The sequence below is a fragment of the Mobula birostris genome, chromosome 28 (genome assembly GCF_030028105.1).
Source record: "Mobula birostris isolate sMobBir1 chromosome 28, sMobBir1.hap1, whole genome shotgun sequence".
Taxonomy (NCBI): Eukaryota; Metazoa; Chordata; class Chondrichthyes; order Myliobatiformes; family Myliobatidae; genus Mobula; species Mobula birostris.
The window spans coordinates 32,537,201-32,609,289 of record NC_092397.1 but is presented as its reverse complement, the minus strand read 5'-3'; the positions used below and the strand labels follow the sequence as shown (position 1 = coordinate 32,609,289).

The 72,089-nt window shown below is 46.5% G+C and overlaps 2 non-coding genes across 2 annotated transcripts; both read left to right on the top strand.

The window, feature by feature from the left end:
- The first annotated feature begins 41,264 nt into the window (after nucleotides 1-41,264).
- Nucleotides 41,265-41,336, top strand: trnaa-cgc (transfer RNA alanine (anticodon CGC)). The gene has a single exon. It is a non-coding gene; the product is annotated as a tRNA-Ala (tRNA).
- Nucleotides 41,337-43,219: 1,883 nt separating this feature from the next.
- On the top strand, nucleotides 43,220-43,293 carry trnan-guu (transfer RNA asparagine (anticodon GUU)). The gene has a single exon. It is a non-coding gene; the product is annotated as a tRNA-Asn (tRNA).
- The last annotated feature ends 28,796 nt before the right edge of the window (nucleotides 43,294-72,089 follow it).

Below are 72,089 nucleotides of genomic sequence, written 5' to 3'. Positions count from 1 at the left end.
CACACCACTGACCTGCAAAATTTAAGGAGTTTCAGGCAAAAAGAAAAAATAGGCTTTTTAAAAAATATATAAAATCAGAGTATTAGTTTAAAAGGCCAACGTGAAGGCGGAAGAAGCAAATATTTCACCAAACACAAGACTGCACATTTGTCCTGAATACAAACAGAACATTTTTGGAAATTCGCATCCACGCCAAATTAAAGAGAAAATGTTTAAATCGGAAATCACTTGTCACATTCTTCAGATTGGAACGGATTGATCATCGACTACCCAAATAAACATTGTTCCGTGCAGTCTGGAATGCCGTCAACCGTGTCGTGAGGATGTCAAGTTGTGGGTTTATTTATCTTGCACGATGATGTGAACGAAACATCCGGACTCCTGGGTCGGAAAATGACACAAAGAGACTAAGTGAGGTCAATAAATCAGCCACTTCCCACTTGGGGTTCTGGGTCTAGTGTTATAGCTACCTGCCACCAGAAGGCAGAGAGGAGCTGAGTCTTGTGTTATAACCAGTGGCCAGCAGAGGGCACAGAGGAGCTGGTATCCGATGGAACCGCCGCAACACGTATTGGTTGCAGGGCAAACGTTTGATATACTGGTGCCAAATGAGAGTTTGTATTGGTTTCATATTCCATGTTCTGTCCATTCATTTCATGGCAAACTGCATGCAAAGAAAGGCAAGTGGTGATAGTATTCTATTTTATAAATGTGGTTATCGATTTTAATGAATACAACACACATAGACAACAAAAGCTGCAGTATTTCCAGAGACTATGAGTGGCCTCGACCACTGATGTTCCAGTAACGCGCAAGGCTTTGATCGATTGCGCCACGGAGACATCCTGAAATAAATTGGAATAAATCGGCTCTTCCTGGGTTTAGATACGGTGACCAGATACTGGTTTTTGCACCCGTTCTTTTACAATCCGTGTCGGTGAGGCGGATCAGAGAGTCACGAAGAATATAAAACAAAAAATGAAGCGGAAGGTAATTGTCAGGATTCAAAACTATGCAGAGACAACATAATCGATTTGTCATCCATCGCCTTAACCACTCGGCCACAATTACTATGTTCACATGTGACAGGGTCAGACAAACAGAAATGATCCTGAACAAAACGCAGAAACTGCTGGAAATACTCAGCATCTGTGAAAGGAGAAACAGAGTCCACATTTTGCTCGGTGACCTTTCACCCTGAAATCCATGGGGCATTTGGTCGGAGAAAAAACTCTATTACAGCGGGATAAATTTTCATTATATCGCGATGACAAACCCAGAGATCCCCATGTTGGCCTCAGCAGTTGGGACAAAGGTGTTTGCCGTTTCCCAGCTATCCTGGAGAAGGCGGAGCCGGGCCCTATTCCTGTCACACGGATCTACGTGTGCTGAGGGAGCCCCCAATGGGCTCTCAATGACAGGGCGCCAGGACACTGAAGCAGAGCGCAGGGACTGACTGCAATGGTGACGTCTGCGGGGTAGCAGGGGCCGCCGTCCCGGACTTGTTCCACTCTCTTCCTACTTTCTCCCATCAGGTGCATTAGCACCACCTACTGTAATGGAGTATGAGGGGACGCTTGATGGGGATCAGATGCGACATCACAAATCTATTTTAACTAAAACGTTCACCAGGGCCCTACACGACTTAACCGTCCCGGCCAGAGGTACCAGTATATCCTGCAAATTCCGCACCCCGGCTCGACCCAACAAATGCCTAAACAGCTTCCAACTTTCCAAAGAATATCTGTGGCACATCATGATCACATGCTCCACCGTCTCTGGGATATTACAAAAAAAAAAAATCCCACGGCCAATTCCCATACTACCCAACAAGTACCAAAGATGAGTGTAAACCAGTATGTCCAACCATTAGTCTCATAAACCATACACCTTCCCTCCCATTCCTTCCTAAAAGGTGCATCGTTTGGGCTGATGGAAACAAACTATAATACCACCCCCCTCTGCAACTCCTATCCCACAATTTCTGCTATTTCCCAATCTAGTGCAACATTTGGCTTCATGCCTTCCCGTATGAACTAGAATATCTGCCTCGGACTTAGTAAGTGTCTGCTTGCTGTAACATCTGCCCTTTCATTACCCGACACACACACAAGTGCAAGTACGTAAGAGAAAGTGTGTGCAAGTACGTAAGTACGCAAGTACGGAGAATGGGAGGTGACCTGATAGAGGTGTATAAGATGATGCGGGGCATTGACGTCAGGGGTAAGTTTTCACATAGAGAGTGGTGGGTGCCTGGGATGCACTGCCGGCGGCGGTGGTAGAGGCGGATCCAATAGAGTCTTTTAAGAGCCTCTTATAGGTACACGGGGCTCAGAAATATAGAGGGCTATGCTCTAGGGAAATTCTAGGCAGTTTCCAGAGTAAGTTACATGGTCGGCACAACGTTGTGAGCCGGAGGTCCTGTAATGCGCTGTAAATTTCTGTGTTCTGTGTTCTGTCTTCTTCCCACACACATCAGAACATATAGATCAGAATACACTTCCATCAACAGATCAGCTATGATCCCCTTGAAGACTTCGATTCGAAACTCTGCAGTACCGAGGCAGTGTCTGGGCAGATCACAACTCTGTTTCACTTAACTTGTTCAACCCATTGCAGACTAATGATAATGGTCATGAGTTCTGCTGTATAGACAGGCAACGTTTACCCACCTGTCCACTTTGGAAGGACAAACTCCAAGGCAGAGTTCAAAGTAAATGGCAGGATACTTGGTAGTGTGGAGGAGCAGAAGGATCTCGGGGTACATGTCCACAGATCCCTGAAAGTTGCCTCACAGGTGGATAGGGTAGTTAAGAAAGCTTATGGGGTGTTAGCTTTCATAAGTCGAGGGATAGAGTTTAAGAGTCGCGATGTAATGATGCAGCTCTATAAAACTCTGGTTAGGCCACACTTGGAGTACTGTGTCCATTTCTGGTCGCCTCACTATAGGAAGGATGTGGAAGCATTGGAAAGGGTACAGAGGAGATTTACCAGGATGCTGCCTGGTTTAGAAAGTGTGCATTATGATCAGAGATTAAGGGAGCTAGGGCTTTGCTCTTTGGAGAGAAGGAGGATGAGAGGAGACATGATAGAGAGTAAAAATTAATAAGAGGAACAGATAGAGTGGATATCCAGTGCCTCTTCCCCAGGGCACCATTGCTCAATACAAGAGGACATGGCTTTAAGGCAAGGGGTGGGAAGTTCAAGGGGGATATTAGAGGAAGATTGTTTACTCAGAGAGTGGTTGGTGCGTGGAATGCACTGCCTGAGTCAGTGGTGGAGGCAGATACACTAGTGAAGTTTAAGAGACTACTAGACAGGTATATGGAGGAATCTAAGGTGGGGGCTTATATGGGAGGCAGGGTTTGAGGGTCGGCACAACATTGTGGGCCGAAGGGCCTGTACTGCGCTGTACTATTCTATGTTCTATGTTCTATGCTCAACATTAAACCAGGGGATAAATAACACACCTGGTTACCAACTGGGTTTTCAGAACAATCTAAAGATAGGCAAAAAGGAAATAATACTGATGCCGTAAATAACCCGATACCCTCTCACCCCAACAAGAGTCTGTTTATCCTCTGGAAATCTCAAATGTATTCCCACATCTGGAAATGTCCATGATGGAACTCCAGGCCAGGCCAGTTGTCCACAAATCCCCAAGACCGTACTCCCACACTTACTCTCTAAGTGTCTACAGAAAACATTTATCAGCTCTGCCGGTATATTCTCAACAACCCATTAAAACAGAATTAGTCACACGTGACGTCCTCACTCTATTAAGTAAGTCCAGTTTGCAAGACTCATTGTTTATTTCTCCCGGCAGGTCAAGAGACATCTCGCCTTGTTTAACCTCCGATGCATCTCTAGCTGTGGTCCGGAACGCTCCATTACAGATTCACAGTGCACTGGTCTGTAGAACATCCAACCTATATAAAACTGAATGAGCTGCCTCTCTATAAATTAAACAACCTGTATTAAAGGACAATAAATTGTCAATAGAACACCCTGGAAGAGCCACAGTCAAATCCAGCCACACTGTGCATAAAGTTAATGACCTGTTTACATTTATCCTCCAAACACTTTGTATTTGCTCTCCACATCAGCCAAAGCCCGTTATAGTTAAACACAGGAACACTAGACAGCAAACACTCATACACAGTAAAGTGAATACAATCCGCACTATGTTTCCGAGTAAACACACACATTTTGATTTGGACACAGAAAATTTAAAACCCAGCCCAGAGACTATTCCTCCATTACTGTTAACACTGCGTATACAGACCGTAGCACATAGGCGGCATTGCAACCCCTTTTCCACAGACCCCATCATCTGCACATAAAGCCAGACCAAGCCCAGGCCCAACACCACCAAATATCCTTAATCCTCAGATTAAACAATATTGAGCTAATAACACCATCCTGAGTGTGAGGCGTCTGCAAATTCTGATGGCATTTCTTCACAACCCACCACCACTCCGAATGACAGGCCGAAATAAAACAATATGCAGTTGTAAAACTTGCCACCAATGCCAAGCTTACTGAGTTTAATATAAAAAAACCTCCCTCCTTGATTTTTCAATGTGCAAAAACTGCTGATACTTTACTGTAAAAAGCTTTCAGAATATCGTTTCCCAGTGGTACCAGGGCGTCTTAGATCTCCTTTAACGAAACGCAAATTAGTAGGGTCGAAATAATTCTCTCGTCTCTAAAACAAAGAATGGACAGCACAGCAGCCCTTTTCCAGTCTCCTGGAAACATCCCTAACTTCCAGATCTTCTTATAAAACTCAAAGAACCTCTTTCAGGCTGCCTCGGGCAGATGGAGTATATGATAGCTTCCCATATCATATCCTGGGTTGTCTGACTTGACCTATTGACAACAAATGTCAATTAATCCAACTTAAAGTCATCATCCAAGGCACTCTCAAACGCCACGATTCTCATAGATCTTCCCATTGTTCATCAAAATATGCTCTTGTTTCTTAATATACTCATCCCCTATGTAGACTAGTCTACCACAAACCGCCGAAAGGTCTCGGCCCGAAACGTCGACGGTACTCCTTTCCATGGATGCTGCCTGGCCTGCTGAGTTCCTCAGGCATTTTGTGTGTGTTGTTCGTCTAGACTAGATATCTTTGTAAACAGGTTTCGCATTAATTCTTCCTTTTCTTTGTCCGTTGCCGCCAAGTTTTCATTCCCCATTAATACTTGCTATATCTTCTGACACCATTCATTTTATTTAGCATTCTTCACACCCCTGGCAGACCAGATTCCCTCCCAATTGATCAGCAAATGCCCTCAAGCCGCCCTTTTGTCATTCCTAATAACTCTGCTTGCTATCGTTCTATCCTTCTGAAAATTCAGCAAAGCTTCTTGCGGGACTCCCCGTTAAGAAACACCGAAAGCCCCTCTCCGGTCTCTCTCTCCATTCCCGCGCCCCGGCCCGTTGCCAGGGGAACGAGTCTCGCGATCAGCGCGCGTTCTCTGTGACGTCACCATTAAACTACTCGTTAATCGTTGTGTATCACGTGACGGTTAGGCGCCAGCCTCGGGGGGGGCGGGGCGCAGAATAAATTGTCAGTCAGAGCAGCCAATGGGAATCCTCCAAATATTACAAATAAATCATGAAACAGGCTCGACTGGGGCGGGGTGGGGTTTTCGCGGTGGGGAAGCCGGATGTCTATACCGGGCCTACGGAAAGGAAAATAACAAATACTTAAAAAGGGAAGTAACGAACGAGATATAAAACTTAACAGACATATTAAATTGTCTACAGGACTGTCGGTGGGAGGTAAGAAATAGACGCCGATTTGGATCGAACCCTCATCAGGACAATGTTAATGCCGAGATATGTAATACTGTATTAGTTGATTTCTCGCTGAAAAGTTTAATTACATCGGGAAAGAACAGAAAGTCTTGTGGGTGGTGTGGCAGTTAATGATTGAAAATAAAGAGAAATTAGATTAACGAAGAGGTTTCAGACGAACATGATTGCACTGTAATCTGTGACCTCGTGCTCTGGTCCCCATCCCCCCGCCAGTCCCAGGGAGCAGCAATGAACCTCCCTGACAGTGTAGAGCAGATTCGGCAGGATGTTGTCTGGCATGTGGCCTTTCTGTGAAGAGGTGAAACTAGATGGCTTGGCTTTGTTTTCCTCAGAAAGGTGGAGAAGCTGAGCTGCTGAGAGTGGCAGCAGACAACTGAAGTTCACAAGAGTGAGTCAAGTGTTGTGTGGCCAGTCATCACTGCAGCCGCTGCAGCAGCCCATTAGTTGCAGCCAGAGCCTCAGTTCAGTGGAGAGACGAGTGAACCTCGCAGAGCAGCCAGCTGAACCGGCCCATCCCTTGCTCCGGCTTCAACACGCTGACCTGGCACTTAGACCGATCACTCGGGTGTTTTCTACCTCGCAGGCCTGGGCCCAGGCCCCGCCACCTCTACTCTGCATTGCGGCCGCTTGTCTCTGCTCAGTTCTGTCACATCCAATCACCTCCAAGTCTGCTCCAGGAGTGGCCAAACATTGTCCCACTCTCCGGCCCGGGCCCCGTCGCCTCGATTCGGTCCGAATGCGCCACGCACAACCGCCCTGCATCTTCAAAACTGCAGTTCACACCGCAGAAATTCCAGTTCGTATAGGCGGCTGAAAAGCTCAACTCCGAATGGCAAGCAACAGCCTATTGATTGCAGTGATCGTCTACCTGAAAATGTGAGATTAATAAAGTAGTTCGTGGTTTTGTTTGATACCGATAAGTCATCGCCGTGCTTCACCAGCGCCATCATAAACCGGAGTGCCCCTCCCTGGCGCCAGGGTCAGGGACGTCTCGGAGCAGCTACAGAAAACTCTCAAGGGGGTCAGTGTTTATTCAGCCGGAGGTGGTAGTTCACGTCGGTACCAATGGACAGGTAGAAAGCAGATGATGCCCAGTACTGTGAATATAGAGAGTTAGGGAAGAAGTTAAAGAGCAGGACCTGAAGCGTTGTAATCTCCGGGTACTCCCGGTACCGTGTGGTAGTGGGGGTAGGAACAGAAAGTTAGAGCAGATGAATGTGTGACCGAGGTGCTGGTGCAGGGGCAGGTTTCAGGACTCTGGATCATAGATTCATAGCGCCATTGAAAAGTATAGCAGAGAAACAGGTCATTCGGTCCATCTAGTCTGTGCCAAATCATTTAAACTGTCCACTCCCATCGAACTATACTGGGAACATATCCCTCTATACCCTACCATCCGTGTACCTATCCAAAACTTCTCCTAAATGTTGACATCAAATTTGCATGCATCACGTGTTGGCAGCTCGTTCCAAAACCCCCATCTGAGTGATAAATTTTCCCTTTGTGTTCTGATTAAACTTTATCACCAACCAACCTTAACCCATGATCTCCAGTTGGAGTCCCACCCAGCCTCCGAGGGAAAAGTCTGCTTGCATTTACCCTATCATCGGGACTTCTCCTGGTGTGGGGATGACTTGTACACGTGGGATAGTTTGCACCTTCACTGGAGGGGGGTCAGTATCATAAAGTTCATTACTGCTCCCTGGGAGGGTTGAAACGAGATTGACAGGGGAATGTGAACCAGAACACCAGTCACTGAATGGAGGGATTGAATCTAAGTTAGATGTCATGCACAGTAATACTGTATGGATGGATGGGCAGGAGCTCAGGAATATAAACGACAGCACAGATGGATTGAGATGTGTTCAGTTGAATGTGAGAAGCATTAAGAGTGAGTCTACAAAATTAAGGACGGCAATTAATCTGATGTTATACAGCCTCATCTCCATCAGTCACAGAGACAGATTTTAGGAAGGAACAAAAACAGTGTTATCATTATGGGTGACTTCAGGATAATCACAGTGGGTGTTGATTCGGAACGGGTTTAAGATGGTGATGGTGAACTTAAGCGAGTTCTGGCTGGTGGCTAATGAAACACGAAATATATATATATTTAATTCAGCTTTTTCTAACTAATGATCACTGCAAGTAATAACTTCCCTTAGGTCTTTAAGGTAATTCGCAGCGGCAGAACCGAGGCGAGGTCAGGAGACGGACCGGTCGCCAAGAGCGAGGCGGACTCAAGGTTCGATCAATTTCAGCGCCGTGCCGATGGCCGAAAGGAGGTGGCGACGTTCGGGCACCAGCGCAAACCGTTTCGACTGAACTCGATGCTTGGACCCAGAGTTAATCGCCGTGCCGAATCGGGGATCAGATCGACCCGACGAGGTCCAGGCCCCAGATCATATCGAGGCGATTAGACCCGACGTTTGGCCATCGATTTAGGTGCCGGATCAAACTGAAAATATCGGGGTGCCAAGACCTGAGCCCCTCATATCACTGTTCCACGAAGTTCACTCGGCTCCGCGTTGAATTGTGGGCTCGCTGGCGGAATTCAGTTCAGAATGTTGTTTGCTTGCATTTGTTTCTTCTCTGTATGTTGGGTGCTCGACGGTCTTTTTTACTTGATTTGGGAGGGGGCTTCTTTGTTTTTGTGGCTGCTTGTTAGGAGACGAATCTCGAATTTGCTTAATGTATATATACTTTGATAATAAATGTACTTGGAACTATTGAACTTCGAACCGCTCCAACATTGCCTGGGGACTCTAATGGAGCAATAGATTTGATAGGGCAGTATTTGTTAGCCATGTCTAAAAGGGTTTCTTTAAGCAGTTCATGCGTGGTCCAAGTAGAGGTAAGGTTATGCATTGTATCCCGTTCCCGGAAATGAGCCAAGTGACCGACCTTTCAGTTGGTGAACCAGTGCAATTTGCAACAAGGCAAGAGTTACGTTATTGCTCAGGTAAGGATAGTTTTCAGATAGCGTGCAGTCAACCTCGGCAAGAAAGGTCTTTGAAAAGCAGAGCTTCCCTTTCACAGAAGGGGATTGGATCCACTTACATACCAAGACAACATAATGACAATTATAGCAAATGACAGATTATAGTGTAATATTTCCCTTACTAATTCTGAGTTATCATTGTCTTTAATATGCAGATTCTTTTGGCTATCAATACTGTATTATTTTAGTTTGAAGATTGACTAAACAAGGACACAAGGAATTTGAACAAAAACATTGCAAACACGAGGAAATATGCAGATGCTGAAAATCCAAAGCGACGCACACAAAATGCTGGTGGAACTCAAGAGGCCAGGCAGCAGCTATGGAAAAGAGTAAACAGTTGACGTTTTGGGCTGAGGCCGTTAATTAGGACTGGAAATAAAAAGGTCAGATTAAGAAGCTGGGGAGATAAGGTAGGTGATAGGTAAAGTGGTGGCGGGGGTGAAGTAAAGAGCTGGAAATTTGATTGGTAGAAGAGATAAAGGGATTGGGGGATGTGATAGTAATGGATAGAAGACCATGAAAGAAAGGGTGAAGGACTGGTAAGGAGATAGGGTAAGAGAGGGAAATAGGAATGGAGAATGGGGAATGGTGATGGAGAGGAGAGGGCAATTACCAGAAGTTTGAGAAATCAGTGTTCATGCCATCAGGCTGAAGCCTACCCAAACGGAATATAAGGTATTGCTCCGCCAACCTGAGTGTGGACTCATGGTAGTAATAGAGGAGACCATGGTCTGACATGTCGGAATGGGAATAGAAGGTAAAATTGAAATGAGTGTCTACCGGGAGATCCCACTTTTTCTGCCAGATGGAGCGAAGATCCTTGACGAGACGTCAGGTTTCTCCGATATACACCATACCACAATATGGCCACTGGATACGGTAACCAACACCAACATACTTGCAGGTGAAAGTGTCACCTCAGACTCTTGGGGCAATGAATGGTAGTGAGGGAGGTGGTGTAGGGGCACAAGTGGCGCTTGTTCCGTTTGCAAGGATAAACACCAGGAGGGGGATCAGTAGGGATCGTCGTGGACAAGGGAGTCGCATCGGGAGCAATCGCTGCGGAAAGCAAAGAGTGGGGGTGGAGGAGGAGGGACAGATTACCATTTAGTCATTTTCAGTCTCCGAATAAACAACTCTAAGAAGTGGTATTTCTTTGTTCAAACTTGGGAACAGTTTGGTTCAGAGGCCATGTTGTTCTCCTTGTGCACAGCTAACTAATGTTTATTTGAAGAACGTGTGCGAGTTTGCAGATTACAGCTAATGGTGATGGTAGATACACGAAGTTTCCTCGAAGATACCAAACCCTTGAGTTTATTGTACAGTAAAAAGGAATTCAGCCCCATTGGCCGATCAGTCCTCACACTCGACTCCTCCTGTGTGGAGTAGTCGATCACCTTTGTCAAATGTGGGAAAGCTGCAACAGTAAAACAGGGGCATTAGTTGGGCTCGAATCAGGTGAGTGAACAGATGGAAACAGTAGCTGCCTCGGGCCGGGCTGGATCTTATGAATCGATGGGACAAGAGGATGCCTCATGTTGGATTGAATCCCATTGGTGCATGATGGATAGAGACTGCCTCGGGGTGGATTCGATCCCATGATTATGAAAGAAGCGACAGAGTGAGAAAGTGAATTCTGAAGTATGAGTGAGTGCCTGGATTGTGTGTCTGATGGTCACGTGACAGTCCCGGTCCTGGACATCAGGAGGACTCCCGTAGCGTGTGTATTGGCACGTTATGGAGCAGAAAGTAGGAAATATGTTGAGAAGTGGGTGGAATGGAAGAAGCGAGTGCTTGCAGAAGTACAGATATAAGGAGAAAAATGGGAGAAAGCTAGCAGATGTCCTGTGACTGTTTACTGGAAGAGTGAAATGCAAAAAATAGTTATATGATTGTCGCAGTAAGAGCAAAAAATATGAACTAAAGTTAGAGAATGAAAAGGCACAGAAAGAGCACTCTACAGTGTTTAACAAGAAACAACTTGTAGCAGAGTCTGAGCATCAAGTAATGTCTATAACCCGCTGTACCCCTGCCTCCCGCAGGCACGGTTACAACAAAGCCCATCCCTCAGTTATACTGAGTTTGATTCTGTCTACCACTCTCATAAGAAGGTTAGAGCTGTGAAGGGAGCACTGGACCGCACTGCCCAGAGAAATCACACTTGCCAATGGAACTGCTTTGAACGATGGCAATAAACTTCTCATCATGGACTGCATAAATTCTCAGCTCCCAAGCTGCTTCATGAGGATGAGGGTGAAGTCTGTTACTGCAACTACCGAGTAATGGCATCAGTTTTAGGTAATAGTACGTGTGATGTCCATCCTTGCTATATCTGAGAACATCACCGACTTTCGCCATGAAGATCCCGTTGGAAGCAATTAAGGTTAAGAAGTTTGGACAGGAGAGACATCACATTTGGAAGTCTATTCATTAGCTTCACTCCCTGCTCGGAAGATTCTGCAACTGGAGTGTACAGTGGGCAAGGGTTATTTCCTTGCTGGTTTTCACACTTGTTCTCCTGTCCTGCCTGAGATCACTCTGTGTAGTAATGGTGCAAATAACAGCTGCCTCCATTACAGTTCAACAGGCCTCCTCTTCAGATAGTCACTGAGGAGAGCCGAATTCTCAGTGCAAGTCAACTGCAGCCACAATCCGTGCTGTCATTGACGAGGGAAGGGAAGTAGGGAGTCTGGAAGTTACAGCAAGTCAAGTTCATGTAGCGCCTTGGCAAAGGAAAGTTTACAGATAGTGTGCAGTCAACCTCGGCAAGAAAGGTCGTTAAAGGGCCGGCTTCCCCTTTTGCATACCAAAACAAGATGAGGATGCAAATGACGAGCTCTCGGAATATTGGCCACAAACAACAGAAATCTGCAGATGCTGGAAATCCAAGCAACGCACACGAAATGCTGAAACAACTCAGCAGGCCAGGCAGCATCGATGGGAAAGAGTAAACGGTAGACGTTTCGGAACGAGATTCTGCATCAGGACTGATATTGGTCAGTTCCTTTACTAAGGTGGTAGGGCCATGTGGGAGTTGATATTTGACAACAACAGCACCGGTTTAAATGTGTTCGGAGTGATGGACTCCGTCACTGAGTGTAACAACGAATGCTGCTGAGATACAGACTCTCGGGTTGTATTTGAGGAAAGAGGTTGAACACAACGTCGCTCTCTTCTCGGATCTACATTCTCGAGCTCACAGCAGCCGGGATATTCCACCTTTCCAATATCCAAAGAAATGATCACATAAACCGAATTCCTTGTCCGCATTTACTTTTTAAAATTCATTATCCCTCTTGAATACTAATGTAGTAAAATGGCATTCTCCTCGTCGGGGAACTGAACCCCGGTCTCCCGCGTGACAGGCGGGAATACTAGCCACCATACTAACGAGGAACATCCCTCGGCATTTAACTCTGTCATCTGTCATCTATGTATAAGAATACAAAAGGGTAAATAGGATTATTTTGATGTGTGTTGACTGCAATACTGGAGCCTTTTACTCGTGTCCTTCCCCTAGAAGTGTCTCAGGTTTCTCTAGCGATTCAGTTACCTACTGCGCTCGAAGATTAGCCGAGGGAAGTTCTCTCATTACAGCCCAATTCCCTGTTGTTGGAAAGTTCATTAATAATCATATTTATATTTTATTTCTGCTTTTAAAATGTGATAGGCAGAAAACGATGTGTAAGTCTTCGAATTTTGAAGGGATCACTCCCACTTCAGTCCGATTCCGGGTGATTATTCACTGGGTGTTGTGCTCTCCGGTCTGTCGGAGGATGGCGACATCAACTGGACAGAACATGAACTGCACCAGAGTGAGGAATCAGAGTGACCAGTCGGAGAGCAGCTCGGGACGTCATTCGACGTCATACACCACTGCAGACAGTCAGTACCTGAGTCTCCTGCAGAATGATGGACCGATGGTGATATGACCGTTATAAAAGTAATTAGTCCCGTTTTTTTTTTCCGTTATCTAAAAAGTAAAAGAGTGGTGAGAGTTGATATTGCACCACAGGAAAATTATGCTGGTGCGATAGTAATGGGGACAAACAAATAGCAGATGAACTTCATGGGTACTTTTCTTGTTTCTTCATTGTGGAAGACACTAGCAGTGTGCTAAACGTCTGTAACTGTCAGGGAATAGGTGTGAGTGCCTTTGCTATTACAAAGGATAAAGTCCTAGGCAGACCCAAAAGCATTATGGTGGATAAATCACCTGGGTCAGATGGACTACATCCCAGAGTCCTGAGAGAGGTTGTTCAGGAGATAACTGATGCATTGGCAATGATCTTTCAAGAATCGCTTGATTCTGGCATGCTTCTGGAGGACTGGAACATTGGGAATGTCACTCCACTCTTTAAGAAGGGAGGAAGGGAAAAGAAAGGAAAGTATAGGCCAGTTAGCTGAATGTCAGTAGTTGGGAAAGTGTTGGAGTCTATTATTAAGGATGCGAATTCAAGGTACTTGGAGACTAATGATAAAACAAGTCAAAGTCTTCATGAGGAAATCTTGCCTAACAAATCTGTTAGAGTTCTTCGAGGAAGTAACAAGCAGGTTAGACAAACGAAAGGCAGTGGATGTCATTTACCTGGAATTTCAGAAGGCCTTTGATAAGGTGCCACACATGGAACTGCTTAACAAGATAAAGCCCTATGGCATTACAGGAAAGATACTGGCATGGATAGAGGAATGGCTGACAGGCAGGGGGCAATGAAGAAATAGAACGGACCTTTTCTGGTTGGCTGCTAGTGAGCTAGTGGTGTTCTTCAGAGGTCAGTATTGAGACTGCTGCTTTTCACATTGTTTGTCAACGATTTAGATAATGGAATTGATGGCTCTGTTTACGGATGATATGAAGATAGGTGGAGGGGTTTGATAGTGCTGAGGAAGCAATGTGATTGTAGTGGGAATTGTGGCAGATGGAATACAGTGTTGCGAAATGTATGTACAACACGTCACAATTGTCTGCATTAAATTTCATCTACCAATATAAAGATGCAAAGTACTTATTTAGTATTTTAATCACATACTTTGGCTTCTGGCAGAAATTCCCTCGTTTATTTTTGAGAGCTCCTACATTCTCCACTGCAAACTTCCTGTTTTAACAGTCTGTAAAATACCATTGAATTTTCTTAATCTCACTCATGACGTTTAATGTTCCTTTTCTTGGAATATGGAACAAAAAAAAACAGGTCTAGCACTGGAAAGGCCATTCGGCCCATGATATTGTACTAATATTGATGCCAATTCATATTAAATGCCATCCTTCTGTTTATCATCCAGTTACTTCATATTCACATGTTCACCTAAAAGCTTCGCAATCTCCAGCAACTCTCTGCTTCCATTGCTATCATAAACATACCCTCTCCTATTGGCATTTCTACCATGGGGAAATGATTCTGACTACCCTCTCATGATTTTAAACACCTCCATCGGGTTTCCGCTCAGCTTCTGAGGTCCCAGGGAGAACACAAGTTTATCTAAACTTTCCTCAGGCCTCCTATACTCTAATCTGTGGAGCATCCTGGTGAAGGTCTTCGGCATCCGTTCCTGAGTGTCCTTTCTTAACTCTTTCTGTGCCACACTGAAGACTGCATTGGCACTGTTTCATGCACCCATGCTGAGCTCAAAAAAAAATCATCAACTTTGACTCCAACTTTCCAGGTGCCCTTAAATTCACTTCCACATGTTTGACACCTGTCTCTGATTTCTCAATAGTTTTGTCTCCATCTCTGGAGACAGACTATCTAGTGATATCTTCCTATAAACCTACTGACTCTCACAGCTATCCTGACTATTCCTCTTCCCACCCTGCCTACTGTACAAATGCCGTCCCTTTTATTCGCCTCCACCACATCTGTTCCCAGGGTGAGGGTTTCCTTGTCAGATTATCAGCGGTGTCTTCCTTCTTCAGCGAACGGCATTTCCCTTCCTGTCTCATTGCTGCTACTCTCACCCTCATATATACCCCCATTTCTCAGACATCTTCTCACTGCCATAACAAGGTTACAGTTCCCCTTGTTCTTACGTATCACCCCCGTGTGTCCCTTTCCAGGGCAACATTTTACATAATTCCACCATCTTCAAAGGAATTCTAGCACTAAACACATCCTTGCCCCACCCTACTCTCCACTGTCAGCCGGGATCACTTTCTCTGTGATTCCCTTGTCCATTCATCCCTCCCCACTGATCTCACTGCAGACACTTATCCCTGTAATCGGAACATGAGCTACACCTGCCCCTGCACCACTATTCAGAAACACAAATAGTCCGTCGAGGAGAAGCAAGACTTCACCTGCAAGCCTGTTGAGATCGTCACCTGTATCTGGACAACACACACACAATTTTAGTGGGACTCAGCAGGCTAGGCAGAATAAATGGAAAAGGGTATAGTCGATGTTTGGGGCCGAGACACTTCATCAGGAATGGAGAAAAGAAGACGAGGATTCAGAGTTAGAAGGTGGGGGAGGGGGGAAGAGACACAAGGTGAAAGGTGAAACTGTGAGAGGGGCCGGTGAAGTAAAGAGCTGGCAAGTTGATTGGTGTATGAGATACAGGGCTAGAGAGGGGGAATCTAGTAGGAGAGGACAGAAAGCCACGGAAGAATGAAAACAGTGACGAACACCAGAGGGAGGTGATGGGCAGGTAGGAAAATAATGAGAGATGGAAAAGAAAAGTGGAAATGGTAAAGGAGGCATGAAACATTACCGAAAGTTAGAGGAGTAGAAGTTCATGTCCGTGACGGGCGGGTTTACTAACCAGTGACGAGAAACCAGCGCGAAAGTAAACCTGTCATTCAGATGTCCGAACACACGAGGTCTCAAGGGGTTAAACCGATATTTGTTCGGGGACTGCGAAACCGGCACTTTTCAGACATTTTACATTTCTTCCTCTGCGACCGGAGAGGTCTCGGGAATCCTGTCCGATTCAGCTACTTCTTTGTCGAGCACTGGCCAGAGGACACGCTCCAATTTGTGCCTGATTGTGCATTGGGATGAAAAGCATTCCCCAGCAGGATTTATTGTCTGAGTAATCGATGCAGGGAACGGTTTGGAAAGAGAGAGAGAGAGAGAGAGAGAGAGAGAGAGAGTGAGAGAGAGAGAGAGAGAGAGAGAGAGAGAGAGAGAGAGAGAGAGAGAGAGAGAGAGAGAGAGAAGCTCCTCTGCAAGGGTTTCTCATCTTTTTCTCCAGTCCTGATGAAGGGTCTCGGCCGGAAACGTCGGGTGTACTCTTTTCCGTAGATGCCGCCTGGCTTGCTAAATTCCTCCAGCATTTTGTGTATTTTTTCTCTTTTCCAGTTGGGACGAACGGGCATCCACCGGAAACATCAAATCTCTTATTTCTGCGAATGTTGCCTACCCATTGCGTGTTTTCAGCATTTTTCTGTTTTTATACAAGATTCCGCAGAGAATAGATGACATTAAGATACCTCAATACACAATCGGTTAATCTTTCCAACCAAACAGAAACCTCCGTAAAAATTAAAAAGGATAACATATAAAAGTACTGTCCAGCCGAAAGCCAATGGATTTCCTTGCATCTACCAATGATGAGATGGCCTTGTGTTTTAAAGCGCACTGACGGAAAATTTTTGTTGTTAGCAGTTGAGATAGGAGAGGATGGTTTCGATCCATCGACCTCTGGGTTATGGGCCCAGCACGCTTCCGCTGCGCCACTCTGCTATGGAAAAAAAACAGCATTGCTTTCCCATGAATGACGTGCAACTACTTGCGTTTGTTTGTGTAAGCGCGCGTATCATTCTGTGTGTGCTTGCGTTTGTGTGTGTTGGTATGGGTGTGTGTCTTTGCGTAACTGTATATGTCTGGGTCTATATTTCAGTCTGTGTCTGTGACTGTGTCTGTCAATGTTTGTGTCGGTGCCTGTATCTGTTTTTGTCTTGTCTATGTCTGTACATGTCTGGGTTTGTGTCTGTATTTCTGTGTCTGTGCGTATATGTTTAGGTCTTGTCTGTATCTGTACATGTCTGGGTCTGTGTCTGTGTCTGTACATGTCTGGGTCTGTGTCTGTGTCTGTATATGTCTGGGTCTGTGTCTATGTCTGTATTTGTCTGGGTCTCACTCTGTGTCTGTCCATGTTGCATCAATTCCATCTTTCCCCCTTATTCCTACCCACTTACTTCATTTTCGGTCGTTAATTATGTCTCCACTTTCGTTTCTTTCTTCCTTACTTTCTGGACCACCCTGTTATTCTCTCCTTGTGGTTTATGCTTTACCCCATCTTGCACCTCGTTCCCGATATTACCAGTGAATGTGGTTTATCTTATTTAATTGTTAACATGGACAATTCGTCAGTCTTGTGGGGTTTCTTATCAATAACGACATTTTGAGCCACACTAGGGAATCACTACGTTCAATCCCGAGGTCCCATTAACATTCCAATCCCGTCCTGATCATTGAATGAATGTTGAATTTCCAAGTTGAACCAGAAGTTCACCTCGTCTCCCTGTGAACGGAACTCGCGGGTTTAGATGCTGACTTGGTTTCCGCATCACAATCACAGACCTCAAACCATCCCTTCATCAGGATTTAGTTAGACCATAAGACCATAAGACATAGGAGCAGAAATCGGTCATTCAGCTCATCGAGTCTGCTCCGCCATTCCATCCCGGTTGATCCCGGATCCCACTCAACCCCATACTCTTGCCTCCACCGCAGTCTGCGGCTGAGCGTTCCACAGATTTGTTACTCTCTGGCTAAAAACAAAATCCTCCTTACCTCAGTCTAAAAGGTCGCCCCTCAATTTTGAGGCTGTTCCTTCTAGTTCTGGACTCCCCCACCATAGGAATCATCCTCTCCACGTCCACATAATCTTGGTTCTTCAACATTCAGTAAGTTTCAATGAGAACTGTAGTTGTTGCTGTAATGTTCAGAACACCACGGCCGAGCTTTCGTCCCTTCCTTAAAAGTGGGGGTGTTTTTAGAATTTCCCTACGGAGGACTGACATGCAGCAAGGAGCCATTCTTAACTATCCCACGGGTTACAGGGTTTACGCGGCGCCTTTACGACGGCAATGAAAGGTCAACGATAGTGCGGGAAATTTCTTCATCTGGGATTCTCCGCTCAGATTTCAAACTTCACAAACGACAATGTGGAAATTCGGGGTTTTTACCCTGGAGTTCACACATGCGCTCCTCCACTGAGCTACATCACCAGTGTCAAATAAACGATGATATCTTCTGTCTGAGACTCTGATCACAAAGGTTGGATGTTGGAAGCTAGACAATAGAAGTCGGAATAGGCTATTCGGCTTTTCGAGCCATTTCCGCCATTCATTTCGATCCTGGTCACTCACCTAACCTCAGTTTCTCTTCTCGATCACTACGCACCACCATTGATCCTTTTTGTTTATGAAAATATGTCTGATCTCTCCTCGATTTATTCACATTGTGGGGAGCTGCTTCGGGGAGAAAAGGGGACGTGACTGTCTGACGGACCCGCACCACTGACTTGTGAAATTTAAGGAGTTTAAGGCAAAGAAAAACAGCAGTTTTTTTTTCAAAAAAAAAATAAAATCAGTGTATCAGTTTAAGAGGCCGATGTAAAGGCGGAAGAAGCAAATATTTCACCAAACACAAGACTGCACATTAGTCCTGAATAGAAACAGAACATTTTTGGAAATTCGCATCCAAGCCAAATTAAAGAGAAAATATTTAAATAGGAAATCACTTGTCACATTCTTGCAGAGTGAAACGGAATGATCATCAACTACCCGAATAAACATTGTTCCCTGCTGTCGAGAATGCCGTCAACTATGTCGTGAGGATGTCAGGTTGTGGGTTTATCCATCTTGCACGATAATGTGAACGAAACATCTAGACACCTTGGTCGGAAAGTGACACAAACAGAGTCAGCGGGGTCAATAAATCAGCCACATGCCACAGAGGGCATGGTGGGGGGGGGGGTGAGATGCGTGGGGGCTGTGTCTTGTGTTACATCCATCTGCCACCAGAGGGCAGAGAGGAGCTGGGTTTTGTGTTATAGCCACCTGCCAGCAGACGGCACAGAGGAGCTGGGTCTTGTGTTCGAGTCACCTGCCACCAGAGGGCAGAGAGGAGCTGGTGTCCGAAGGAACCACCGCAACATGTAATGGTTGCAAGACAAGCGTTAGATATACTGGTGCCAAATGAGAGTTTGTATTGGTTTCATATTCCATGTTCTGTCCATTCATTTCATGGCAAAGTGCATGCAAAGAAAGGTAGTATTCTATTTTATATATGTGGTTATCACTTTTAATGAATGAAACACACAACAGACAACAAAAGCTGCAGTATTTCCGGAGACTATGAGTGCCCTCGACCACTGATGTTCCGGTAACGCGCAAGGCTCTGATCGATTGCGCCACAGAGACATCCTGAAAGAAACTGGAATAAGTCGGCTCTTCCTGGGTTTAGAAATGGTGACTAGATATTGGTGTTTGCACCGGTTCTTTCACAATCCGTGTCCGTGAGACGGATCAGAGAGTCACGAAGAATATAAAACAAAAAAAGAAGAGGCAGGTAATTCGTCAGGATTGAAAACTATGCAGAGACAACATAATCGATTTGTTATCCATCGCATTAACAACTCTGCCACAACTACTATGTTCACATGTGACTGGAGTAGCAGTGATCCAGAGTCAGGCAAACAGAAATGATCCTGAACTAGAAGCAGAAACTGCTGGAAATACTCAGCATCTGTGAAAGGAGAAACAGAGCCAATGTTTTGCTCGGTGACCTTTCACCCTGAAATCTATGGGGCATTTGGTCGGAGAAAAAGGGGGATAAGTTTTCATCATATCGCGATGACAAACACAAAGATCCCCACGTGGGCCTCAGCAGCGGAGACGAAGGTATTTGCCGTTTCCCAGCTGTCCTGGAGAAGGCGGAGCCGGACCTTATTCCTATCACACTGATCTACGTCTGCTGAGGGAGCCCCCAATGGGCTTTCAATGACGGGGCGCCAGGACACTGAAGCAGTGCGCAGGGACTGACTGCAATGGTGACGTCTGCAGGGTAGCAGGGGCCGCCGTCCCGAACTTGTTTCACTCTGCTCCTACTTTCTCCCATCAGGTGCATTAGCACCACCTACTGTAATGGAGCATGAGGGGACGCTTGGTGGGGATCAGATGCGACCTCCCAAATCTATTTTAACTAAAACGTTCACCAGAGTCCTACACGACGTAACCATCGGGGCCTGAGGTACCAGTATATCCTGCAAATTCCGCACCCCAGCTCGACCCATTAAATGCCTAAACATCTTCCAACGTTCCAAAGAATATCTGTGGCACATCATGATCACATGTTCCACCGTCTCTGGAATATTACAAAAAAAAAACACGACACATTCCCATACTACCCAACAAGTGCCAAAGTGGAGTGCAAACCCGTATGACCGATAGGTACATGGAGCTTAGACGAATAGAGGGCTATGCGCTAGGCATATCTATGCAGTTTACAGAGTAAGTTACATGGTCGGCATAATATTGTGAGCCGAAGGGCCTGTAATGCGCTGTAAATTTCTGTGTTCTGTGTTCTATTTTCTTGCCACACACATCAGAGCATATAGATCATAATACACTTCCATCAACAGATCAACTATGGTCTCCTTGAAGATTTCGATTCCAAACTCTGCAGCACCGAGGCAGTGTCTGGGCAGATCACAACTCTGTTTGACTTAACTTGTTCAACCCATTTCAGACTAATGATAATGGCCATAAATTCTGCTGTATAGACAGACAACATTTACACACCACAACATTAAACCAGGCGATAAATAACCCACCCGGTTACTATCTTGGTTTTTAGAACAATCTATAAAGATAGGGAAATAGAAAATAATGCTGCTGCCGTAAATGATCAGACACTCTCTCACCCTCTACAAGAGGTTGTTGATCCTCTAGAAATCTCAAATCTATTTCCACATCTGGAAATGTCCATGATGGACCTCCTGGCCAGGCCACTTGTCCACAAATGCCCAAGACCATACTCTCACACTTGCTCTCTAAGTGTCTGCAGAAAGCATTTATCAGCTCTGCCGTTATATCCCCAACAACCCATTAAAACAGAATTAGTCACACGTGACGTCCTCACTCTATTAAGCAAGTCCAGTTTGCAAGGCTCATTTTTTCTCTCGACAGGTCAAGAGACATCTCGCCTTGTTTAACCTCCGATGCATCTCTAGCTGTGGTCCGGAACGCTCCATTACAGATTCACAGTGCACTGGTCTGTAGAACATCCAACCTATATAAAACTGAATGAGCTGCCTCTCTATGAATTAAACAACCTGTACTAAAGGACAATAAATTGTCAACAGTACACCCTGGAAGAGTCACAGTCCTATCCAGCCTCAGAGAGCATAAAGTTACTGATCTACTTACGTTTGTCCTACAATCACTATATACTTGCTCTCCACATCAGCCAAAGCCCGAAATATTTAAATACAGGAACACTCGACAGCAAACGCTCATACACAGTAAAGTGAATATAATCCGGACCATGCTTCCGAGTAAAACCCACACATTTCGATTTAGACACAAATAATTTAAAACTCAGTCCAAAGACTATTCTTCCGTTGCTTTTAACACTGCGTGTACAAACCCTAACGCATAGGCAGTATTGCAATCCCTTTTCCACAGACCCCATCATCTGCACATAAAGCGAAACCAGGCTCAGGCTCAACACCATCAGTGGCACCTGTTAGTCTCGCAAGATCATGGATCTGCACCTGTAAAGTCTTGCTTCTCCTCTCCAGGCCGTAGGCCTAGGCAAAGTTATATGGAAGGCCGGCAGTTGCCAATGCAGCAAGTCTCCCCTCTCCACGATACCGATGCTGTCCAAGGGAAGGGCAAGGGCCGATGCAGCTTGGCACCAATGTCGTAGCAGGAGTTTCCAGAACGAGGTTGAAGACAACGTCGGACTGCCTTAGAGACTCCAGCTCCGGATTTGTCCTCAGGGTTTACTCCCGAAGCCTTTCCCATGAGTGGGTATGGCCGCAAGGCAGCGGAGTTTGAAATCAGAGTTTTCCCTCTCTTAGCGGCCAAAACGTATATTAAAAATATTCAAAAGAACATCTAAACAAGTCTGATGCATTTTGGAAACAGGTCCTGTGAACTGATGAAGTTAAAATAGAACTTTCTGGCCACAAAAAAGGTATGTTTGGAGAAAAAAGGGTGAAGTATTTCATGAAAAGAACCCCTCCCCAACTTTTAAGCACGGGGATGGATCGATCATGCTTCGGGCTTGTGTTGCAGCCAGTGGCACGGGGAAGATTTCACTGGTAGAGGGAAGAATTCAATTAAATACCAGCAAATTAGCAGCTATACTTCATTAGAGTTTGAAGAGATTTGTTATGTCCACAAATACACTCAGAAACATCAACTGATGTACCGCGAAGAGTATTTTGACAGGCTGCTTCACTGTCTGGTATGGAGGGCTACTGCACAGGACCGAACGAAGCTGCAGATGGTTGTACATTTAGTCAGCTCCATCTTGGGAACAAGCCTACAAAGTATCCAAGGAACAGTGTCTCAGAGCGGCAGTATACATGATTAAGGACCTTCAGCACCTAAGGCCTGCCCCTTTCTCACTGTTACCATCAGGTTGGAGATACAGAAACATGAAGGCACACACTCAGTGGTTCAGTAATAGCTTATTCCCCTCTGCCATCCGATTCCCAAATTGACATTGAACCCTGGAGACTGTCTGACTTGTATTAATATATAGTATTTCTGGGGATGTTTGGCACAATTTCTAATCTTTTCAATATATGTATACTGTTGTTTATATATTATTTATTTATTTATTATTCTCTTTTTTTTCGACATTATGTTATACCTTAAACTATTACTGCTAATTAACAAATTTCACGTCACATGCCGTTGATAATAAACCTGATTCTGATTCGTCCACCTGCAGGTTCAGACTTATCCTTCTCAATAACCACCGGAAACCCTCCAGAATTATAATCTGTAAATCTATCTCAATGAAACCCCAATCATCTCGCTAGGCTCATTTCCCACAGTATCTCATGTCCCCTCCCTGGTGAACCATCTACATCAGTCAATAATCTGCAGACATATCTGTTTGCCTCTCTTACTGGTTATTATAAGGCTTAGAGTATTACACTTTTCTTATTCCTGAGTCCCTCCACATTGTCTTACTGGTTGAGCTTCCGGGATGAAGTCGAACTTGTGACATTCTGTCTGATCAGCAGTGCAGCTCCCCAATCTCTTTTAGCTCCCTCTGGACTCTCTGAATCATCTAAATCCTGGAATGTTTCGATACCAGTCCTGACCTTCTCTCAACCAGATCTCTGTAATGGTTGAATCACTGTGCCATGTATAAATGCAGGATCTAGGTACGTCTGTCTGACCTGTTTTACACTCTACACTGAAATAAACTCACTTTTTTTTTCCTTTCGGTGCCACTGTGCTCACTAAGGTGACCCCATCTTGACTGCCTTTATGCGTTCTTTGACCTCATCTCTACCTTCCACCAATGCAACCTCCTGACCTGTAGCTGTGGATACCAACATACTCTCCACAGGCAACATGATCACAATCATCAGGATGGCTCCAGCAGGATTCCGTGTGAGAATATGATTTACCCTTCAGTGTAATCCATCCTCCCTGTAAAACAGAGCCTAATGACGAGCGTTCCCGATGCCTTCCCTCCTGACCCAGATGGTTAGCCACACATTTAATTTCACCAACATTTGATCCCTTACGTCGCAAGCATGTGGCATCGAAAGTAATCCCGAAATCACCACCCCAGAGATTTTATTTTTTAAATTACTGCTCACCTCCCTAACTTTTCCTTGCGGGAAGATTTCTCTCTGTTGTTAGTTCTAATAAGGACCATGACATCTGGCTGCTCATCCTACCCTTTGAGAACGGTCTGTACCTTCTCACGGACATCCTTGGTGAAGGTAACGCACTTTCCTGCAATCTCACTCATTTCCACAGATATTCCACCCTGTCCCTCCTCGGCTAAAGAGTTTGCTGCGTGTGATTCATATCCTTCTATTTCCTGTATATTCATGAACTTATGTAATAGCCTCTTTGTAAGGAAAATTGTGTTATAATTTATTCAGTATTCATTTTTGATTCAGCTCAGGTTATTTACATAACCGTTCGCAAACAAAGGAGACTGCACACGTGTGAAAACAAAACACTTTATCAGAACACGCACGGTTTTAGTACAGAAAGATAAACAAATATCTACAATAGTAGCAGTACATGAATCAAAATAACTCTGATCATCCATCACACACACAAGCCGATCTCAGTGTTCGATGGAAACAGAGATCCGACAATGTCATGCAGCTTGTTCTGTCCCTCCCGTTCTCATTCTCTCTCTCTCTCTCTCTCTCTCTCTCCCTCCCTCTCTCCATCGCGATGTCTCATTACCTCTCTCCCCCTCGCGGGGACTCCTTCTCACGCTCAGCCTCGCTCACGCCCTGTCCCTTGTGCGCTCTCCCTTGCACCCTCTTACTCGCGATGTCTCATTCACTCACTATCCTTCGCACCTCAGACTTCGAGCTGTCTCCTTCTCGTGCTCACTCCTTCACAGTCTCATTCGCTCTCTCTCTCTCTCTCTCTCTCCCTCTCTCTTTCTCTTTCTCTTTCTCTCTCACTCTCCCCTTCCCACCCTTCTCTTCGAACGCGAAGAGTGTTTTTCTCGCTTTACTTCGCGCTCATCCTCGCGCACGCTCTCACCCTCGTGCTCACTCTCGCGCCCTCTCTTTCAGGTTCTCTACCTTGTGCGCTCTTCCTCGCGAAGTCTCATTCACTTTCTCTCCTTCCCACCGTCAAACTTGGTGCTGTCTCCTTCTCACGCTCACTCCTTCACTGTGTCGCATTCGCTCTCTTTATCTCTATCTTTTGCCCTCTCTCTCTCCATTTTCTCTGTCTTCCGTCCCCTCTCTCTGCCAATTCGCGCTCTCTCTCTCTCTCTCCTTCTCTCTCTCTCTTTTTCTATCCTTTTTTTTCCTCACAGAGCTACAAGTGAAGGTAATGGTATTTGTCTTCAATTGTAAAACGAGAAATCTGTTACAAAAGGCAGTTCAAGGTGGCAATAAGAAGGGAAACCTCTAGATAGAGAAGGAGGAGGAAACAGGGTGAAGGAAAAGACGGGTTGTGACGGAAGCACGAGTGGTTGATACAGACGAAAATATTCTCCAAGGTCAGGCAGTTTTGTCAGAACCGGGAAGCGGGGAAAACAGGCTCGTCTCCAGCGTCAATTTAACACGGCGCGACGTGAGATGCAAAGGGGATTTTTTGGGAAGGTGAGGCCAGTGATGCCGTCGTTATCAGCTTTAAACAGCTGTCTTGTCACTGTAAGCAACACACACGGAATGGAAAATAATGAAGTGTTGACAGGTTTCTGATGAAGGATGTCGGTCCGAAACGTTGACGATTTATTATTTTCCGTAGATGCTGCCAGACCTGCTGAGTTCCTCCAGCATTTTGTGTGAGACCCTTCATCAGGATCTGATTTTGTGTTTGTTGTTTCGTATTGCGACCATCTGCAGATGTTCTCATGTTTGTTTTGTAACTCTGTTCATCACATTGTCTCCATTTACCCACAAGTGGGGAGCTAGAATAGGGCGTACGAAGGCAGCTAAATTGTAATACTTTACAGCGTTTATTTCTAGCGTTTCGTGAGTTTCAAAATCAGATTCAGTGGGTATTTCACCGCATTCTTTAGTTCTTCTCGGAATTTGCTCTGAGTCAGGGCGTAAACACACGTGTTGGTGCAGGAACTGAGAACCTGCAGCATTATCGATGCTTGGTCTGTGACGTAACGGGGATCCCTGACAGAATGAACAAAACTGTTTGTAACCCGTCTATAGATAGAGAATACCACCATTGTTCCCCACAACAATATGAAACTACCGGTTATGCTGAAGAGCAAAACGATGGATTTGCGTCGGTTCTCCATCTCCCGGTCCTTGTCATTCTCTCCACTCTTTTGTCCCCGGAGCCCCCTGCGGGCTCGACTGGCCGCTAGAATCCGCCTGACAGTCAGAATATTGAACAGCAACATCAGAATGAAAGGGGCGCAAGGGTAGAAAATGCGGTGAAAAATCACAAATGCGGCCCATGAGGGAGAGTTTGTGAAGGTCTGTGTTAAAACACAATACCAAGAAACACCATTAATTGTTTCTCCAGACTCGTACACAAAGCCCCAGGGAACAGTCTCCAAACAGTCCAGCACACTCACTGTCCCGATAACCACAGCCGCCGTTCTCTCGGTGCAATATTTTGTTTTCAGCTTCTCACAGCAAATAGCCACAAATCGATCGACAGTGAAAGCGACAGTCAGCCAGACTGAGGTCGCAGTGCTCGCAAACATCAACCACGTGACAGGTCTGCATACAGCAGTAATGAGCAGGAATGATCGGGGAAAATAAATCTCAGCAGTCCGCTTCAGCAGCGGATTCGAAATAACGACCAGGAGATCGGCCGCTGCCATTCCCAAAAGGTAGCGAGTGACACATTTGGAGAGACCGCACTTTCTCCGGGACAGGATCACAATCGCCACGAAGTTCGCTGGAAGAGAGGCAGGGAAGAGCAGTTTGAGAAAATCCAAACAAAAGCCACTTCTGCAGTTCGAGCGGATCCTGTAACGTTTCCACTTAATTCTTGGATTTAGTGGTGGGAGGCTCGAGAGAGGGCGCAGAGCTGGCGGAGACATAGAACGACTTTACACAGTAAAATAATTTGAATACGGATTACTTACTGATGACCAAAATATGAAATGCCAGAGGAAAGCTTAAACTAGGTAACCACCTCTGAGTCAATACTGGATGGAACATTTTCTGCCGGTGCCTTCCGCGTCTCATTCGGACACTGATGACAGGATTCTTCCATTAGACAATCATCAACTTCCATGGCGATCCCTGTAAGGGACAGAACTGCCGAAGGACAGAACAAAAACAAGAAATGCTGGAAACGCTCATTCAGGTAAAACAGAATATGTGGGGAAAGAAAACTGGTAAAATGTCTCTCCTCAGAACTGTTCTCGGATAAACCCCAGACACATGTGTTAACTGGTTTCTTTTTCTGTACAATCTGCTTGGCGTTTAGTGTTTCCAGCATTCCCCGAGTTTGTTTCCTATTCCAGCTTTTGCCTTCTCACTCACTTTACAACAGAACATTGATAGATTTCTGACACAACCTCACGACAGTCATGATTCCTCCCACTGAATCCATCGCAGATAAGCATGAGAGAGGAATTCAATGTCCAGCAGCAAACTCGATGCCGCAGTCAGATGTCTGTAACGGTGTCAGATGTAGATATAATAGAATACATTTCACAGTATGGATAACGATGAAGCACCACGTCGCTTGTGATAATCTGCTCAACAAATATTTCATTGTGTTGTCCGTCAGTTATATTCAGTTCAGCTATATTGCACAAAGTTATTAAAAATCCACATCATGGAACTCCTGACATTTGCTAAAGTGTTACTGCCAGTCGATGGATTGAACATCGCACCTAACTCAGTCAATCGCTGATTTACAAATATGGACAATCAATCAATTGGTTGAATGTCCGCGGGCTGTTTCAACACAATATTTGCAAATTCAGTGCAGCTGCTACAAGACCAAAAATACAGAAACCCGAACAGCCCATTATGGATCACAAACCGCTGGTAGAACGCTGCCTGACCCATTCAGTTCCACAGAGTTTGGCGGGTTCCCTGAGTTCCTGCAGCCGTTTGTTTTAGATCCTGATCCCAGAATCCATAGTCCCGGTGTTTCCAATCCAAACCTGAAATGCGGAATACTGGGACTGGTATCTGGCAGTGACAGGAACAATCACAGCATTAGAAATAAACTTTATTTCCCACAAACAGCCCCTGACACTGCGACTTACCGGGTATTCCAAAGGCTGAAATAATAGGATAGTAAAGGTCTCGTATCCGCCAGATGACCGGATAGACCATTTCATGAGAATCTGTGATTCCTGTTGCTCCTGAATTCACTGCTCCGGCAGACACTGAGCTGATGCTTCACATCAACCCTGATTTATACAGAGGCTCAGTCTCCAGAGATACGCTTATACTCCTCACTAACTTTCTCAGTTACAGTTACTTGAACAAACAATTTGATTCAACACCATTGCCTCTGGTGTACAGATACTGTCTACATGAAAATTCTTTGTCATTACCTCAGTAGTGTCTCTGGTGGAAATAGGCTGGTAGCTTTAATTACAAAGACCGAACCTTGTCACGGAGCAGCTATATATAGAGATTTCATTTTTGTTGTCTAATTAATCAGTATTCAACGAAGACCAGCGACGCTGTCCGACACCTACCTTTCTCTGTAGTTTCCCATTTTGATCTGTCCTTCAGTCATTCAGCTTCATCCTGGTCAATAAGGATACAATAGAGAAAAAGGTCGGGATGGAAACGATCAATTGACCACGTTTCCAATGTCGAAACACGACAAAATCTGCAGATGCTGGAAATCCAAGGGAACACACTAGAATTCTGCTGAGTTCCTCCAGCATTTTGTGTTTGGTGTTTCTGATGCAGTCGTCTTTTAAACACGTTTTACATTTGACAAAGTTCAAAAGACAATTGGAAAGTAATGTGTTATCCATCAATAGAATGTCAAGACCGGTAAAATAATAAAAATAGTACTCGAAATTGGAAGAACAATAGTTGCAGGATGACTAAAAGTGAACGAGAAAACGACTAGCTTGAGATACAGAGAGAGAGAGAGAGAGAGAGAGAGAGAGAGAGAGAGAGAGGAATCAGGCTGTGTGACATTGTCGGATCTGTGGTGCTCTCTTAAACTGAGATCGGCTTGTTTAATGGATGATACGTATTATTTTGATTACTGTACTGCGAGGTACAAAATGAATACATTGAATTCATTGTTATTCATTAAGGAGAAGGACCTGGAGGAAAGCGAGATCAGGAAGCGGGTATGGTGACATTCTCGGGCGTGTTGATCCTAAGCTAGAGGTGTTGTTGGGTCTCTCAAAGTGTATTAAGGTGGGTAAATACTTTCGGGGATTTAGTCCACTGGGGGACACAGACCACATGCGGGCAAACATACAGATCGAACTCGCATCGTGGTCAACACACACACAGTGAGCTGAGGGGAGTGATCCTGTGCTGTTCTGTTCACTGTAAATTATTCAATGATTTGAGAAGAATGGGCAAAGGATCAAAGGAGCATGTAATGAAATTCTTATTTTTACACTGATTGTTGTTCTCATCTGGGACACACTGCCTGCAGGGGTGATGAGAACAGCCAATCAAATTGTTCAAAGATGAAGTGGACAGGTCCTTCCGAAGAAGTAACCTGCAGATCATGGGAAGAGAACTGGGAATGGCACAGTGGGAATGCTGTACTATAGACTTGATGCTCCGCACTATAGAATTGATGGGTTGAATGTTCTAATGTATCCCCCAATGATCCTGTGTCCACTAATGATCTGAAACAGTCAGTCTGGTCTCCAGGAAACAGTTAATTTAGTCGTGGTCCGGTCTGTGTAATCTACATTCCGGTTCACGGTCCGCTGCCTGTACCTTATTCCAGGTTTTCCGGTATTCCTCAGTTTCTGTTGAGACAGCTGATTCTCGTTTGGCTGGTCTCATAAATAGCTTCAGGATTGAGCCTCTGGCTGCTGGATTGTTCCTGTCCATACCCGCTATGTGAATCCCTTCTGTTCCCCTTCCTTCTTTGACCCGCCAGAAGCCCTGCGTCTCCTTGCCTTGCCTCGTCTGAAGCCTTGCCTCCCTTGCCTCGTTTGAAGCTCTGCCTCGCCTGCACCGGTGTCAAGTTCAATCGCCGGAGCAAGGTAAGGAACTGTCTATCGTTGTTTTGAATTTTCTATGTCCACGCCTTCGCAAGGTAGGTCAGGCAGTCTGACGCTGCCTTGTGTTGGGAACCGTCCTGTCATATTTTGTGTTCTGTGTTTCAGTCCTGGCCCTACGTCCTGTTTCCAAGGTGGGGGTGGGGGTGGGGGGTTGTGGTCCCGGCTTTGTGTTCCATATTCCTGTCTCTTCCTTGACCAAGGCTCTGCGTTCCGGTCTCTTCCTCGACCAAGTCAAGGCTTCGGGATCTCGTCCAGTTCTAGCCACGTCCAGGAACCTTGTCCTGTCCAAGCCTCGGCTTTGTATTCTCGTCGTGTCCATGTGTCTCTCCCAGCCCAGGAGTACCTTGCCCAACCCGGTGCTGGGGGTCCCTCGCCCTGTGCTGTGTTTCCATTGTCCTGTCCGGGAGTTTCATCTCCAGTCCTGTTGCTACTCCTCAGCTGTAGCCACGTCTTGTCCTCGCCTAGTTCTGGAGACGGAGCCCGTGTCAAGTCCCAGGTTCTGGGTCGTTGCCCAGTTTCTGGCTCGTAGTCCAAACCCAAGCCTCGAAAAAAAAACACAACCATGTCCAGTCCTGTAGCCACATCATGTCCTCGCCTTGTTTCAGGGTCCGAGCCAGAGTCAAGACCCAGGTTCTAGGTCAGTCACCAGTCTCTGACTCGGAGTCCAAGCCCAGGCTCCTAGTTCGATGGTCCTTGTCCTGGTTCCGGTAAACTAGTCAAGTCCTAGCCCAAGGCTGTGTCCTTGTCCCAGCTCCTAGTTTGCATCCAGTCACGTCCCTAACTCTAGTCTCTAGCCATGTCCAGTTCTTAGTAATTCAGTGTCTGTGTCTTGCATTTGGGTCCGCTCCCAGCACCCCCACCATGACAGAACAGTCCAGCAAGACTTGGACCCAGCGACACAAACACTGCCGTTTAACACTCGCTCTCGTGGGTTCTTTCCCGTCGAATGCCCCACCCCCACCCACTCAAGTCATCAATAATCTGGGAAGCGTTTTGGGTCTCCTGAAGGCTCCCATTGAGCGGGGAATGCTGTCATTGTCCGGTCCCTGAAATCCACATTCCGGTTCACGGTCCGGTCCATGTTCCTTATTCCAGGGATTCCGGTTTTCCCCACTTTCTGTTGAGGCAGCTGAATCTCGTTTAGCTGGTCTCGTAAACAACTTCAGGATTCAGTCTCTGGCTGCTGGATTGCTCCTGTCCATACCTCCTGACTGAATCCCGTCTGTTGCCTCGCCTGGACCCTTGCCTCGCCTGGACCCTTGCCTCGCCTGGACCCTTGCCTCGCCTGAACACTTGCCTCGTCTGAAGCCTTGCCACGCCCTGCCTCGTATGAAGGATTGCCACGCCCCGCCTCGCCTGAAGCCTTGACTCGTCTCGACTCGCCTGAAGCCTTGACTCGTATGATGCCTTGCGTCGCCTTGCTTCGTCCTAAATCTTGCCTCGCTTTGCCTCGTCTGATGCCTTGCCTCTCCTTTCCTCGTCTGAAACCTTGCATCCCGTTGCCTCGTCTGAAGCCTTGCCTCGCGTTGCCTTGCCTGAGACCTTGCCTCGCGTTTCCTCGTCTGAAGCCTTGCCTCGCACGTAACGGTCACCTGCACCACTCTCAAATTTAATCGCCGGTGCAAGATAAGGATCTGTCTATCGTTCTTTTGAACTGCCTCTGTGTTCACGCCTTTAGTTGGTGGGACTGGCCGCTGGCCGCTAACTATTGTTGGGAACCGTCTGTATCCACGCCTTCTTTAGGTAGGTCTGGCCGTTTGCCTGTACCTCGTGTCGGGAACTGTTTGTGTCCACGCCTTCTTTAGTTAGTTCCGGGCGTCTGCCACTGCCTTGTGCTGGGAACCGTCTTGTCATATTCTGTGCTCTGTATATGAGCACCGGCCCGACGTCCTGTTTCGAAATAGGGGACCCGGTTCTGTGGTCCATGTTCCTGTCTCTCCCTCGACCAAGGTTTTGCGTTGCTGTCTCTTCCTCGACCAACTCAAGGCTTCGGGGTCTCGTGCAGTTCTAGCCACGTTCAAGAACCTTGTCCTGTCCAAGCCTGGGCTTTGTGTTTTCGCCTTGTCCATGAGTCTCGCCCAGCCCAGGAGTACCTTGCCAGCCTGGTGCTGGGGTTCCCTCGTCCCGCGCTGGGGTTCCCTTGTCCTGACAAGGAGTGTCACGTCCAGTCCTGTTGCTAGTACTTGTCCTGTAGCCTTGTCCTGTCCTCGCCTAGTTCCGGAGTACGAACCCGAGTCAAGTCCCAGGTTCTGGGTCCTTGCCCAGTCTCTGTCTCGGAGTCCATACCCAAGCCTCGAAGAAACCCAAGTCATGTACAGTCCTGTAGCTACGTCATGCCCTCGCCTAGTTCCGGGGTCCTTGTCCAGGCTCTGGCTCGGAGTCCATGCCCAGGCTCCTAGTTCGAAGTTCCGTGTCCTGGTTCCGCTATCCTAGTCAATTCCTAGCCCAATTCTGTGTTCTTGTCCCAGCTCCTAGTCTGCATCCAGTCACGTCCCTAACTTTAGCAGTCCGGCTCCGCTCAGAAGAGCACCTACCTCTTGAATTTTCTAGTTTACATGGAGGTACATACCCTCGGGGTCCTCCGAGAGGGTGAAAGAATGATGGACCCAATCGGACGGATACAGTTAATTACAGGGAACGACTACGACCAAGAGCTAGGATAAGAGGCTCTGAGTGTCCAGTGTGTTGGCGTGGGAGAGCGTTTTCCAGCATCAAAGGTTTACGAGTCCACCAAGCAAAGTTGAAGTGCTATTCCATCCCAGTGGATAAAGATGAGATTTCTTCACCAAGCACAGATAATGTGGTCTTTTCAACCACTGAATCACAAGCCACGGCGATTCGCTCTGGACAGAGTCATCATACGCCAGGTCAGACGAGCGATAACACAGGTCACGTTTCAGACCAGAGAACCCAGGTAGATTCTTTGCATGATGGCGGTGGGGAGGAGGTAGAGAAGATGAGGAAGATCAAGTGGCCAGCAATGGCAGATGAGAAGGCTTGGCGTGTATTTGATGAGGATATCAGTATGATGTTGGAGAATACTCTCAGGGGAACATCAAAGAGAAAGTTAGAATTGATGGGCGATATGATTTACGATGTTGGAAAGTACAGGTTTGGTTTGGTTGAGTTGAAGAAAACAAAGCCTACTCAGCAACCAAGCAGGCGCCAGAAGGAGATTAGTAGGTTCAGGAGAGAGTTTAGATCGTTGAGACAGAGGTGGAAGGTAGCAAGTGAGGGTGACAAGCCAGGGCTTGCTGATCTCCGAGAGCATTTTCGAATGAAGTCAGCATCACTCCGTCGTGCAGAGTCAAAAGGTAAAAAGAGAAAGAAGAGAGAGAAGGCAAGAAAGTCGTTTTTTGAGAACCCTCACGAGTTCACGAAGAAACTGTTTGAACAAAGTAAGAGCGGACAGCTTAACATCTGTCAACAAGAACTTGAGGATCACCTGGCAAACACTTACTCTAACGAACAGCAGGAGGCTCCTTTGTTTGACATTTCAGGGCTTGTTACGCCTACCGAGCCACGAGTGAAGTTCGATCTGTCAGAACCCAAAATGGCAGAAGTCGAACGGTTCATGAGAAAGGCAAGGTCAGGTTCAGTGCCAGGACCTAATGGAGTGCCTTATAAGGTGTTCAAGAAGTGTGAACAGCTGAGGAAATGCTTGTGGAGATTGTTAAAGGTGGTGTGGAGACAAGGTGTTGTTCCTTTGTCATGGAGTGAGGCTGAAGGAGTATACATCCCGAAGGAAGAGAATTCTGTATTGAATCAGTTCCGACCAATTTCACTCCTGAATGTAGAAGGGAAGATTACGTGTGGCATTCTGGCAGAAAGACTATCTTCATTTGTGATAGAGGATGGATTAGTAAATACATCTGAGCAGAAGGCAGGAATACCAGGTCTTCTCAGGATGCCTTGAACATTTTAGTATGATATGGCAAATCATCCAGGAGTCAAAAAGGCTGAGAAGAAATCTGGCTGTAGTTTGGCTTGATCTGGCAAATGCATATGGTTCTGTGACCCATGTCTTGATTGGGTTTGCGATGGAATTCCTATGGATTCCTGCTAAAGTGAGGAACTTTGTTATGCAGTACTACAACGATTTCCGGATGAGGTTTTCCACTCAGCAGTTTACAACTAGGTGGCAGAGCTTGGATGTTGGAATCCCAATGGGATGTGCAATTTCACCCATCCTTTTCGTGTTACCCATGGAGGTTATTGTGAGGGCTGTAGAATCAGTGGGACCAGGTGTCGCACTTGGTGGCGGAGAGGAGTTACCACCAATACGAGCGTTCATGGATGATCTTACACTTTTGGGTCCCAGCACGGAGGCAGTGGAAAATGTACTATCTAGACTCGAGAAGCTAATGGATTGGGGAAGAATGAAGTTCAAGACCAAGAAGTCAAGGAGCCTTGTTCTTAGGAGAGGAAAGCTGGTTGACTTTCATTTCACGCTTTGTGGAGAGGAGATTCCATCCATTCAGGACCAACCAGTTAATAGCCTCGGGCGATGGTACACAGAGGAGCTGAGAGACACCAAGAGTGTTCAAGAGACAGCAGAACAGATCAGCAGAGGTCTGATGTCTGTTGACAAGTGTGGCTTGCCTGGCAAGTTGAAGTTGTGGTGCTTGCAGTATGGACTGATGCCACGGATAATGTGGCCACTAACTGTCTATGAAGTGGCAATGTCCCACGTTGAGGCAATGGAACGGAAGATCAACAAGTATGTGAAGGACTGGCTTGGAGTACCGAGCAGCCTCACAAATGTTGCAATCCACAGTAGCCAGACAAAGCTCACCATCCCAGTGCAATCCCTTGTTGAGGAAGTCAAGGTAGCCAAGGTGAGATCATTCTTGATGCTTCGAGAGTCAAAAGACCCTGTCATCAAGGACACCCAGCCGGACGTGAGATCAGGCAGGGAGTGGTCAGCCTGTGTAGCAGTTGATGAGGCAGAGTCCAGGTTGAAGCACAAGGGGACGGTTGGGACTATCCAGCTAGGCCGCCAGGGACTTGGATGGACACCCCACAATTGGTGGTCATCTTCTACAGGTAAGGAGCGCCGTGAGCTTGTAACACAAGAAATACGAGAGGTTGAAGAGGAGAGGAGGTTAACTAAAACAGCTGGCCTGGCCAAACAAGGGGCTTGGACCCGCTGGGAAAGTGCTGGACAACGACATCTATCTTGGAATATTTTGTGGTAGGTGGAACCGCTCTGCATCTCTTTTCTATGCAGAGCAGCGTACGATCTGCTCCCAACACCTGCCAACCTCAGCACCTGGTATGAAGGTAAGACAGACAGGTGTGCTGCTTGTGGCGAGAAGGGAACACTTCAACATATCCTGATTGCATGCAGAGTCAATCTTTCCAGCGGCATGTCCACGTGGAGACATAACAACGTTCTCAAAGTTGTAACAGAAGCGGTTGAGCGGAGAGTACTGCAGCACAACTTATCTCATGCCCCATGCTGCACAGAACATCGCATATCATTTGTGAAAGAATCGTCCAATTCAAGGGTGTACGGCATAGGCTCACGATCAAGCATATTTTCTTCAGCCAATGATTGGTGTGTCAAGGCTGGCCTGGACGGGAAAGGCAGTTTCCCGGAGCAAATAGCTTTCACAACATTGCGTCCAGATATAATTGTATGGTCTGACAGCAGTAGAGAATCGGTTATTGGTGAATTCACAGTCCCCCGGGAAGACAACATCGATGAAGCCCATGAGCGCAAGTTAGCCAAATATGCAGAGTTAAGATCAGAGTGCCGAGACAGAGGGTGGAAGGTCTCATGCTATCCATTCGAAGTAGGCTGCCGAGGGTTTATTGCGTTCACTCTCCAGAAGTGGCTGCGTGACCTTGGCTTCACTAGAAGAGAGATCAAGTCAACTAGCAGGGCTGTAGCTGAGGCAGCAGAGAAAGGATCAGCATGGGTGTGGACCAAGTATGTTCAGAGGGGCAGATAGTCAGACTGTGTATACATATCTTGCAAACCGTTCAGTAGTTGCATAGACACCTGAAGAGCAGACTATCTGTTGGATGGAAGTGGCCAGCAACTCTGATAGAGGCAGATGCCAAGTTTTTAAGCTCACCAGTTGGAGGTGGTGCTTTAGCACTGCTGGCCTACCACCTCGAGGGAGTCTTGATCATAAGCGGGCCGAAACTCCTGAAGACAGGTGGCAGATCAACGGATGATCCCACTGGTGACAGCACAGGACAGTTAACATCTTAGTCCATGAGTATTTTGTAACTCTAGAGAGAGGGCAGAGGAGATTTACAAGGGTGTTGCCTGCATTGGAGGGGATCCCTTATGAGAATAGGTTGAGTGAGCTTGGAGCGACGGATGGTGAGAGCTGGCCTCATAGAGGTGTATAACATGAAGGGGGTCATTGATCATGTGGATAGCGAGAGGCTGTTTCCCATGGCTGAAATCACTAACACGAAGGGACATAATTATATGGTGCATGCAAATAGGTACCGAGGGGATGTCAGGGGTAAGTGTTTCACACAGAGAGTGGTGGGTGCGTGGAGTGCACTGCCGGTGGCGGTGGTGAAAGCGGTTACAATAGGGGCTTTTAAAAGCCTCTTAGATAGGCACATGAAGCTGAGAGATATAGACGGCGATGCGCAAGGGATATTCTAGGTAGTTCCTAGAGTAGGTTACATGGTCGGCACATCGTTGTGGGCCGAAGAACTTATAATGTGGTGTAGACTTCTCTGTTCTCTGTTCTATGTTCACCCTTTGTGCCACAGAGAAATCCCGAAGGGAAATGGAATACAGTAAATCGGTTCTCCCCGGGTTTAGAAGCGGAGACCAGAGACTGGTTTTTGGAGCGATTTTTTTTAAAAACCCGCATTCGTGAAATGGATCATGGAGTCACAGAGAATATAAAGATAAAAAGCTGGAGACACGTCGTCTACAGGATTCGAACCTGCGTGGGGAAAACACAATGGATTTATCGTCTATCGTCATAACCTCTTGGCCACAACTACAGCGTTCTCCACACGCGACAGGGGCAGTCGTGATCCCAGTTTCAAAGAAACAGACTTGCCTTTGAACTAAAAGCGAAAACTGCTGCAAATAGGCAGCAGAACCATTAGCATCTGTGGAAGGTGAAACAATATTCACGTTCAGCTGAATTCAATGCGGGCATTTGGGCGAAGGGAAATTGAAATAGAGCGGGACAGGTTTCTTCACTCTGTGAACACAACACCCCCTCCCCTCGCCCCCAGATCCCCATGTGGGTCTTAGCAGCAGGGACAACGGTGTTTGCCGTTTCCCGGCTGTCATGGAGAGGGACGTGCTGGGCCGCCTTCCTGGGTCGCTGCTCTACGTGGGATGAAAGATCTCCCACTGGGCTCTCAGTGACGGGGCTGCAGAATTCTGACCACGTGTCCAAGCAGTGACGGCGATGGGGGAGTCTGCCCGATGGCTGTGTCAATATTCGGACTGGTTCACTCCCTTCCATCTTCCTGATCCATCCGACATCCTTAGAGGTTTGAAAGGACAATTATAAACAGGATTTCTTTGTCCATTTGGTGTTGCGCGAGGCAGGACCCCATTATTAGCTCTTCGGCTCGTTCAGGGATCGATTCTAACACAGTCTGACTCCTGGAGTATGCTCGCCCTGGATTGTATAACTCCGGTCTATTGGGAGATGGCGACACTAATTTACCGGAATAGGATCTGCAGCAGAAATGATCCGACAGAAAGCTGCCTGGGGACTGATCGAGTCACACGGAACTATGGGAGACGCCTTACTCCTCCAATCTTTTGCAACGTCATTGAGCGATGGTTGTTACTGGTGAGCAGAGCTGCCTTCCAAGCACTTGACCCGGCTTCGATTTCCAGCCATGGCACGCTGTACCATTTTAGACTACATAACAAATAAACTTCTTACATTGACACGATCTACGCAGAACTCCAAGGGCCAAATAATCGACTCACGCTAATTCATGTTGTGAGTGTAAGGTGGCTTCATTAATTATCATTCACTGTGTCGTGGATCAGAGATGGAATTAACGTCCCTCAAGAGTTTCCCGTTCAATCCTGTCTTGATTCTATTCCAGATTCTACAAGAATGGCATTTCACAGGAAGGATTGGCAGGATTTGCAAAGCGTTTCCCCGATGCTGCCTGATTAAAATGATTGAGCTTGTTTGTCTTCACTGAAATGTCAGCGCCTAAGAGGAAACTTGACCGAATTAAGAAGTAGAAAATTATGAGATACATAGATTGGGCAGATAGTCAGAATTAGATTCCCAGGGTATAGATTTGAAATTCTACCGGGAATGAATTTAAGGTCGGAGTGGGAGAGAGTTTAATGAAGATGTGTGGCTCACGTTTTTAGACAGAGTGGCGTGGGTGCTTGGAACGGGCTGCCAGATTCAGAGACGGAAGGGTGTACGATGTTTTTAGATAGGCTCATGAATATGTTCGTGTGGAGCGACATCGATAGAGGCACAAGGAGAAAATCTACAGGTGATGGAAATCCAAGCAGCACAGAAAATGTTGCGGGAACTTAGCAGGCCAGGCAGCATCTTGGGAAAAATACAGTCGGCGATTTGGATCGAGTCCCTTCATCCGGACTGGAGAAACAATCGACGAGTAATTAAACTCAGACGGTGAGGGGACGGGAGAAATAAACACAAGGTGATGGGTGAAACCGCCGGGGGAGGGGCTGGTGAATTAACGACTTGAAACCTTGATTTGTGAAAGAGATCCTGGGCAGGAGAACAGGGAATCTAATACGAGATGACAGCAGGCCATGGAAGAATGAAAGGGGGAGGTAATTGGCAGGTAAGGAGATAAGGTCAGTGAGGGAAACGAGACCGGGGCTTGGTGAAGGAGGTGCCATAACCAGAAGTTGGAGAAATCTATACTCATGCGATCAGGTTGGAGGCTACCCAGACGAATATAATGTGTTGCTCCTCTACCCTCAGTGTAGCTTCATGGCGACAATCCAGGAGGCCATGGGCTGCCATGTCGGAATTGGAATGGGAAGTGAAATTAAAATGACGGCCAGAGGGGGATGTCACTTACCCTGTTGGACGGAGTGTATGTTCTCGGTGAAGTAGTCTCCCAATCTGTGTCAGGTGTCACCGATATATAGGAGGCCACACCGGGAGCACTCAATGCAGTAGATGACCTTGAAATACTCAGAGGTGAAGTGTCGCCTTACCTGAAAGGATTGTTTGGGACTCTGAATGGTAGTGAGGCAGGAGGTGTAGGGGCAGGTGTAGCACTTGCTTCACTTGCAAGGTTAAGTGCCAGTGGGAGGGATGAACGCACATGGGATTCAGATAGGGAGCGATTCCTGCAGAAAGTAGGACGTAGAGGGGGGAGGGAAAGATGTGATTGGTGGTGGGATCCCGCCGGAGATGGCGAAAGTTACATAGAATTGTGTGCTGGAGGCAGAGGCTGGGGGGAGGTAGGTGAGGACAGGACGAACCCTCTCCCTGGTAGAGGGCGCGAGGATGAGATGAGGGCAGACGTGAACAAAACGGAAGATATTCCGTTGAGGGCAGCTTTGGTGGTGGAGGAAGGGAGGACCTTTTCTTTGAAAACAAAAACACGTTATCTCCTTTGTTCTTGAATGAAACGTCTTATCCTAAGAGCAGACGCGGTGGAGACGGGGGAATTGAGAGAAGAGGATGGCATTTCACAAGTAACGGGGTGGGAAGCGGTATAGCCCAGATAGCTGTGAGAGTCTCTGTGTTCAAAATAGATGTATCAGTAGACAAGCTGCCTTCAGAGATAGAGACAAAGAGATAAAAAAAAAGGAGGGAGGTGTCGCATAAGGGCCAGGTAAACTGCTGTGCAGGGTGGAAGTTGGAGGCAAAACTGATGAAGTGGATGAGCTCCGCATGGGTGCAGAAAACAGCAGCACTGCTGTCGGTTATGTAGCGGAGGAAAATTATGGAGCGATACCAACGTAGGCTGGAAGATAGACTGCTCCTGGAAGCCGACAAACAGACAGGCATATCTGCGACCCCTGCCAGTGTTTATGGCTACACCTTTTGTTTGAAGGAAATGGGAGGAGTCGAAGGAGAAATTATTGAGTGGGGACGTTCCTCCAGACGGAGGTGCGTAGTGGCAGAGGAGAGCTGGTTGGGTCTGGTATCCAGATGGAAGCGGAGAACTTTAAGGCCATTAATTAATAGTTTATAATGTGTAGCTTTTTGTTCATTGATGCTGTTGTGTTGTTCAGATCTACTCTGAAAGCCAGCAAGTACATGAATGCCAGAGTAGTCGATGTTGACATATACGTAATTAGATAATGATACTACTTTGGACTTTGAACGTGCTCTCCGAGTTCCTATTGCCCACTATTAATTGCTTATATCTGGCTTTTATCAGATTTTGGAATGCTGGGAGCACAGAACCCGCCGTCCTCACTCGTTTTCCACTGGATGTGAGTCTATTCCACACCAAAATTGTTATCTGGTGACGGCCCTCGGAAGCGGCCGAGTCAGGTTGTCAGATGGATCAGAAAGAAGGACAAGAATGAAATAAGTCCGGGCGCCGGTCCTGCTACCTGCAGACTTTCCATATCGATCAGTGCCAGGGCGCCGGGCCAGCGTCCTGGAGCTCCGTCATTGAGAGCCCCCTCAGCTCACGTAGATCAGTAGCTCAGGAAGCAAGCCCCACTCCGCCTTCTCCAGGACAGCGGGGAAGCGGCACGCACCATTGTCTCTGACGCTGAGGCCCACCTGGCGATCTTGGGGTTTGTGGTCGCGATGTGAAGAAACCCTGTGCCGCTATAATTGAGTCCCTCTGTCGCATGGGGAGAACATGGTAATCCTAGCCGAGTGGTTCAGGTATTGAACTGGAAATCCATTGGGTTGTCTTCGGGAAGATTCGAATCCTGTCCACTGCAATGAATGGCCGAGCAGACTCGAAAGGCAGAATCACTCACTCCATCTTTTCTTTTATATCTTTCAACGTCCAGCCTTTGCGATTTGCTACTCAGATTTACTATTAAGGGTGAGGTTATGGAGTACTTGGTGACACAGGACAAGATTAGACAAAGTAAGTATGGTTTCTTTAAGGAAAAGTATTTTGAAAAGTCTTGGGCTGCTCACCTCAGAAAAGATGTGCTGGCATTGGAGATGATGGAGAGCAGGTTCACAAGAATGACCACGGAAATGAAAGGGTTATCATATGAGGAACATTTGATAGCTCTGGGTCTGTACTCAATGGTATTTAGAAAGATTAGGTGGGATCTTATTGAAACCTTTCGAATGTTGAAAGGCCTGGACAGAGTAGATGTGGGAAAAGATATTCCCTACTGTGGTGAAGTTAAGGATAAGAGGTCGCAGTCTCAAGAGAGAGAGGCGTCTATTTCAAGCAGATGCAGACGCAAGCATCGGCGGATGCGAGGTCGTTGGGGGTATTGAAAGCAGAGCGAGATATTCTCTTGGCTGGACAAGGCAACAAAGCCTATGAGAGAAGGCGAGGAACTGGGACTGAAGAGGGGAAACATAGATCAACCCCCATGATCAGATGGTGATGCAGACTCGATGAGCCACATAACCTAATTCTGCTCCTGTACCTTATGATCTATGGGATCAGATTGAAGATTTCATCATAAATTCGACATCGGGGATGTGGCTCAGTGGGAGAGCGCATGCTTCGCATGTATGAAGTCCCGGGTTCAATCCCCGGCATCTCCACAGAATGTTTTATAAATGGGCGGAAAACAGATGAAGAACTTACTCTACGCTCAGCCTTCATTTCCCTCATTGAAGTACGGGATAAGCCTGTAACATGTGGGAGAGTTAAGAACGGGCCCTTGCTGTATCCGTGGGGAAACTCAAATAACATTGCGCAACATTCATTGCACAGCAATTCCAGTTACTCTGTGAAGGACAGTGTCTCAGCGGATCCGCGGAACCCATAACCTCCAGGTCGATAGATCGAAACCATCTTCTGCTGTATTCATCACTTATCAGTGCGTTTTAACACCGCGACCTGTCATATTATGTCCAGATACTTGGGAATCCACCGCTTTCAGTTGAATAATAGAAGGAAAAATGAAGAAAGATTTTAAATTACATGTGTGCAACGATCGGAGATGGGCATTTCTGGTTTATCTGAGGCTTTTGGTTCTGGTGTGTACAATATGATTTCTTAGGCGCACACTCATCCACACAGGTTTTAATGAAGTCAGTGACAGCTGTGGCGTAACCCACTGGGACTCGAAGATGAATCCCTGAACACAGTCCTGTCTACAGATTTAAAGCTCTCCTACAAGAGCCGCTGCACCTCCCTTGTCCATATCTTTTTAGTCCTCAGTACTGATGCTGCGGACATCAGTGCCTACCTGTATTTAGGGAGTAGAAATAGAGCCAGACTTTCCAGTGTGGGCAAAGTGGAAATTTGGAAAAATATTTTCTTGTATCAGTTAAATCCTGTTGACGAATGTTCCCTTTCCCAAAACACAATCATGCCGGGATGGAAACTTTATGCAATGATCCGCTGAATCGGAAACGATTCCGACGACTCTCCCATCGCCCAGTAAAAAGCGCGTCTGTGAAATGCGCCAGTGCTACAGTCAACGAACAGACATTGGGTGACTCAATGAAGTATCCTCTCCTCGGAAATCTCAATGTCAGATCGCTCTTTCGCACTGAATTTTCGTTAGTTTAGTGGTTAGTATCCCCATCTGCACGGGGAAGACGGGGTCAATTTCCCCGTCAGAGAAATGGTTTTGCTCTTTCCATATTAAATGTAATTGTAACTCGAATTGAAAAGGGTTAAAGAGGTTAAATCCGAGTTTGGGGTTGAAGTGATCGGTTGTTTGCGGATGTGAAACAGTCGATCTGCAGTGAACCCGGGAAGGGAGAGTCTGCCGAGAGGGCGGAACTTTGTGTTCAGCTTCGATAAATCTCCCCTCAGCGACTCTGCATCTCAGAGTTATTCAGCGTAACACGCGGTGACAGAGAACAATGTTTCCAGAAATATTTACTTCATCCGCCTCTGCCACATTTTAAAAGTTAAACAAAGGCTGTTCTTGCGCTCGATTTAAGGTTTACAGTTCAAAGAGTCAGAAAGGAGAGGGCGAGTGGAATCGGTGCCTTCACCCAGCTCAGGCCACCCTGCAGAAACTCCGTGAGACTCCTTCCGTCTGACTGCGAGCTCGGAGCTGTGAAAGGTCATCGACCTGAAACGTGAACTCTGTATCTCCCTCCACAGTCGCTTCCTAATCTGCGGAGTATCTCTGGCTGTTTCGGCTTTTAGTTCAGGAACAGTCCTGTTTCTCCGACCCCGGGATCGGTGCTGTCCTCATCCGTCCCGGGACACAGTGATTACGTCCCATGTAAAATGTCGTTCTTTGAGGACTGTGTACTCGTGGCCGAAGTTTTTGGCGATGCACTGGGAATCTATTGTTATTTCCCCTTCTAATTCTGACAAGTTTGTGGTTCGTACGTTTTCTGTTTCACGTTGTCTGCTAACCTCTGATGCAAACCATTCATGCAGATTGTGAAAAGCCGGGTCACACTATCAATTGCCAGTCACCATCTTCTAACGTTGGAATGGCAGATTTCCCCGGCTTGTCTCTGTGGCGCAATCGGTGAGCGCGTTCGGCTGTTAACCGAAAGGTTGGTGGTTCGAGCCCACCCAGGGACGCTGGTGATCCAGCAGCTTTTGCTGCGCGTTGTATTGCCCACCGGGAAACGCTGCGCTGTCCGGAGACCGGCGTTTCCTGTACTGCCCCATCACGTTCAGTGGGATTTAATCTTTTTGTCATGTACCGAGATACAGCGAAAAGCTTCTCTTTCACACTGTTAATAGCGATCAAATCATTACACAGTGTATTGAGAGAGAACAATGTAAAACAAAACCAGAATGCAGGATAAAGTGTAACAGAGAGAGAGAGAAAGCACCGTGCGGGTAAATAATTAGGTGCAGCATCACAACGGCGTAGATTGCGAGGACAAGTGTCCATCTTGTTCTACTCGGGCACCATTCAATAGACATAACAGAGGAGCTGAAGGTATCCTTGAGCTGTAGTACGTGCTGTCCGACACATTCAGCCGGATAGAGGAATGAGAAGAGAGAATACCCGGGGTGCATTATATCTTTTTGTTAGGAGTACGTAAGATCCACTTCTCTTTGACCATGAAGTGTATGTTTCCTCGAGCTACACCCTTGGAACTAACGGAATTGCCGGGTCTAATGCCGTGGTTTTGATTTAATTTAATTTTGAGCCCTCGATCTTTCAGTTGAAGTCTAATCGTTTTGCATGGCACATAGGGCCCCGGTCATATTATTTTCACTCTGGATGTCCAGTCCCTATAGACGTCCACCCCCGACAAGGAAGGCCACAAATCTCTCCGCTTCCATCTAGATACCAGTCCCAACCAGATCTCCTATACCACCATGCACCTCCGTCTGGCGGAACTTGTCTCTACTTTGTCCTTCGATTCCTCCCTTTCCTTCAAACAAAAGGTGCAGACATAGACACTAACATGAGTCCCAGCTATGCCTGTCTGTTTGTCGGCTATGTGGAACAGTCTATCTTCCAGCCTATCTCTGAAGACAGCGTGCCTACCATGCGGAGCTCATCCACTTCATTAGCTTTCCCTCCAACTTCTACACAGCCGAGAAGTCTATCTGCCCATATCGGACATCTCCCTCCCTTTTCTCGATCTCTCTGTCTTTATCTCTGAAGACACCGTGTCTACCGATATCTATTTTGAAAACAGAGACTCCTACAGCTACCTGGACTATACCTCTTCACACCCCATTGCTTGTAAAAATGCCATCCCCTTCTCTCAATTCCTCCGTCTCCGCCACATCTTCTCTCAGGGTGAGGCGTTTCGTTAAAGAACAAAGGAGATATTACCTTTTTTCAAAGAAAGGAGCTTCCCTTCCTGCACCATCAAAGCTGCCGTCAATAGAATCTCTTCCATTTTGCTCACGTCTTCCCCCTCCCCACTCCATCCTCGCGTCCTCCACCAGGGAGAGGGTTCGTCTTCTCCTCACCTACCTCGCCCAGCCTCCGCCTCCAGCGCACAATTTTCTTCAACTTCCGTCATCTCCGGCGGGATCCCACCACCAAACACATCTTCCCAACCCCCTCTACTTTCTGCTTTCTGCAGGGGTCGCTCCCTACGTGAATCCCGTGTGCGTTCGTCCCTCCCCGCTGATCTCTCGCCTGGCACTTATCCTGGCAAGTGAAACAAGTGCTACACCTGCCCCTACACATCCTCCCTCACGACCATTCTGGATCTCAAGCAGTTCTTGTAGGTAAGTAGACACTTGAGATGTGAGTCTTTCGGGGTCATCCACTGTATCCAGTTCTCTCGGTGTGGCCTGCTGTATATCTGTTGGACCTGTCACAGATTGGGAGACCGCTTCGCCGAGCACTTGCATTACGTCCACCAGAAAAAGCGAGATCTCCCGGTGTCTTCTACTACCACTACGTCGAATCTGGCCTCGGGGCATAAGGCATAAGGCTCCCAGTGGCCACCCATTTTAATTCAACTTCTCATTCTATTTCTCACATGGCAGCCCATGGCCTCCTGTACTGTCATGATGAGCCCGCACTCAGGATGGAGAAGCAACACATTATATTCGTCTGGGTTGCCACCAACCTGATGGCAGGAACATCGATTTCTTGAACTTCTGGTAATACCTCCTCCTTCACTAGTCAACGTTCCAGATCTTTACTTAACCCCCTGCCCCCCTCCACCCGCTGGTTTCACCTATCACCTGGTTTTTCTTCCTCCCCTCCCCTCACCTTCTAACTCTGATTCCTCATCTTTTTTTTCTTCAGTCCTGATGATGGTACTCAGCCAGAAACGCTGACTGTACTCCTGTTCATAAATACTGCCTGACCTGCTGAGTTCCTCCAGCATTTTGTGTGTGTTGCTTGGCTTTCGATCATCTGCGATGTTCTCTTTGTCCCTCTCTCCATATCGCTCCACACATACATATTCATATGCCTGTGTAGAAACATCGTCTATACCACCATCGCTCCATGATGTTGTATGAGATTCGAGTAGTGAAGCGTCTCCCATGTTTCCATGTGACTCGACCTGTCAAGGAGCAGCTTCCTGCCGGATCATTCCTCACTCTGCTGCAGGTCCTATTCCGGTCATTAATGTCGCCATCCTCCAGCAATTCGGAGTTCCCGTTGAGTCTACTCCGGGAATCAGATTGGGTTAAAGCAGACTCCTGAACGAGTGAAGGGCTACTGATGGGGTCCTGCCTCGCGCATCAGCAAATGGGAAAACAAATCCTAATTATAATTGTCCTTTCAAACCACACGCTGATAGGATCCCTTCCTTCGGCCAGACCTTGAACACAGTAAGTGACTGAATCGCGAAAGAATCCTGAGACCCTCCAGTCACACAGTGAGAGGGGACGGGTAAAAAGCGGCAGATCCACACTCAACAAATAAACGTCAGGGTGACTCTGTGAGTTCTCCTGTACTCTGAAATCTGTGTGACAGATTCCATATCCTTGTATATTCTTCGGTAGTTCAGTGGTTAGTATCCGCGCCCATCACGTGGGAGACCGGGGTTCAGTTCCCCGTTGGGGAGACCATTTCCTGCTTCAAGTGTAAAATAGCCAAAAAAAAAAGGTGCTGAAATCGGTCTTTGAGACTAGGGAACAAGTCTGCAATGAGCTCAGAACGTGAGAGTTTCCGAGGAAAAAGAGACGACGGTTAGTTTCAAAATATTTCCCCAAACATTCCCTCAGCGAGTCTGTATCTGGGCGCCATTCGGAGTCACACCCCGTCACTCCGAATACATTAAACCGGGGCTGTTGCTGTAAGATATCAACTCCCACACGGTCCCAGCAATCCTGTCGTCTCCCTCAGTGCGTCTGTGTGACTGTGTGGAGAAGACAGGCAAAGGGACACCTGCAACAATTTGCAGAGAACGATCGAAGTTCAGATATGTTTAATTCCAGGTTTAAAGCGAGCCCGTCCCACCTGCAGTCCCCAAAACCTCTTCTCAGACCCTCATAAAGCGAATTGCGGGACGGTCCGGAGGCGCTTCGCACTTTGGCGACAGTCGCTCGCATGCGCTGCGAGGCTCCGCCCTTAGGCCTGATTGACAGAGTACAGCTGAAGACATGTGCTGTCCCATTCCCTCACCCAGTTGCAGCAGCGGCTTTAAAGCAGCTGGGAATGGGAAGGCCCCTGGCCCGAAGCGGTACATTGAGGTGGTGGAGCGGAGAAATCCAGGGGAAACCTAGGCCCGGCCATCGGAACTGGGTCCAAGAAGGCGACCGGTCTCGGTTGTAGTTTGGACGCGTAATTGTGGGGGAGGGCAGGGGAGACACCTGTAGAGTGTTGGGGCGACAGTGGCGGGAGCTGGCTGGCGGTTTGCAACATCTAAAATGTGACTGAGGGGTGCCAATGTTGGGAAAGTCAGATGCGGCATATGGGGAGTTAAGTGATAGTATGGAATCGATTTGTCAAGAAATAAGTGGAAAATGAGTCGGGACAGATGGGGAGGGACGTCCGGTAAGGGAAGAAGGACTCGGGTAGAAGATACTGTCGATTTCATGGTAATGATTAGTTTCAAATCTTATTGTGATAAACATCTCCATCCAGTTAGATTAACTAATGCTATTATTACGTACCCCATAACTGGGTTGCCAAACCAGCAGAAATGGATCACTCAGTTGGAGTCTGGATTACTAGAACTAAGAAAGTTTTATGAAAGAAACAAGGAACACAGTACTCTAATCAAAAGGATAATAAACGCCAACAGTTCAGCAATGGTAATCACACATGTACACAGAATTAGGATAACAGGATCAATCAAGCTCTATCGTCGTCTAGGGGTAAATGACCAGTTTCAAAGTGACGCAAAGTTCAGTTCAATTGAATTCAGTTCAGTTCACAGTAATCACTGCCGTGGGAGATGGACAGATGCGGGGGGGGGGGCGGGAGGAGAGAGAGAGCAAAAACGAATGAATATTCAAACAGCTTCCACACAGACCTCGATATTCTTCGCAGTCAGCTTTCGGGCCAGCCCTTTGTGATGTCTTCTGAGGTCACCGACCGTGACCCCTCCGTTTCCAGATACGATCGTTTCTCTGCGGTGAACCTGGCACCCAGGCAAGGGAGGACACACAAAAAGTTCCCGCTGATCGTGCCTTTCCACCCTGTGCGTCTATGGCTTGGTCCCGCGACCGACCTTCCAAAACTTCCCACCGACTTGTGGGAGATGCACCACTTCCAGGGTCTCGTTACCTCGGGGTGTCGTGTGTGTCCTGCCTTAGCGAACCTGTCCGTTTTTATCCCCCTGCTGGGGTATCGCCTGTCCGTCACTTCAAACAGTTCAGGGTTCAAAGGGGGAGCCGATCTTGACAGCTCTCCTTCCGTTAAACTCTCCCGTCCCTTCATTAACATCTCCAAATGCTGCTCCATTGTTTTCCTTATCTCTCTTTCTACTGAAGACAGGTGGTAGACCAACTGCTGATCCCACTGGTGCCAGCACAGGCCAGCTAACATCTTAATCTATGTGTATTCTCGTTATTGATATTGATAACGTCAGTAGTATGTCTGAGCAATGAGCGGCTGTAGGCTACATGTGTAGGAACAGGAGAAATTGGTGAAAATGAAGACTCTGGACGGAAGTAAAATTGACAGTACATTGGTAGGAGAAACGAAGATTCAGGATGTTATTTCATTTGTACCTGCGTGTGTTTTGTGTGTGGAGTATAGCAGGACAACCTGAGAGGGGGTAAGATAGCTTTGGCTAAGAGATTACAGACTTTGAGAGGAGGGAAAGTGTTTGCCCGTTCTGTTGTGCTTTTCTGATGAATTTAGGCTGCATTCGTTATTCTGTCAAACCGGTTGACCCTCCACCGTTGTGTTGATTTAAATGCCAAGGGTGGGACATGTTCGTTCTTCTTGCAGGGGAAATAGCGATGTGCAAGATACGGAGGTGAACATGAATATGGGGATTGTGACGTTGGTGCTGATGCAAGATGCTGTATCTGTGCGCATGCTCAGAGAGCTGCTCATTTAGGTTGTCCAGCTTTACAAAAGGCTCAAGATGTTCAAAAGGTGAAACTAACGAATAACATTTCTCCTGCTGAATCCACCAGAATTCATTTCTCTGCATATGGTGGATGTTGGATTAAAACAGGCACTTACGAGCATTCAGATGGGGGAAGACCACGGAGAGATGTGAAAGGGGGCAATGTGGGAGATGAGGCATGTCGTGAAGTGTTGATTCGTAAAAATAGATTTTCTTGTGGTATTGTGTGCTGTGGCTAATGGAAGAGTGCGGGTGGGAAAGAAATCCGATAGATTCAGAACAGTGATGGATACAGCATGAAAGTGTTTGGGATTCGTGGAGACTCCTGCAGAACAGGTGCATGAAGTACTTTGGAGAGAAGATTTAAGAATTGGTAGTAGAGGGAGTGGGCTGCTAGTTGAGAATGACTGAGAAATGAAAGTAGAGGGATTGGACAGTGGTTGAGGAATGGTCTATTGGTGGAGGGTGATTGGGAATAGGCTGGTGGTAGATAGTGATTGGGTAATTATAGTAGAAGCAATGGGTTGGTGGTGGAGAGTGATTGGGGAATTGTCTAGTGGTGGAGGGTGATTAGAGGATGATTATAGAGAGAATGGACTGTTGGTGGAGGGTGATTGGGAATGGGCTGGTGGTGGAGAGTGATTGGGGAATTGTCTAGTGGTGGAGGGTGATTGGAGGATGGTTATAGAGAGAATGGACTGTTGGTGGAGGGTGATTGGGAATGGGCTGGTGGTGGAGAGTGATTAGGGAATTGTCTAGTGGTGGAGGGTGATTGGAGGATGATTGTAGAGGGAATGGACTGATGGTGGAGGGTGATCGGGAAGGGGTTGGTGGTGAAGAGTGATTGGGGGATGATAGTAGAGGGAATGAGCTGGTGGGGGAAGGTAATTGTACACAGGGTGCTATACGTGGATAATTTCCAATCAACTCACAGTTCTTCATTGGAATGCAACAAGACTGTTAGTCAAATGATAGGAATTTAAAGACTCTGTTTTGGTGTTCCCTTGGGTGTTATTTGTGTACAAGAAATTTGCTGCAATCACATGTATTGTTCAAGACTCCGGGTTATGATGATGTGAGATATGATAGACACATAGCCGTGGAGGAGGGAGTGGCATCTTTGTGAAAAAGGGTTTACTTGAAATAATTCTGCCTTTTCCAAAGAAAAATGAATGCATGATTATTAAATTATTGTATCCATGCGGTGGGATAAAAATTATGAACTTTTTATAATCCGGATTGGAAGTTATCTGTCAAATGGTTGGGGAGAATGCTGTGAACTTATTGTTTTTTTGTGTGTGCGGTGACTTCAATGCACATCGTGGTCTTTGTGTCAGTAAGACTACAGAAACTAACAGGACGGCAGCAGATGAGTTTCTGGAAGAGTCTGATTTACCCTATTTAAATGATGGAAGAGAGGTAAGAGTGGATATTGCCAAAGGTGGGGTTCTTGTTTGGACTTGACTCTTATCTGTGCTCCACTTGCTGGACAGTAGCTGGAATGTAAGGGTTAATGGTATGGGGAGTGATCATTTTCCAATCCTCTGTAATCTAAGCGTCAAAGTACGCTGTCAGAATTTGAGTTGTGTTACTAAATGGTGTTTTATGAGGGGAAACTGGGGAAAATTCCATTAAGTGTGAGAAATCATTTGATCAATTGTCTCTCGGCAGTACTATGGAAGAAATCTATCAGAGTGTAATTTCTGAAGTGTGTGGACCTGCCCGTTGAGCCATTCCTTGGTGTCCCGGAGAGCTGGTAAGAAATGTGTTCCTTGTTGGACACAGAAAGGTTCAGAGGCCATCAGAGACAGGAGAGGGGCATTTCGTGTGTTGAAATGTAGGTTAATGCAAGAAGCTTTGCTGAGGCTTTTCAGAGGAAACGAGCAATGGCAATGAGAGTTATTAGGAATGCTATCAGGGCAGCTTGGAAGAGATTTTACGGAACATTTGAGAGGGAAACTGTCCTGACAGTGTTGAGAATGCTGAAGGAAGTGAATGGTGTCGGAGGTAAAACCAGATTCCAGTATTAATTTGGCTGCAACAGACAAATAAAATGCAGAATGTCCGTGAAATGCGTTTACAAAGATACACAGACTCAACAGTATAGGGGATGAGTGCATTAAGAGATGACAGTGTATTTTGATGGACAGTAGGAAGATTTTTGAGAAACAAGAGGTGTTAGAGATGCCATTGATGATGACTTTACATTGGCTGAATTGAAATTTGCTGTCTATAGGGCAAGTACTACAGCCCAGGGCAGGAAATGGGAAGCTTGAAAGATCATGACCATTATCTCTTCAGCAACCTCTCTCAGGAATCTGAGGTGCAGACCCTCAGGTCCTGATGACTTATCCACCTTAAAACATCTGAATTTGCTGAGAGTTTTTTGTTATTTTATTAACAATGGCATTTACTCCTGCTCCCTGACACTCACAGGCGTCTGGAACATAGTTAGTATCTTCTACAGTGAAGACAGATGTGAAGTCCTCATTAAGTTCATCTTCTATTTTTTGTCCCCCATTACTATCTCACCAGCATCATTTGACATTGGTTCAATATCAACTCTCACCTCCTTTTTACTCTCTATATAACCAAAAAAAAAACTTTTGTATCCTACTTTATAGGTACTCCTGTCAATGTGAGATCTGCTCTGCTCTGCTGTAATTCCTGCCATTATCAACCTCCAATCCACCGGGGCAAGGTCCTCTCTCATGTCTCTGTAAATCTCTTTATTCCATTGGGATACTGATATGTGAGTAATGCTTCACCCTCTCAAACTGCAGTATGAATTCAATCATATTATGATAACTGTAGGGTTCCTTCACTTTAAGCTCCCTTATGATATCAGGGCTATTAATTAACACGCAGTCTAAAGATAGTTTGTCGCCGAGCAGGCTCAAGCACAAGCTGCTCTAAAAAGCCATCTCGTAGACGTTCAACAAATTCCCTCTACTGTGATTGAACACCAACCTGATTTTCCCAATCCCCTTATTGTGTCAATACCCTTATTATCAGAATAAGAATCAAGTTTGTTAACTTAGCAGCAGCAGTTCAATGCAATACATGACATAGAACAAGAAAAGAACAAAATAAAATAATAATATTAAACAAATAAGTAAATGAATTACAGTACAGGAAAATTGATTAGTTTAACATCATGCAAAAACACGGAAATAATATATATTAAAAAAGTGAGGTAGTGCCCAAGGGTTCAAAGTCCATTTCGGAATCGGATGGCAGACGGGAAGCTGTTCCTGAAACGCTGAATGTGCGCCATCAGGCTTCTATACCTACTACCTGGTGGAATTAACTAGAAAATGGCATACCTTGAGTGCTGGAGGTCGTTAATATTGAATGCTGCCTTTCTGAAACAGCGCTCCTTGAAGATCTCCTGGGTACATTGTAGGCAAGTACCCAAGATGGAGCCAACTTAATTTACAACCCTCTGCAACTTCTTTCTGTCCTGTGCAGTAGCACCTCCCCCACCCCACCCTCCTTACCAGACAGTGGTGCAACCTGTCAGAATACTCTCCACGGTACATCTATAGACGTTTTTGAGTGTATTTGTTGACGTACCAAATCTTTTTAAATTCCAAATTATGTATAGTTGCTGTCTGGTCTTCTTTATAAATGCATCCATATGTTTTGACCAGGTTAGATCCTCCGAGATCTTGACACCCGTGAACTTGAAACTGCTCAGTCACTCCACTTCTGATCCCTCTATGAGGATTGGTATGTGTTCGTTCATCATACCCTTCTGGAAATCCAGAATCAGCTCTTTCGTCTTACTGGCATTCAGTGCCAGGTTGTTGCTGCGACATCACTCCACTAGTTGGCATATCTCATGCCTGTAGGACCTCTCATCACCACCTTTGATTCTACCAACAATGGTTATATCATTAAAAGATTTATAGATGGTATTTGAGCTATTGCTATCCGCACAGTCAAGGATATAGAGAGAGTAGAGCAGTGGGCTAAGCACACACCCCTGAGGTTCGCCAGTGTTGATTGTCAAAAAAGAGAAGACGTTATCACCAATCTGCACAGATTGTGGCCTAATGGTTAGGAAGCTGAGTATTCAATTGCAGAGGGAGGGACGGAGGCCTAGGTTCTGCAACTTCTCAATCAGGATTAGGGGAATGCTGGCATTAAATGCTGAGCAATAGTCTTGTCATCGGTGTTTGTGTTGTCCAGGTGGTCTAAAGCCATGTGACGAGTCATTGAAATTGCATCTGTTGTTGAACTACTGCGGTGACAGGCAAATTGCAATGGGTCCAGGATCTTGCTGAGCCAGGAGTTCTGTCATGTCATGATCAACCTCTCAAAGCATTTCATCACTGTAGATGTTAGTGCTACCAGACCATAGTCATTATGGCCGCTCACATTATTCTTCTTAGGCACTCGTATAATTGCTGCCTCTTTGAAACAAGTGGAAACATCTGCCCGTAGCAGTGAGATGCTGAAAATGCCTTTGAATACTCCGACCAGTTGGTTAGCACAGGTTTTCAGAGTCTTAGAAGATACGCCATTGGGACCTTCCACCTTGTGAGAGTTCACTTTCTTTAAAGACAGGTTAACATTGGGCTCTGAGACAGGGATCTACCTTCTTGCCCGCCAAACTCCCTGACATATTTATGCATGCAGCATTGTCGCCGAGTCCAAATCGTTCCCCTTTGGTAAATACTGAAGCAAAGTACTTATGATGTATTTCACTCATATTCTGCACATTCAAGCAAATGATTCTCTTTTTATCATTGAGGTGTCCTCCGCTCTCCCAAGTTATCTTCTTATCTTATGCATGTACAGAGTACCTTGTGATTTACCTTATTTCTACTTGCCATTGACTTCTCATGGCCCCTTTTGGCTTTCATATATTTCCTTTTTTAGTTCTTTTCTGGATTCTGTATAACCTTCATCTACTCCATTTGATCCTGACTTCCAAAACTTGACATATTTTCCTTTTCCTTCTTGACTAAATTTATCATTTCTGTGGTCATCCAAGTTTCCCTTTTCTTTCCACCCCTGTCCTTCCCTCTAAAAGGAATATACCTTTCCTGTACACTGTGCAATTGATCTTTAAACACTCTCCCCATGTCTGATGTGGATTTTCCAGAAGAAATGTTATTTCCAATTAACCCTTCTGAGTCATTGCATAATACCCTCGTAATTTGCCCTTCTCCAATTCAAAAAAAAAATCCCATCTTTATCTATAACTATCTTAAAACTGAGGGAGCTGAGGTCTCTGTCAGCTAACTGCTCACCCACTGAGGGGGCAGCCACCTGAATAGACTCATTACCCAACACTAGGTAGTAGTACATTCCCATTAGTTTGATTGCTCCCTTCTTGTTCTTGAGTTCTACCCAAATGGATTCAGCGTCTGAACCCTCCACTAGATATGCCCCGAGTGCAGCTGTGATATTGTCCCTGGATGGTAGTCCAACTCACACCTCTTTTACCTCCTTCTCTATCTTTTCAAAAACTTCAAAAGCCTGGTAGATTAATCTCGCATCCCTGCCCATCTTTCAACAAAGCCCCTGTAATGGCCACAACATTGTAGTTCTATGTACTGATTCACGTTCTATATTAATCACCTTTATCCATAATATTCCTGACATTCAGTACACACCATTGAAAATATATGTCTAATAATACTTGTTAATTTGAGTTTGCCTGGCCATATTTTCACTGATATCTACCTTCGGGTCCAATCCTTCACTTACTGACTGCTGTTCCCATTCGCAGCCCCCTGTAAAACTAGTTTAAACCCTCTGAGTAGCATTAGCAAAACTCTTGGCCAGCATATTAGTTCCCCTCCAGTTCAGGTGTGACCCCTCCCTGTTCGACAGATCAGTCCTTGCCCAGTAAAAGGTTCCAATGATCCGAGCGTGAAACCCTGCCCCCTGCACCATCTCCTCAGTCACTCATTCAATTATGCTGTAATTCCATTCCTAGCTACACTCGCCCATGGCACGGGGAGTAAGCCGGAAATTACTACCTTGGAGGTCCTTCTCTTCACCCTATTTCCTGTCTCTATATGCTCAGTCTGTAGAACCTCATCCCCTTTTTTGGCAATGACATTGGTGCCATTATGCACCACGAGCTCTGGCCGTTCACCCTTCCCCTTGAGAATATCCCGCAGCCGCCCTGATACATCTGGACCCGAGCACCCGGGAGGGAACACAGCATTCTGGAGTCTCTTTTGTGTGCACAGTATCTCCTGTTTGTACCACTAACTATCCAGTTCCCAATCACTAATGCACTGCATGACTTTACCTTTCCCTGCCACAGGGGAACCACCAGGGTTTCTTCATCTCATTTTTAATTTTAAGAAATTCATTGAATCAGGTACAGGCAAAAGTTAGCAGAATTGTTTGTGGACCAGTGCTGACTGGCGAATAGTCGGTGACTGCATCGGTTTCCTTCCAGAGACCAAAGGCGAGTTGGATGGTGCATTCACTGGCCGCAAGATACTGTCCTTTGTGTACATGGGAGACAGGAGGAAAGCGGCAATATGAGATAGTGCAGTTACTGTGGATATGGTGAGGGCCATATCAATGACAGTTATGTCCTGCAGAGTCAGAGCCCAAGTTCACGGTCAGATTGCGAAGTTCGGTCTAGGATGAGGAGCAGCGAGAGCCAGTGCCTGATTCTGGGAGCAAATCTCAGCGATTTCAGGACCAGTGCATTTGTCAAATTGTGGCCGGTTGGGAATATTTTACTGTAAGTGTGATTACACTCACAAATTGCGGTGTTGCCATTGTGTGCTGTCCTGGGTCTGGGGAGGAGCTCTGAGTGGAACTGCAATTATACCTTATTGCAGACCGCACTGATTTCCTTCCACAGACCAAAGGCAAGATAGATGGTGTGTTCACTGGTCACAAGATACTGATCTTTGTGTACATGGGTGACAGAAGGAAAGAGGCCTGTTTCCTAATTCTATACACGCAGTATGTAGGATCTCTTAGTTTTTGACAATGACATTTGTGCCAATTTGCACCAGGACCTCTGGCTTTTCACACTTCCTCTTGGCAATATCCTTCAACTGCACCTCTACACCCTGGACTCCAGCACCAGGGAAGCAACACACCATCCTTGTGTTTATTTTGCTGTCACAGCATCACTTGCCTGTCCCTCTAACTACTGAGTCTCCTGTCACTACCACACTGCCTGACGTTTACTTTCCCTGCCACAGGGGAACCACCAGGGTTCCTTCGTCTCGTTTTGAACTTCAAGAAATTCATAGAATCAGGTACAGGCAAAAGTTTCCAAAAAGTGTTAGTGGACTCAGGCTGACTGTCTGAGAACCTCGCTTAAAAACTGCTACGCTCTTGACATTGAAGATCACGGAGATCAGGCCCGCAGGCCAAGTGTTGCATGGAGCAAATAGAAGGTGACCACATCGGTTTCCTTCCAGAGTCCAAAGGCAAGCTGGATGGTGCAGGCATTGGGTGTAGGATACTGTTCCTAGTGTACATGGGTGACATCTATATATGGACTACAGAAAAAAATAGTACCACTGTAATACATTTTAACCACAGGGCATATGCAAGTATGAGAGCTATAGTCAAGTGGGAAATTGTGATTGCCAAAGACAGGTTGAGAAGGATATTCCTGATAATGATAAGATTGATCCCAATGGACTTTGTCAATACTTTAGTCGTAAAAGAGACGTTAAGAGGGAAGTTAAGTATGTTTGGAATAACAGTGGGGTATTAAATTATGCAGAGAAGGACATAGCGGATACTCTCAACTCTTATTTTTCTAAAGTGTTCACCTGAAAAGATGTTAGCAATCTGACAGTAAGTGTAGAGAAAAATAAAGTTGCTTAAAGTGACTCTGAGATCTTAGAAAGTGAAAAGGCTGAAAGTTAATAAATCTCAGTGTCAGGCAACATATATCCAAGGGTACTTAAATTAGTCCATGATTGAAAACACAAACACCTAACAAAAATTATTCAAAATTCTGTGAAGATTGGTAAAATCCTGAAGGACTTGAAATGGGGTAACATTTTACCGGTATTTAAGAAGGGTGACTGCACTAACACTTGTAACTGTGGACCAGTAAAATTAACGTGTATTGTGGGTAAGATAAGGGAAACATTAGTAAAGAACGAGTTGTAAAGTCAACTGATAAGGACAGGCATGCAGCTAGTGGGAGTATAGGATCCTTGTCAGGTTGACTGCCAGTGACTAGTGATGATCCGCAGGGGTCGGTGTTGGGACCACTTCTTTTTATGCTGTATATAATGAATTTGAAGATGAAATAGATGGGTTTCTTGCCAAGTTTATAGATGATACAAAGATTGGCGGAGGGGCAAGTAGCGCTGAGTTAATAGTTAGGATGCAGAAGGATTTAGACAGATTAGGAAAATGGGCAGGAAAGCGACAAATGAAATATAATGTTGGAAAATGCACGGTCATGTACTTTGGTAGTTGAAATAAATGTGCAAACTATTTTCTAAACGCGGAGAAAATCCAAAAATCAGAGATGCAAAAGAACTTGGGAATCCTTGTGCGGAACACCCTAAAGGTTAACTTGCAGGTTGAGTTGGTGGTGAGGAAGGCAAATGCAATGTTAGCATTCATTTCAAGAGGTCGAGAATACAAGGGCAGGGATGTGATGCTGAGGCTTTTTGGAGGCTCTGGCGAAGCCTCACCTTGATTATTGTGTACAGCTTTGGGCTTCTCATCCCAGAAGAAATGTGCTTGCATTGCAGAGGGTCCAGAGAAGGGTCATAAGGATGATACCAGGAATGAAAATGTTGTCATACAAAGTACGTTTGATGGCTCTGCATCCGTACTCACTGGAATTTAGAAGGATGAGGGGGGATCTCCGTGAAACCTTTCGAGTATTGAAAGGCCTGGAAAGAGTAGATGTGGAAGGGTGCTTCCCATTGTGGGAGAGTCTAGGACAAGAAGGCACAGACTCAAGCTAGTGAGGTGTCCATTCAAAACAGAGATGCGGAGAAATTCCTTTAGCCAGAGGGTGATGAATATGTGGAACTTGTTGCCATGTGCAGCTGCGGATCCCAGGTCGTTGGGTGTATTTAAGGCAGAGATTGACAGATTCTTGATTGGACGTGACATTAAAGGTTATAGGAAGAAGGCCAGGAAATGGGGTTGAGGAGGAGAAAAAAAAGATCAGCCATGATTAAATGACATGATGAGCCAAATGGCCTACTCCTGCTATGTGTTATGGTTTTATGGTCTTATGTTAGCAGAAAGTCAGCATGGGTTCAGAAAGGGTAAATCATGTTTTATAAATATGTTGCAGGTCTATGAAGAGGCAAGTAAAATTTATGATAACAATAAAGAGGTAAAAACTTACTGAGAGCAAAAGAGGTAAAGAGGTAAAAATGTACTTGGACCTTCAGAAGGATTTTGGCAAGGTTCCCCACAAGAGATTGATAATCAAATTACAGGATGTAGAGGTTCAGGGTGTGGTATGCGAATGTGTGGAGAATTGGCTCAAAAAGAGAAAACAATGAGTTATGGTGAGAGGATCATTTTCACAGCTGGAAAATGTTCAAAGTGGGGTTCCACAAGAATAAGTTTGACGGCTGCTTCAATTAAACTAGTTAAGTTTGTAGATGACATAATATTAGAGAGATGGGCTGATAAACATCAGACAGCAGAATCAACACATGTCGATCTAAACAAAATTCTGATGTGGGCAGATGAATGGCAGATTTAACTCAATGCAGGTAAATGTAAAATATTACATACAGGAAGTAGAAATATTAGATATAAATATACAATGGGGTTCTTGAGTAAGAAAGTGCATTGTATGGGAGGGTTTGGGTGTCCTGGAAGACATCACTATCAACATCTAGGCAATGCACTGAAGCAATTAGGAAGGCTAATAAAATGTTGGGCTATACAATGTGCTCAGAGGAGTTCACAGCTAGAGACGTTTAAAGAGACGTTCTCCTTAAGCTGTATAATGCACTTGTGAGGCCACGCCTTGAGTACTGTGTACAATTTTGATCTCCACATTTTGTGACGGGTGCGAAGGCACTGGAAAGAGTTCACTGAAAGGCAACTAGACTCATACTCATTGCAGGACTGCAGAGTATGAGCTATGCAGTAAGATAGAGTGAACTAAATCTATTTGGCCTAAGATGACAGAGAATGAGAGGAGACGCGGTAGAAGCGTTCAGAATCATTAAGGGTAGAGGTAAGGTCGATGCGATCTGCTACTTCAAAATTAGTCCATCAACAAGGAAATGGGTCCACACATGTAGACTGGTTAAAGCACACATGTAGACTGGTTAAAGGGAGATTTCAGACTAACATCAGGAACAAATTCTTTTCAGAATGATTTGACAAGTACAGAATGAACCCCACACTCACACGGTACGAGAGACTGACAGGTACAGAATGAACCTCACACTTTCAGACTGTAACAGAAACGGACGGGTACAGAACGAATCTCACACTCTCACACTGTACCAGAGACTAGCAAATACATGAGGAACATCATAGGACTCCCACTTTCAAATCTCTTACTATCTCTTCTTTCAGTTAGTCCTGGCGAAGGGTCTCGGCCCGAAACGTCGACTGTACCTCTTCCTATGGATGCTGCCTGGCCTGCTGCGTTCACCAGCAATTTTTATGTGTTGCTCATTATTTTGCAGACTGAAATATTTCTCAATTTCTTTTGACATTTGAGATGCGCATTAAAGACTATTAGATCAGCAACATCACACACCAAGTGCTGGAGGAACTTGGATTTCTGGCATTTACAGATTTTCTCATGTTTATACAATCTACGCAGTTTTATCTCCTGCATTCATTCATCTGCCTATTTTGAGTACTGTATTTATTCCTGTAGCCAGTTTGCCTCTTCCTTTGCAGATTGAAATATTCTAAATTTCTTTTGTCCTTTGGCGAGATTTGAGATGCCCATTAAAGACTGTTACATCACACAAAATGCTGGAGGAATCAGCAGAGTTCATTGCGTTGCCTTGGATTTCCAGCATTTGCAGATTTTCTCCTGTTTGTACATTAGCAATGTGATCATTTGACCGTTTCCATCCAGATCTCAGTTTCTCTGTTGCATCTTTGTCCGAATTTGTGTTTGCATGTTTTGAATTGTATTGACTTTATTAATTACATCCTTATATACATGAGGAGTAAAAATCTCTGTGTTACGTCTATGTCTCAATGTGCAATGTGCAATTTATGGTAATTAATAATAAATAGAATGCACAATAGGACAGTCACTATAACATAGAAACACAATTGTACAGTTGTTCCGTGTGTGTGTGTGTGTGTGTGTGTGTGTGTGTGTGTGTGTGAGAGAGAGAGAGAGAGAGAGAGAGAGTCTGTGTATGTGACCAGGAAGAAGCTGAAGGACTGAAGGACAGTCCAAAATGGAAAACTGCAGGGACAGAGGTAGGGATCAGTCAGTGTCGCTGGTCTCCGTTCAGAGATGAATAATTAGCCAACAAAACGATGAAATCTGTAAATGTAGCTGCTCTGTGACAAAGTTCAGTTTTTGAAATTAAATCTACTGGCCTATTTCCACCAGAGACACTGCTGAGGTAATGCCAAAGGGTTTTGATGTATTTGTCTCCGATCGCTCCAATATTTACACCAGAGACAATGGTATTGAGTTGAAGTGTTTGTTCAAGCAACTGTAACTGAGCATGTTAGTGAGGTGTATAACCGTATCTCGGGAGACAGATCCTCTGTATAAATCAGGACTGCTTTGAATGCATCAGCTGTCTACCGGAGCTGTGAATACATGAGCAACAAAAATCACAGATTCGAACTGAAATGGTGTATCCAGTCATCTGGCGGATAGAAGACGTTTACTATCCTTTCATTTCAGCCTTCGGAATTCCCGGTAAGCCGCAGTGTCAGCTGCCGTGGGCGGATGTTGAAGTTTAATTCCAATGTTGTGATTGATTCTGTCGCTGGTTTAAACTGTTACATTCCAATGCCGGTATTCGGCATTTCAAGAATGGAGTGGAAACACCGGGACTATAAATGTTGGGATTTGGATCTAAAAACAAACATCTGCAGGAAATCAGCGAATCGGCCAATTTCTATGGGACTGAGTGGGTCAGGCAGCGGTTTGTGATCAACAAGGGGATGTTCGTGTCTCTGTGCTTTTGGTCTTGTAGGAGCTGCATTGAGTTTCTAAGGGTGATTCATCAGTTGATTGTCTGCATTTTTATGTGAGCAGTTTTCAGAGTTAGGTGCAACAATAAAGCATTGACTGCTAGTAACACTTTAGCAAATGTGAGGAGTTCCGTGTTGTAAGACGAAACTGTTATGGATTTTTAATAAATGTCTACAATATGACTGTATGCAAAGCAGAAAGAAATCGTTGCTAAGCCGATGGATAAGATGTGGTGCTTCATCGTTATCAATGCTGTAAAATGTATTCTATTACATCTACCTCTGACTCTGCTACAGACATCTGACTACGGCACCGAGTTTGCTGCTCGACGTTGAACTACTCTCCCCTGCTTCTCTGTGATGGACTCAACGGAAGGCGTCATGTCTGTCTGTGAGGTTGTGTCAGACTGCGCTGTTTCTGTTGGAATCAATGTTCTGATCTAAAGTCAGTGAGGTGACTTTGCTGGAATAGGAAATAAACTCGAGGAATGCTGGAAACACTGAGCCCCAAGCAGCTTGTATGGAAAGAGAAACCAGTTAACACTCGTCTCAGGGGTCTCTCTGAGAACAGTCGTGAGGACAGATATATTAACTGTTTGTCCACATATTCTGTTTTGCCTGGGTGACTGTTTCCACCATTTCCTGTTATTGTTCCGTCCTTCGGCTGTTCTGTCGCTGACAGGGATCGCTATGGAAGTTGATAATTGTCTAATGGAAGAATCCCGCCATCAGCGTCCGGATTTATTCATTTCATCCAGACGAGACCCAGTATTGACTCTCAGGAGGTAGATACCCAGTTTTAGATTTTGTACTGCCACTTCACATTCCGCTCATCAATAAGAAATCCGTATTCAGATGATATTGAATTTATTTTACCGTGTAAACTCATTCTCTGTCCCGCCGCTCTGCGCCCTCTCTCGACCCTCCCACCGCTAAATGTAACAATAAAGTGGAAATATTACAGGATCCCCTCAAGCTGCAGCATCGGCTTCTGCTCAGTATTTTCTCAACTTGCTGTTCCCTGTCTCTCTTCCAGCGAACTTGGTGGCGATTGTGATCCTGTCCCGGGGAAAGTGCGGTCTCTCCAAATGTGTCGCTCGCTACCTGGTGAGAATGGCAGCGGCCGATCTCCTCGTCGTTATCTCCGATCCGCTGCTGAGGGGGCTGCTCTGAATTATTTTCCCCGATCATTCCTGCGAATCACTCCTGTGTACAGATTCGATCTATGGTTGATTTCTGCGAGCACCGTGAGCTCAGTCTGGCTGACTGTCGCTTTCACCGTCGATCGATTTCTGGCTATTTGCTGTGAGAAGCTGAAAACAAAATATTGCTCCGAGAGAACGGTGGCGGTGGTTATCGGGACAGTGAGTGTACTGGCCTGCTTGGAGACTGTCCCCTGGGGCTTTGTATCCGGGCCCGGAGAAATAATTGATGGTGCTCCTTGGGATCGTGCTCTTACACCGAGCTTCACAAAGTCTCCCTCATGAGCGGCATTTGAGATTTTTCACCGCATTTTCTACCCTTGCGCCCCTTTCGTTCTGATGTTGCTGTTCAATATTCTGACTGTCAGGCGGATTCTAGCGGCCAGTCGAGCCCGCAGGGGGCTCCGGGGACAAAAGAGTGGAGAGAATGACAAGGACCGGGAGATGGAGAACCGACGCAAATCCATCGTTTTGCTCTTCAGCGTAACCGGTAGTTTTATATTGTTGTGGGGGGACATACGTGGTATTTTCTATCTATAAACGGATTTCGATGAGTTTTGTTTATTCTGTCACGGATCCCCGTTACGTCACAGACCAAACATCGACAATGCTGCAGGTTCTCAGTTCCTGCACCAACACGTGTATTTACGCCCTGACTCAGAGCAAATTCCGAGAGGAACTGAAGAATGCGGTGAAATACTCACCGAATCGGATTTTGAAACTCGTGAAACATTAGAAATAAAGGCTGTAAAGTATTACAATTCAGCTGCCTTCATGCTCCCTATTCTATCCCCCCACTTTTAGGTAAATGGGAACAATGTGATGAATAGAGTAACAAAGCAAATACGAGAAAATCTGCGGATGCTGGAAATACAAAACAACACACACTATCAGATCCTGATGAAGTGTCTCGGCTAGAAACGTCGACTACTTAACCTTTTCCTCACACAAAATGCTGGAGGATCTCAGCAGGCCAGGCAGTCTCAATGGAAAAGAGTATTTAGTGGGTTAATAAGTAGGAACGCTGGGGTGGTGATTTCAGGATTTCTTCAGTAGCAACATGCTTGCGAGGTAAGATATGGTAATTTGGTACACTTAAATGAGTGGCTAACAATCTGGTGCAGGGGGAATGCATCAAGAACACAGATCATTGGGCTCTCTTGCAGAATAAGTGGGACTGGTGTAAGAAAGGTGGGTTACAGTAAAGGGAAACCGTAAATTTGAATTATGTGTGCTTCAATTTCCAAAAGTTTTGGAAATGCCACCGGCAGAAAGAGAAACAAGAATGGAGGCAGGTTATGGAAAGTTGTAAAAGCAACTGAGCAATGTGTGACTGTAATTTCCCCAAAATTGACAGATTATTTTATATTCACACACGGAATCTTGCTGGAACCACCCTGAGGATTTTTATCATGTGCCATGTGGAGGGCGTGTTTGGATCCAGAGCCACAGGTCAGTAGGGAGCATTGAGCGGAAGGTAGAGGTGAGGTCAAAGAACCCCTAAAGGAAGTCATGATAGGGCTGTGGCTGTGTGCTACACACAGCGCTAAAATAACCACACGTAGTCGGTGAGTTAGAGTTGCGATGAAAGAGACTTATTCAAACTTCGCGGCCTGCTTTAAAGCCTTCCCGTTCCTGCCCTCGCTGGGCGGGACTGCTGTGGGGATTGCATATTCCAAGACCCTATCTGCGCGAGGGATTTTCCCCCTGCTGGTGAAGATGGCCTGGCGCCCTTTTCTGCGGCCGGCCCTCTGCCTGTGCGCGCTGTTTCGTGAGCCGGTTCGTGTGGTCTAGAAAGTGGGTCGCCACATAACCCCCCCCGCCCCACACACACACACACACCCAGAACAGGCGATACCTCCCTCAATGTCTACAGTCTGGATCGGCCTCTGTTTGGGAGGTCTGCCTCTGCGCCGCGGTGCCTGAGACTGGACCAGCTGTGCCAAGTCCACATGGGCCGGTTTGAGTCGGCCCACCGTGGAAACCTCCTCTCTCCCGCCAACGTGGAGCCGTTGTTCCTGATCACCTTAAACGGCCTCTCGTAGGGCCGCTGTAGCCGTGCCCGGTGTCCGCCCCGTCGTACAAAAAGAAACTTACAGTTCTGCAGGTCTTTGGGTACGCAGGTCGGGCTCTGTCCGTGCTGTGAAGTGGGTATGGGGGCCAGGTTACCGAGCCTCTCACGTAGTCTGTCCAGGACTGCTGTGGGTTCTTCCTCTTGCCCCCCTGGGGCTGGTATGAAATCTCCTGGGACTACCAGGGGTGCGCCGTACACCAACTCGGCCGACGAGGTGTACGGATCCTCCTTGGGTGCCTTGCGGATTCCGAGCAGGACCCAGGGAAGCTCGTCCACCCAGTTAGGCCCCTCCAGGCGGGCCATGAGAGCCGACTTCAGGGAACGGTGGAAACGCTCCACTAGTCCGTTCGACTGTGGGTGGTAGACAGTTGTGTGGTGTAGCTGTGATCCTAAAAGGCTGGCCATAGCTGACCACAGGCTGGAGGTGAACTGGGCGCCCCTGTCGGAGGTAATGTGGGCCGGTACCCCGAAGCGGGCTACCCAGGTTGCGATCAATGCTCGGGCGCAGGATTCGGAGGTGGTGTCGGTGAGCGGGACTGCATCTGGCCATCTGGTAAACCGGTCTACCATAGTTAGGAGGTACTGCGCTCCTCACGACACTGGCAGGGGCCCCGCGATATCCACATGAATGTGGTCAAACCTCCGGCGGGTGGGTTCGAACCGCTGCGGCGGAGCCTTGGTGTGCCGCTGCACCTTGGCCGTTTGGCACTGCATGCACGTTTTGGCCCATTCACTGACCTGTTTACGCAGCCCATGCCACACGAACCTGTTGGCGACCAGCCGGACGGTTGTCCTGATGGAGGGGTGCGCTAAGTTGTGAATGGATTCGAAAACCCGCCGGCGCCAGGCTGCTGGGACGACGGGGTGGGGTTGGCCGGTAGCTAAGTCACACAGTCGGGTCCTCTTACCTGGGCCTACGGGGAGATCTTGGAGCTACAAACCGGAGACAGCAGTCCTGTAACTAGGGATCTCATCGTCTGCCTGCTGTATCTCTGCCAGCGCTGCATAGTCCACCCCCGGGTGAGGGCTTGTATGGTAGGTCTGGATAGTGCGTCCGCCACGACGTTGTCCTTTTCCAAGACATGCCGGATGTCCGTCGTGTACTCGGAGATGTAGGATAGATGTCGCTGCTGGCGGGACGACCAGGGGTCGGACACCTTAGTGAACGCAAAGGTAAGCGGTTTGTGGTCTGTGAACTCGGTGAAGGGCCTACCTTCTAAGAAGTACCTGAAATGCCGGATTGTCAGGTACAGTGCCAATAGCTCCCGGTCGAAAGCACTGTATTTGAGTTCGGGTGGTCGTAGGTGTTTGCTGAAGAACGCCAGGGGTTGCCAGCGACCCTCGATGAGTTGTTCCAGCACTCCACCGACTGCTGTGTTGGATGTGTCCACCGTGAGGGCAGTAGGAACGTCCGTTCTGGAGTGCACTAGCATCGCGGCGTTTGCCAAGGCTTCTTTGGTTTTAACGAAAGCAGTTGCGGCCTCTTCGTCCCAGATAATGTCCTTGTCCTTACCCGGCATCAGAGTGAACAGGGGGTGCGTGGTTCGGGCTGCTGAGGGGAGGAAACGGTGGTAGAAATTCACCATACCCACGAATTCCTGCAGGCCTTTGATTGGGTCGGGGGAAGTTGCGGACCGCGTCTACCTTGGCGGGCAGCGGGGTTGCCCCGTCTTTAGTAATCCTGTGGCCCAGGAAGTCGATGGTGTCGACACCGAACTGGTATTTGGCTGAGTTGATTGTAAGGCCGAATTCGCTCAGGCGGGAGTAGAGCTGGCAGAGGTGGGACGGATGCTCCTGACGACGACGGCTGGCTATGAGGATGTGGTCCAAATAGATGAATGCAAAGTCCAGGTCGCGTCCCACCGCGTCCATTAGCCGCTGGAAAGTCTGTGCGGCATTCTTTAGACCAAACTGCATTCGGAGGAATTTGAGAAGTCCAAACGGGGTGATGAGTGCTGTTTTGGGGATGTCGTCCGGATGTACCGGGATTTGATGGTATCCCCGAACGAGGTCTACCTTGGAAAAGATCCTTGCGCCGTGTAAGTTTGCTGCGAAGTCTTGAATGTTCGGCACAGGGTATCGGTCTGGCGTTGTAGCCTCGTTCAGTCTGAAGTAGTCACCGCATGGTCTCCAGCCCCCCCCCCCCCCCCGCCGTTGCCTTGCGCACCATGTGCAGGAGGGAGGCCCATGGGCTGTCGGACCGTTGTATGATCCCCAATTCCTCCAGCCTCTTGAACTCCTCCTTCGCCAGTCGGAGCTTGTCCGGGGAAAGCCTTCGAGCACGGGCGTGGAGGGGTGGTCCTGGGTCGGGGATGTGGTGCTGTACTCTGTGTCTGGGCATGGCTGCCGTGAACTGCGGTGTCAGAACTGATGGGAAATCTGCCAGGACCCTGGTGAATTCGTCGTCGGACTGCGTGATGGAGTCCAGGTGTGGGGCTGGCAACTTTGCTTCACCCATGGAGAACGTTTGAAAAGTCTTGGCTTGGGACTAGTCGCTTCCCTTGCAGGTCGTCTAGCAGGCTGTGGGCTCGCAGAAAATCCGCCCCCAGGAGTGGTTGGCCACGGCGGCCAGTGTGAAGTCCCACGTGAACAGGCTGGAGCTGATCTGCAGCCGCACCGTGTGGGTGCCGTAGGTTCGTATTGTGCTGCCATTTGCGGCCCTCAGGGTGGGTCTCAGTTCTCTGTTGCGGGTGTCGTAACTCGTTGGAGGTAAGACGCTGATCTTTCCCGGGAATTTGCAGGGTGATCTACAGCGGCGGCCTCTGTGCCCCACCGCTGATGGTAGAAGCACCATTGTTCGTTGGGCTCCTCACTCCCGTCGCCGGGTTTTGTAGGCTCTGCTGCCGGGCCTGGTCTCGTCTGCCGTTGGGAACGCGGCTTGGAGATCTGTGCGACGGACGCCCCTCTCTCTTTCCTGGCATTCCACAGCGCATCTGCCCGGGCCGCCACCTCTCGGGGGTTGCTGAAATCTGTGTCGGACAGCAGCAGGCAGACGTCCTTGGGCAGTTACTCTAGGAACGCCTGCTCAAACATGAGGCAGGGTTTGTGTCCTTCAGCCAGGGCCAGCATTTCGTTCATTAATGCCGACGGCGGCCTGTCTCCCAAACCATCCAGGTGCATTAAGCGGCGTGCTCGCCCGCGCCGTGAGAGTCCGAAAGTCCTTCTGAGCGGGGCTTTGAATGCTGTGTATTTGCCGTCCTCCGGGGGCGACTGTATAAACTCCTCAACTTGTGCAGCTGTCTCCTGGTCGAGGGAGCTCAGCACGTAGTAGTAGCGAGTGGACTCCGAGGTTATCTGCCGAATGTGGAATTGAGCTTCTGCTTGTTCGAACCACAGGCCGATTCGCAGCGGCCAAAAGCTTGGCAGTTTTAACGAAACTGCTTGAACAGATGCGGCGTCGGTCAGCTCTGGTCCAACTATCGTTTGGGCCGTCGGGGTCACCAATTGTGGCGGTGTGCTGCACACAGCGCTAAAATAACCACACGTAGTCGGTGAGTTAGAGTTGCGATGAAAGAGATTTATACAAACTTCGCGGCCTGCTTTATAAAGCCTTCCCGTTCCCGCCCTCCCCGGGTGGGACTGCTATGGGGAAAGCATATTCCCAGACCCTTTCAGCGCCCAGGATTTTCCCCCTGCTGGTGAAGATGGTCTGGGGCCCTTTTTGTCGCCGGCCCCACTGCCTGCGCGCACTGTTTCGTGAGCCGGTTCGTGTGTGCTAGAAAGTGGGTCGCCACAGGGCCACATTATTGAGCAGAGTGGCACCAAAAGGCAAAAGTGAGTTTATTTCAGTGTAGAGTGTAGAACAGTGAAAGCAGGTGTACTTAGAGCCTGAATTAGTCATGTCACGGTGATTCATCCATTACAGAGATCTGGTTGAGAGAAGGGCAGGACTGGTATCTGAACATTCCAGGATTTATATGATTCAGACAGTCCAGAGGGTGCACAAAGAGGGTGGGGAGCTGTACTGCTGATCAGGCAGAATGTCACAAGTTTAAGGTCATCCCAGAGGCTCATCCAGTAAGACAATGTGGGCAGAAATCAGGGATAAGAAAGGTGCAATCACTGTGATGGGATTATACTGTAGACCTCACAATAGCCAGTAAGAGAGAGGAAAAGATGAGTCAGCAGGTCATGGGCTGATGTAAAAACAATAGAGTAGCTGTAGTGGGTGAATAATCTTCTCTGAATGACAGGGACTCCTTTACCACCTGAGGCTTGGACGGGACATTATTTGTTATGTGTTCAGGAAGGTTTCCAGAAACAGTGTATAGATGGTCCGCCAGGGAGGGGGCATATTTGGCGTAGTATTGAGAAATGAGCCTAGCAAGATGATTGGAGATTCATTGGGGAAAAAAAATAAGGATGATAATGCAGAACGTTTTAAGATGGTTATTGAAAGGATAAAAATGGACCTGCAGGTGGATGGATGTAAGTTTCTGGAGTTTAATTACAGCAGAATTGGACACGAATCATAGAGAGTAGTCTGCGAGCTGATGCTACTGGATGGAGCTAATGTTAAGTGATGCCTGCAAGCAAGCGTCACTTACAGTCCAGCCGGTCAGAATTCAGGAGTTCCCTGTCTCCTGTGAGGAAGCTGGAGAAGGACAGGGACACTCGGGAACTGAGGGTGATGAGAATTTGTTTAAAAATGCAAGAGGAGTCATGTGGAAGGTTGAGGAAGATGAAATTAGACAGGGTCTTTGAGGGCCATACCAGAAGCAAGAAACAAGTCACACTGTGAATCAGGAGAGCGAACAGTGACCAGAAAATGAATACACTGAGTTTATGCCTGGAGCCAGAGTAGCATGCGAGATAGAAGATGAACACATTGTATTGGTGTTCACTAAGGAGAAGGACATGGAGGACAGCGTGATCAGAAAGGGGGTATGGTGATATTCTCTGGCATGTTGATACTAAAGTGGAGGTACTGTTGGGACTCTCAGACCATTTAGATAGGTAAATCGTGTGGGTTGTTTAGTCCTTTGGGATACACAGACCACATGCTGTTAAATATGATGTTTAAACTGCTGGCACCATACTGTAAGGAGACAGATCTTAACAATATCTGGCCCGTACTGCAAGGGGAAGGGGAGGGTCTGTCTCTGGTATAAACATGCCCTACATGTGTGACTGTTCAAGAAAGGCAGCAGTTGAATACAGGGACAGTGAACTATACAATATTGAAACCTTCACTACCAGGACACAGGCCTATAATACTCACAGGACTGTGCAGTGAGCACACGGACCTGTACATACCCAGCCCTGTACTCCACCATTAAACACATCTACAACACTGGCACTTCAAGGACAGACATCTATACAACCCTGATAGTGGACTGCTATTCATAGACACTATCCATCCTCTCCCTCCCTTCCACTGGGCATCTCTCAGGATGTAACAGAGAGTTGATAAAGTTGAACTTTGAATTATGTGTGCTTCAATTTTGAAAAGTTTTGGAAATGCCACCGGCAGAAAGAGAGACATGAATGTGGGCAGGCTATGGAAAGTTGTAAAAGCAACTGTGTAATGTGTGACTGTAATTTCCCCAAATTTGACAGATTATCTTAGTGCAGAATTTTTGCAGATTTAGGAATTTCATCTAAAACTTTGATAATGTTAGAAACATACAAAACCTACAGCACAAAACTGGCCCTTCAGCCCACAAAGCTGTGCCAAAGATGTCCTTAACATTGAACTACCTCGGCTTACCTCTAGCCCTCTATTTTTCTGAGCTTCATGTACTCATCCAGGAGTTTCTTAAAAGACCCTATTGTTTCCACCTCCAGCACTGCCGCCGGCAGCCCATTCCATGCACACACTACTCTCTGCATAAGAAAAACTTACCCCTGACATCTCCTCTGTACCTACTTCCAAGCACCATAAAACTATGTCCTCTCGTGCGAGCCATTTCAGCCCTGGGAAAAAAAAAAACTTTGACTACCCACATGATCAATGCCTCTCGTTATCTTCTACACCTCTGTCAGATCACCTCTCATCCTCTGTTGCTCCAAGAGAAAAGGCAGAGTTCACTCAAACTATTCTCATGAGGCATGCTCCCCATCCAGGCTACAGCCTTGTAAATCTCCTCTGCACCCTCTCTATGGTTTCCACATCCTTCCTGTAGTGAGGTGACCAGAATTGAGCACAGTACTCCAAGTGGGGTCTGACCAGGGTTCTATAGAGCTGCAAGTTTACCATTTGGCTCTTAAACTCAATTCCACTGTTGATGGAGGCCAATGCACCGTATGCCTTCTTAACCACAGAGTCAACCTGAGTAGTAGCTTTACGTGTCCTATGGACTCCACATGGCCAAGAGTCTTGCCATTAATACTACAGTTGAAGTCAGGAGTTTACATACACCTTAGCCAAATACATTTAAACTCAGTTTTTCACAATTGCTGACATTTAGTCCGAGAAAATATTCCCTGCCTTAGGTTAGTTAGGATCACTACTTTATTTTAAGAATGTGAAATGTCAGAATAATAGTAGAGAGAATTATTTATTTCAGCTTTTATTTCTTTCATCGCTTTCCTAGTAGGTCAGAAGTTTGCATACACTTTGTTAGTATTTGGTAGCATTGCCGTTAAATTGTTCAACTTCCGTCAAATGTTTCGTTAGCCTTCCACAAGCTTCTCAGAGTAAGTTGCTGGAATTTTGTTCCAGTCTTCCAGACAGAACTGGTGTAACTGAGTCAGGTTTGTAGGCCTCCTTGCTCCCACATACTTTTTTGGGTCTGCCCACAAATTTTCTATCGGATTGAGGTCAGGGCTTTGCGATGGCCACTCCAGTACCTTGACTTTGTTGTCTTTAAGCAATTTGAACAGATACATGAAGGAATAAACTCCTTTATTCCTCCAAAGAGAAAAGGTAGGATCACTGAGTGAAGGTTTAAATAAATAGTTTCGATAAATTAAACTAAAAAGGTTAATTGTTTCAAGATTAAAAAAATATGAAAAGGGACCAAATTCATAATGACTGCTTAATCATAGGATATAAATTTAGATTAGAAATTTTGGCTAGTTGTACAGGTAAAGAAGCTCCTAATAACGAGGTTAAGTACAATTGTTCACAGCTTTCAATTCCAAATCAACCCAAGGTGGTCGTTCATTTTTATCAGTCCAATATAACCAATAACACACATAACATATATTAACAGCCCAATAATTTTTTCTAAATGCTCAAAATATTCAATCAGGCTCGTAAGGAACAGCCTGCTTTGACGAAGCCATGCCGACTATTCCTAATCATACTATGACTGTCCAAATGTTCACAAATCCTGCCTCTCAGGATCTTCTCAATCAACTTACCAACCACTGAAGTAAGACTCACTGGCCTATAATTTTCTGGGCTATCCCAACTCCCTTTCTTGAATAAGGGAATAACATTTGCAACCCTCCAATCCTCCAGAACCTCTCCCATCCTCATTGAAGATGGAAAGATCATCGCCAGAGGTGCAGCAAGCTTCTCCGTCGCCTCCCACAGTTGCCTGGGGTATATCTCGTCCCGTCTGGTGACCTATCCAACCTGATGTTTTCCAAAAGCTCCAGCACATCCTCTTTCTTAATATCTACATGCTCAAGCTTTTCAATCTGCTGCAAGTCATCCCTACAATCGCTAAGATCCTTTTCCGTAGTGAATACTGAATCAAAGTATTCATTAATTACTCTGCCATCTCCTCCGGTTCCATACACACTTTTCCACTGTCACACTTGGTTGGTCTTATTGTCTCACGTCTTAGCCTCTGGCTCTTCACATACTTGTAGAATGCCTTGGTGTTTTCCTTAATCCTATCCTCCAAGACCTTCTCATGGCCGTTTCTCGCTTCCCTAATTTCATTCTTAAAATCCTTCCTGCAAGCCTTATAATCTTCTAGGTTCCTATTATTACCAAGTTTTTTGAACCTTTTGTAAGCTCTTCTTTTCTTCTTGACCAGATTAACAACAGCTTTTGTACACCACGGATCTAGTACCCTACCATCCTTTCCATGTCTAATTGGGACATATCGACTC